Source organism: Eptatretus burgeri, chromosome 17 (assembly GCF_056783735.1).
Source record: "Eptatretus burgeri isolate ZD-2024b chromosome 17, Ebu_testis_v1, whole genome shotgun sequence".
NCBI lineage: Eukaryota > Metazoa > Chordata > Myxini > Myxiniformes > Myxinidae > Eptatretus > Eptatretus burgeri.
This window is the reverse complement of record NC_140977.1, coordinates 16,122,493-16,194,581: the sequence shown is the minus strand read 5'-3', so window position 1 is coordinate 16,194,581 and position 72,089 is coordinate 16,122,493. Positions and strand designations below refer to the sequence as shown.

Sequence of the window (72,089 nt, the reverse complement as noted above, 5' to 3'; positions counted from 1 at the left end):
CCTACCCCACCTTGTCACTTTCCCATGGCAGATTTAACCTGTGCCTCTCACCAACCCCTGATTCAGCGTCTTGTATTTCCTTATGCAGTGCCTCCACAATTCATCGACTTGGCAGTCTTATAACTCTCTGTGCAACGCCTCTTGCCACCACCTGCGATTCGGCGCTTTATTACTGCTGCAGCCGAAATGTTACACCATATATGGGAACTATAAGTCCCTTACTTCTATTTGAGTTATTGCCCCCCACGTCGGGCGATCTCGACATGATCCCCAGATCCATAATATTTTATACAACAAACAATCCTGTATGCTTACCTTTAAATTTGGGGTTTGGCTTGCGCAATGTCCACAGAGAGAAATGGGGCAAACTGCCTGCCTACAGCAACGCACCTTTGATAGAGATTTTAAAAGGTCTCTTGCCTTTTCTTAAATTTTTTTCAGCATTTTTTTTTCTGTATTTTTTTCAACAACACTTAAGATATAAATCTTAATGAAATACAAGATGTTAACATATGAGGTGAAATGACATTTCCTTCAGTAGTAGTTAAGGACCATTTTAAAATTACCTTTAATGAAAAAAATGTTGTAGTTGAATCTGTTTATGAAAAAAGTATATGGATATAGATGGAAATGTTTTTTCTACAAATTAAATACGAGTCATTATTCAAGTGAAGATTTTGGGGATCATGATAGTGATGATAGCATCTCTGTTGGAACAGAAGACAGTAATGATACTGAGAGTTTGTGTTCAAACGACAGTTATGAAAGTAGTTTCATAGATGATCATGAAAGTACCGAAAATGATTTTATTTGAAGTAAAGTTTTACGATATAAAGATGAATAGTATACCAAATCTTAAGCTTCTTGAATTCCCTGATACTCCATATGACAAATTTGAGAAATATCCTGTGTGTGATAGAGTGGGGTTAAACAGAGTCAAAAGCATATTAGCAATGTATATTCTGTAATTACCTTTTAATTAATGATAATAAAAAAATATAAAAAGGAACATAACTGTTTCAAAATTTAACCAAAAATGAATTACTTTACAAGATTAATAAGAGAGATGAATGTCAAATATGAGAGTGATAAGACACCTTTTCTTTCAAGAGAAGAGACTGACCAAAGGAGGGTAATGTTTTATGGATTGATGTTATTTATGATTCACAATTGTCATTTTTGGGGAAACATCAACACAAGATACTGTAGAAATAAAATAATATATTATCCTGAAATTAAACCTGAACTCAGGATAAAACATGGAGTTTTAAAAAAGCGAATAAAGATTAAATAATTTATTTTCTAGATATATAAATGAGTGGTTTTCTACCCATGAGGGAAAATAAGATAAAAATTTGACAACCATAAAAATATACCAAACTCATTAAGTTGCTTAATAGTTGATTCAAGTGGATGTGGAAAAACCTGCTTGCTTTTAAAGATGTGCCTCACTCCCAACATTTTTGATTATGATAATTTAATAATTTTCACAAAGTCAAGTTTTCAACCCGAGTATCAACTACTCTCACAAGGTTTTAAGGTGGGACTTCAAAAATAAGACATCATTGGTTTATTTAAACTTCAAAACAAACTAAATTATTACAACATTGAAGATATAATACAACTATTTTGTGATACACAGAAATATAAAGAGAAATGAAAACCTATAACTTTTATTCTTTGTGATAATACGGATGGTATACCTTCACCACAAGATTTGGAGACATCAAAAAAGAACCTCATCATCTTTGATGATTGTGTTAATGAGAGAAATCAAAGGGTTATGGATAGCTACTGCACAAGAGGGAGACATTCTTCTTGTAATTGTATTTATCTTTTTTTTTTTTTTTTTTTTTTTTTTTTTTTGTATACCTTGGTCGAGGCTCGTATGAGAGCTAACACACAACTCACAGCAAGGAGGCATGAGACAAGAGGGGTGGGAGTGGAAGGGACAAAACATTGGGGAACAGACACAGGTGAACTGTGGAAGGGAGAGGGATGGGGATGGGACGGGGAACATGGCGAGGAGAAGATGGACATTACAGGGACTTTCAGGAAGGAAAGCAGGAGAATTGAAGGAAGTGGGCATGGGTGGATTATCGGGGTAGAAAAGATCGAGGATTTGGATGGGGGAAGATAAGAGGTGGTGGTGAACAGCTGTTTTGAAAGCCTGGAGGGAAGAATGGGAAAGAATAGAGTGAGGAAGTTTATTCCAAAGGCGGGAAAAAGAGGAATGAAAGAGTGAAGATGAGCAGTGATTCGTGATTTTGGTAGTTTTACCAGAAGGGGGTTGTTGGCGGACCTTGAGCGCCCTGTGGAAATGTGGTTGGGACAAATCGCAGAGAGAGCAGGGGGGGCAAGGCTGGAGAGGAGTCGGTAGAAGACAGAAAGACCACCGACCAACCTGCGGTGATTGAGTGAGAGGCCCAAAGACTCAGCTTCATTGCGGGAGATGCCAATGATCTTAAAAGCCCTGGTTTCGACAGCGTGAAGTCGAGAAAGGTGGGAGGCAGGAGCACCAGCCCAGAGGGGAGAGCAGTACTCCATCAGGCTACGGACAAAAGCTTTGTAAGTAGTCAGGAGCTCAAGAGGGCCGAGGAAGGACTTTGCACGACGGAGGATTCCCAGTCGGCGACTGGCTTTTGAGGCAAGGTTTGTCAATCATACTTTAAACTTCCTCATCGCTCGATAAGAAATATTGCTCATACTTTTATTTTGTTCAAGTTAAATTCAATAGATTAAATAATTTTTGAAGAGACAATTGTTCTACATTATCATTATGTAGTAAAAAGGAATTCGAGGAGTATATGAAACACATGACTGGAAGATATAAATATATTGTTGTGAAACAACATGAGATACTTCATAATATTTTTTCAAAAAATATATGGATGCAAAAGAATAAGCAGTAAGGTTTAAAGGGCATCAAGAGTTGGTTTCAAAAGTTGTAAAACAACAGGAAGACATAAAGGAGAAACAGACAGAAACTAATGGCTGAAGAAGTGTTTGAAAGAAAGCAAGAGACATTTTTGAAACCACTTTTAAAAACTTCCCAACAAAAAATGACAGATTTTTCTACAGTTCCTGCAATGGAATAAACTCCTAAAAACCTTCAAATGGTAAAATATTTTCATCAAATCAAACTAGAGAATATAGGACAATTAGAATATGATGATGAAGGATTATTATTTAAACAACTGGAAGAGGTAAATAAACCTCCTGATTATAATGTGAAGGGTTATAATCTTCAAAACAATGAATATTCAGCAGGTGCAAAAACCATAGCAGGACTCATACCAAGAGAAGAATCAGTAATATTCTATCTTGTTAAAGAAAAGGTATTGAAATTTAATGATGAATTGAGGTTCTTGAGTTCCACTCGACCAAATGTTTCTTCAAAAAAAGATGGAAAATAAGCTGCAAGTTATTTTGATAAACCATTGAGTATAAAAAAGAGAAGATGATTGAAAATATATTGATTTACTAAACTCATGGGGTTTCTATTTCTGGGAGAGTTGGAAAGAGGAACAAGAAAGAAAAAACATATTATTGAAGCATGAAGATTATGTAAATTAAAATTAAAATAGATTCATGTTTAAGCACATAAAATCATACCATATTTGAGTACATTTTCCATTCCAGATTTATAACAATACATTTATTTTAATATCAAGTTTAATTGACAACATTTTATTATTGTTTTTATCACCCTCAAACCCATCATGCTAATTTCAGAGAAATTGCACCGACAGTCGTAAGAAGGCTGGAAACCACAATTGTCTTAATGAAGCATCAGCCATTTTAGACAAGTTAATAAATATGAAAATAATGAATAAATGTGAATGCAAAGATATTTTATCCCATGTTTAATGAACATACACATCCATTGTAGATGCTAATGAGAATTATTTTTTATTGTTGAAATATGATAAATAGATAAGATAATGGTAGAATTACAACCACTGAATGTTGGAAGAAAAATGATTTGTATTATCTTCTTTTCAAGATTATTTAACAAGTGTGGTGATTCAGAGATTTATTCAGACTTTTTAAAACTTATAAATGAGAAGCACAATCCTTAGTTTTAATTCCATACCCGCTACAACTGGACCCCACAAAAGAAGATGTAGCAACTTTATTGTCTGTGGAAACTTATAATACCCTGTTTAATATCACAGAGAAAATTGACAAGTTTAGTTATAACCCAGGATACAAAAAACCCAGGATACGCACTGTCCATTGCAAATGTGGAACAAGATTCAGCTGGCCCATCATGATCACACGCACTGCGTTTTGAAGTCGAACACACAGAGGCAAGTTCTACAGGCATCTTTGAGAAAAAGTGCCTGTTCTGCAATTCCATCACCAAGTCACTTGGGAAAGGCAAGCAGGAAGTGTTGGGGACCTGTTTGACTGACATGGGTGAGGAAAGCATAAAAAAAATGCAGCTGAACTTGCGTAAGATAACGTGATGCTTGCAAAGCTAGGAGGTTTCGACATGAAGGCAAAGGAAGTACGATATCACCACTCCTGAAGGAGAAATTACATACATCATTGCCAAACCGCAGTGCAGAAAGATGACGACATGATGTCTTCAAAGTTGGCCGCTCACAAAGCAGCATTCCAGGAACTCCAGAAGCATATCGATGTAACATTGGTGTCAAATCAAGGAGCAGAATACCTGTCATCATTGCACGTGCGCTACCTCACCTTGCTTGGAGATGATGAGATGACATATCCCGCTAGAAGCTTGGCCGACAAGATCCTGAAAACATATCCAAATGAACTGACCAGTCATTTTGTAAGTCGCAAGGTGGGGATCATACATAATGCTGACCTCAGTCAAGATGCCACAATCAGGCGTGCCAATTTTGATGATCATGCAGCACAAGAAGCTGCATTCTACCTTCGGTCCCTGATATTGAAGGTTCAAAGTGCACAGGATGACTCACCAAGGCCAATCACAACGGAAGCGTTGGAAGTAGGACAGGCAGACCCTCCTGATACTGTCCTTGAATTCTTCAGGGTGCTGTATACAGGATCAAACAAGCCGCCTTGGGACGAATGCATTGAGAGACTGGTGAAATCTGTGTCCGATGATGTGTTGTACGTCACAACTAGGGCCAAAATAAAACCAGGGAAACACCTCTGCATGGGACTCGCTTTAAAAAGTATGACAGAAAGCCGGAAAGTTGTTGAGATTTTGAACCGATTTGGACAGTGTAGGCTATCATACAGCCAAGGCCCTAGAAACCAAATTCGCCACTGACATCCCTGGTCGTAAATGTAGCACACCCGATGGAATCACCAAAATGGTCGGACTTTGTACCAGTTTGGCATGGGACAATTACGATGAGCTTACGGAAACACTGTCAGGCGGTGGAACCTTGCACGATACTGTAGGTATCTGCTATCAGAATGAGCCAAACATGACACTGGACGAGTCACCCAAATAACCTCCCTCCCAGCAACAGCTAACTTCAGTGGACACTGCTGAGACACAGAGTTATAGTTCGAAACGAGTATTCCACCTAAAGGAACACACTTTGGAGCCATATCGCAAGAAACCTAAGATGACAGTCTTTCAGTATGCAGTCAAAAGCATACCAAGACCCCCGCATCTCACTGACATGGAATATAGAGATATATTCTGGATGATGAGCATCGCACTCGACAAAACACCATTCTGGACAGGTTGGAACTTGCTCGTCACAGAAGATCCACTCCCCAGACAGAGAATTGCCTACATGGAGAACTTGAATCTCCCTCCGACTCGACTAGACGTAGTGGCAGAAATGCTACGACTATCTCAGCGGGTTGCTCAGGAATGTAGAGAGGATTTCGTCGTGGTACACTATGACTTAGCTATAGCTTAACCAGCTCTACAAATCCAAGCTGCCAAGGATCCTACGTATAACAACGTGTTCATCTGCTTTGGACCCTTTCACATTGAACTTGCGTATTTTGGTGCTCTGGGACACTTCCTCGATTGCTCTGCTGACCCACAGATACTCACAGAAACAGGCGTTCTTGCTCTGGGGTCGCTGAATGGATTTCTACGTGGAAAACACTTCAATCGGTGAGCGGAATGGATGCTATTCCAATATATCATCAAATAAACATGTATCATGTCGTGTCTTCTTCATTTTGATGATATTGTACTAACAACACATTTTGTACATTTATAATTGCAGATTTAAGCGGCTTCATCCTCTCCGAGCGACAGCTTTCCAAGGTCTCCACTTCCAGAAGTTTCTTGAAGACACTGGTCCATTGCCTGAAACCTTTCTGACTGCAGTAGTATCTTCCAGATGAGATCTGATCCCTTATGCATTCCATGAGATAGAAGTAAGCAACGACTACACCATAGTCATGAAGAAGTATACAGAGTACACAGCACTGACCCTCAGCGGTCATCATGGGAACACAGCTAAGTTTTGGATGTTGTACATCAAACTAGTCCATATCTTCTTGCGATTTATTCGAGCGTATAGAACAAATGACCTGCAGCTCTTCATTTTCACCTTGGGCCAAATGTGTCCCATCTTCTTTGCTGGGAATCGTCCCAACTACGCTCGATGGCTGGTTCGTTATTATCACAATCTGATGAACCTGGAGAACATACATCCTGGTGTTCGAGAAGCCTTAGAAAATGGAGCTTTATCTGTGAGAAGAACCAACAAATCATTCTCGCGAACTCAAGTCGACATCACCCTCGAGCAGACAGTGAATGCTGATGCTTCATCATGGCTGACAGGAATCGCTTCGTTCAGTCATTCTGACGGTGCGAGACAGCGGAAGATGGTCACTTGAGCTGCCAGAAGTTGTATTGTTGGAAGCCTCCTCGACAAAACTGGCTTGAAATTGAAGGAAGACGTCTCCAAATCGTTGAAGCCATATAGAGTCACCCGAGACAATAATGATCTCTCGAAGCTGCTTGACGGAATAAAGAACACCATGAACCCGTTTGATCAGAACACTAATGAAACCCTCCACATCATCACGACTGGCGTCAGTGTACCAAATGATATCAAGGAGGATCTCTTGGGGTTTCAAGTGAAAGGCCAGGAGTTGTGTGATAATTTCACAGCAGAGAGCTTCAACGATCAAGCTCGCTTCGAGAAACCAATCAGCAGAAGGAAGATCAAGAACTTTGCGAGTGCTGCTGTGAAGAAAAACATCACCACCAAGGACCAGAAGGTCGTCGAACAACAAGGGACCAGAGACCTGTTTGGAAGGCTACTCTACATCAGTACGTTGGAAGGAATAGATATTGAGAAAGTCTTTCGATATCCACTGACTCCAATTCCACTCGCCCTGGCGCATGTGGATGGGAGCATCAACAACACTGACAAGTCAAAGCTTCTGCACAAGCTGAAGGGAATGGTTGAAAGCGAGAAACCAGGAGATATTGACGTCACATGGGTCGATGCGATGTTCCTGCTACACACATTGCTGAATCTCCCTCCCACATTTGGTGGGGTAGCTGAAGTAATCCTCCGAGGGTTATGCGAGATGTCACCACGCACTGATTTTGTTTGTGATATGTACATCACTCCGAGTATCAAAGAGGCTGACGAAACAGACGAGGGTCAGAAGAAATGACGTTTGCTGTGACAGGTCCTGAACAGAAGTGGCCTCAGAATTGGCAAACAGCTCTTAAGTCATGTTCCTTCAAAGCAGGATTCCTTCACTTCCTTGCAAACGAATGGAAGAACAACAGATATGCTAGCATCCTGAAGGATCACATTGTGGTCATGGGTCAGGAAGGTGTTTGCTACACGTTCAGAGAAAACGGAGGGAGTGCATTCATAGAAGACACAGAGGCATTGAACTGCCAACATGAAGAAACTGACACTCGACTTGTGTTTCATCTTGATCATATCATACAAGTATCACCAGCCGCAACGATGAGGGTCAGAAGCAACGACACGGACGTCCTCGTGGTTCTGTTGTGCTATGCAGGTGCCGCACACGACTGCCCAAACGTATGGATGGATGTTGGACTCAGCAGTAACAACACCAGGTGATACATCAGTATTCCCAAACTGGGTGATGAATTGGAGTCTACTGTCCTGCAAGCTCTTCCTGGACTTCATGCATTTACTGATACCGACTTCACAGCATCCTTCATGAACAAAGGAAAACAGAGACCCCTTGACATCATAATGAAACATGAACAGTTCATCTCAGCGTTTGCCATGCTCGGGGAGCACCAAAATATGCCTGATGAAACAGTTTCGACAATTGAGCATTTTGTATGCTTGCTGTATGGGAAACAACTTGCTCAGCGTTGACACTGCCCACTATGTTATGTTTCAACACACAAATGCGCCAAGACAGCTGGGGGATCCACTGGAGAAGATCAAGGGTGTAAACTCAAGCAACATCCTGGTTGATGGAACCGACACGGATGGATCCTGGTTGATGAAACCTACGCAATCGATTGGTTTGATGATGATCAGATGCCACGCCACATCAGCCAGATCCTCAGTGAAAAGGAATCCGTCATCGAATCAGAGGACGACGAGGATGTGGAAATGTCGCACGGAGAACTTTTGTATGGATCAGATGAATCCGACGTGGACGACGATGATTGGAGATGAGCAAAATGGAAAGCTCATTGTGTGATGACGGTTCAGATACATTCATGGATTCATTATAAAACCGAAGATTACCAAGACACTTACCCAGATCTATAGGAACATATTGAACAAAAGTCAATAGATTTGCATGCTCATTTTCCAAACTTCTCAACACATTGCTATTAATACACATGGATGACAACAATTTCATTTACTACACAGATATATCTGATTATCATGATTATGTTGTTATACATTGTTAACAATTTTGTCATATTATGATAATGTCAATAAATCACGATATTGTAATTAAAACGTAGCCTTGACTTATTTTACATTTACATGTATATTCCAAGAATCATCGAAAACTGTGATATTTTACAAGTAACCCCATGTATACTCTTTTAGTCATTACTCTGCAAAATATAAAGCGTTTTGCGTGATTGTTTTTGCATAGGAAAGGGGAATGATAGTTCTTCAAAATAATGCATTTGTTTTGTAAATAATCCTCTTGAAAACTTCAGGATTGGAAAGAATACACAAAAAATATAAGATGATAAAACATATCAGTAAGTAAAATTGGGATCAATCATTGAAATCAGGCTGATCCAACTTTTTTGAAGTCAAATTGAGAAAAAAAAAATAGTTCATAGAATCCGGCCAACGATAAGCTTTAGCATGATTTCTCATTTTTTGGGTGTAGTTATTGGGCTTGAGTCAAAATTAATAACTTATAAAGTTCGTTCGGAATGTTTACGAAATAAAATGCGTTCACGGGAAATTATAGGGTACCCCTATAAAAACGCGATTTGTGGAAAACTGTCCAAGTGGATTTTTATCAGACCAGCATATTCAAATTCTACAGACATTTTCACTCTAGGAACAACTCTCAGACCTTTTGGTGAACAAAACACAAATAAACCTTTGTGGGCTCTTGGGATATATCAGTGTTATTCATTTTGTCTGAAGTTGCTAAAAAAAAATCGTCATAACATGATGTATCAAATAACAAAAACAAAAGAGTAACTACCAGCATTATCATTATAAAAATAGCGACATTGAGATAGAAATGAGAATGATGTATGAATCAAAAAGTACATCATCATTGTGATGTTGCAAGCAAAGTATACGAATATATTATGAACAATTTCGTTTTTATGATTCATAAATTTTGAATGAATATATATGATTTTATTATCAAAAACAAAGAAATTTTATGGGGGTTTGAAAGATAGTTCATCCTCCCCATCCGACATGAAGGGGGAGGAGGGGGGGTGCATCTCCCCTATCCCCCCCAGGATGTATGCCCATGCCAGCCATAATTTTTCTAAAACAGGCTGACCAGGTATAGTGTATTACAGAATTAATACATAATTTTCAGGTATGATATTGTTACGGATTTCAGAATCCGGTCTGATGAATGCATCCACACATCCAGGTCCTCAGACAGTTATTTCCTTAAATGCATGTTTAGATTAGTCCCATCCCCATGTCTAATGGGATTTTAAATGTGATGCGTTGAGAAAGGTAAAGTATAGATCCCCTCTCTTAAGGCCCTGTCACACCTTGACGTTTTAGCCAGCGTATGGCAACGCATCAAAATGTATCTAAAATGCTGGCATACGCTGAACTATTGATGTTTTTTTTTCAGTTTTCGGCGTATAATAATGAGTTGGACGTATGCATAACATATTAGTAATGTACACAGAACGTTTCGATAACTTATAGATAACTTATAGCAACGAATGCTTAGCGTGTTGTTGGCGTTCACAACCTATGCCCAACGATAGTCTAACTTATGCATAGCGCGGCAGAGTATCGCCGACGATCACGTGGTGTAGCCTATTAAAAGTCTGCCGCTCAACGATTCAAATCATAACCGTACTAGACATTGAAATGTCAACATCACCGTCACGCCGAAGAAAGAAAAACCCCCCAAAAAAACCATGGAGTCTGGAACACTGACGGGTTCCTCCTGTGAAGCCCATTTTTATATACCAATTCCCCTAAATGCTGCCAATACGCTATTATACGGTAGCTGTAAGTTAGAAACACGTTCAGTAAGTTCTGTGGTCGTCCGGAAGACGTCAAATACATCTACATACGTCAATATGTGTTGGAGATACGTTACACATACGTTCAAAGCACGTTACTCAAAGGTTAGAAATAAGTTTCGGGTACGCTAGACATTACCTCAACGTGTTTCGACTTATGAGTAACTTACAAGTAACGTGTGTCGACGTGTATCAACGATCGCATAACATGCCTACAACTTATGGCCAGCATATGCAGAACATGCGACTCATACGCTGGCATACGTTGAAAATTTTTGAGCATGCTTAAAATTTGTTGACGAGCTCGGCGTACTACGACGTGTGTCAGCGTGCTTCAGCATGCTTCAGCGTGCTCTTAACATATACAAAACTTACCCATAACGTATTCGACGTGTGCCAGCGTATTCGCCAAATTTGTCATACGTCGGCATACGCTGGCTAAAACGTCAAGGTGTGACAGGGCCTTTATGGGAAGCTTTTTCTTTATGACAGATACGTTTACACACATTTATTTCGCAAGCTCTGACGCGCACCCTTATTTTTCCTCAGCAACGTTCTTTCGCGAGCACCGACGCCCGTATTTTTTGAGAGCGCATGGGTCGTCATGGTAACTGTGCGCAAGTGGGGCGGGATGAGCTTGGGACGGACTGCGCCCGCCAAGACGGCCCGCAGATAGAAAACGAATTGGAGGTCCGTTCTGAGGCAAAAGAAAGCCAGAGAGTAAAAGGAGAAGAGAAGCAAGCAAGAAGCGGGTGTAAGCGTGCAAAAAAAAGGAGAAGAGAAGCGAGAAGAGAAGTGAGCAAGTGAGCGTGTGGGTGTGAGCAGCGCCGACAACGAGTGAGGCACGGGTCGGTCACTAACGTGTGAGGTGCGGGTCAGTCACCGACGGACCGTGTGGGTCACTGGACGTCACCAGTTTTGGAAGTGTGAGAAGCTGCCCGTCTTGCAGCACCAGGGTCTAATCCCACGACAGACAATCTCAGTGCCCTCCCAGACGTCGACTGGCGTTCAAGGTTGTTCGCGAGAGGGTGCACGGCAAAGCTGGGTGCTGCCGACGGACGTTACACGCACGCACATATTTCAGGCCGTTTTCACTTCATGGGTGACTACTCTCTGGTGAACGAGATGATTCTTCTCTCCCCTCCCTTTGAATGATCTGTTGGGTACCCTTGTCTGTGTTTAGCTGTAAGTCAACCCCCAATAAGCATCTGCTCTTTGTCTCTTTCCTGGCATTTTGATTGATTTTGCTTTGAAATTTATTGTTGATTTACCTCAGAAAATAAAAAGGTCTATTTATTTATTTATTTTATTATTAATAAATTAATTATTGACTTCCAACCTGTCCGTGTTTGTCCTTTCCTTCCATTGGTCTAGCATTGTCTGAACCGAGATAGACTGGGAGGTAATTACCACAGATTTGACCAAAAATCGTCGGCGCGCACCAGCGGTTAAAACGCTCGGCCGCCGTAATTAAAATCTAATCAGATAATATTGGTGCTTTGCCGAGGGCGCGCTGCCTGCTCAGGTAACCACGTGACCTCGTTAAACGCCATAATTAGATGGTGGACACTGGAACTCGTGGTTGACTGGGTGGTGTTCGTGGTTCTAAAACAACCCACCGTACCATACCGTTAATTGTGAGCGGTGGCCCCAGGTCCGGCTCTACCGAGGACAACCGGGGATTAATCCCCCTGAGTGACAAGCTGGTGTCTCAGTATCCGTGGCTGCAACAATATATTTACCCCCTGCCAAGTAAATTTTTACCCCCATGGAGTAAATTTACCCCTTGGTTGAGAATCACTACCTTACAAGATCAGCTCGTGTCTGTAAGCCTCCTGAGCTTCTCAAGATCAGCTCGTCTGTAAGCCTCTTGATTTGTTCAACAAAAAAAGGGTGGGGGGGGGGAGGTGAGATGTATCAGTAGTTATGCTAATGCAGACCTACATGGGTGCACCGGGGGGGGGGGGAGGGGGGGTGGTTAATAGGAGTCACATGACCCGCCCATGTCCCGGTGCTGTGTTGTGCTGTGCCCGTGGCTGAGAATAAACCTGTTGATCCAACTTTAGAGCCTTCGTCTCTGACTTTTGAATACATTACAGATCTGGTTTTGAGAAATTATTGTGGTGTTGATGTGGTGCAGATATGTTGAGCTGAATGGCCTCCACCTGTGTCTAATTTCCTTGTGATTCCTTGTGATTCCTTGTGATCGTGATAATCTGACTACCTGTGTTTGGTAAATGAAAGTTTGTGACCCCTATTTTTTGTAAACCACTGGGCTTTGTTCTCTCCAGGAGCCCTCCACCGCTACTACGACGACGACGACGACGCCGACTACTACTCCTGGTGAAGAATTAGAGCAAGTCACGAGATCTCCTTGCCAACTTTATTTTAACTTGTGCAAAGATGGCAACATGAAACACAAGGAAGGAAAAAATTGGTGGAACACAGCACTGTGGGACTGAAAGCCTTGATACGCTCACACATCGTCTCAGAATACAAGGCGGCAGAATATGATAACGGTAACAATGTTCAAAATTTCAAGGAACGTTGGAGCATAAACGAAGCACTTTGTAGTATCTCTCCTCAACGCACTTTGTACTATTTCTCCTCAAGGCACTTTGTACTATCTCTCCACAAGGTACTTTGTACTATCTCTCCACAAGGTACTTTGTACTATCTCTCCACAAGGTACTTTGTAGTATCTCTCCACAAGATACTTTGTAGTATCTCTCCACAAGGTACTTTGTAGTATCTCTCCACAAGGTACTTTGTAGTATCTCTCCACAAGGCACTTTGTGGTATCTCTCCACAAGGCACTTTGTACTATCTCTCCACAAGGTACTTTGTGGTATCTCTCCACAAGGCACTTTGTACTATCTCTCCACAAGGTACTTTGTAGTATCTCTCCACAAGGCACTTTGTGGTATCTCTCCACAAGGCACTTTGTAGTATCTCTCCACAAGGCACTTTGTACTATCTCTCCACAAGGTACTTTGTAGTATCTCTCCACAAGGCACTTTGTACTATCTCTCCACAAGGTACTTTGTATTATCTCTCCACAAGGCACTTTGTACTATCTCTCCACAAGGTACTTTGTATTATCTCTCCACAAGGCACTTTGTACTATCTCTCCACAAGGCAATTTGTAGTTTCTCTCCTCAACACACTTTGTACTATTTCTCCTCAAGGCACTTTGTAGTATCTCTCCACAAGGCACTTTGTACTATCTCTCCACAAGGTACTTTGTAGTATCTCTCCACAAGGTACTTTGTAGTATCTCTCCACAAGGTACTTTGTAGTATCTCTCCACAAGGCACTTTGTAGTATCTCTCCATAAGGCACTTTGTACTATCTCTCCACAAGGTACTTTGTGGTATCTCTCCACAAGGCACTTTGTAGTATCTCTCCATAAGGCACTTTGTAGTATCTCTCCACAAGGCACTTTGTACTATCTCTCCACAAGGTACTTTGTAGTATCTCTCCACAAGGCACTTTGTACTATCTCTCCACAAGGTACTTTGTAGTATCTCTCCACAAGGTACTTTGTACTATCTCTCCACAAGGTACTTTGTAGTATTTCTCCACAAGGTACTTTGTTATAATTCATGTAAATGTGTTATTTTGGTAATTTGTTTTTTCTTCCCCTCCCTTTCTCTTAAAATGTTCCACTTTATCTACTGCAGTCCGAACCGTGTTCTCGCAGGGGTGAGGAGAGTGAGTCACATTAAATATAATTGTCGTAATTCTCACAAAATCACTACTACTACTACTACTTCTGCTACTACTACGACGACCACTACAACCACCACAACAACTAATACAACTACTACTACTACTACTACTACTACTACAACAACAACAACAACAACAACCTTTCTGTGCCGTTTCAACTCACAAAATATCACCGGGGGTGCATCTTCCAGCTTGTCTTGTCGAACTTATCTTTTTCCTCGGTTTTTAACAGACAGATATTTTTGTGGGGAATTATTTTTTTTTGGAACATTCTAATCCCAAAGAAATGCTCCGGTAATGGAGTTTAGTGGGGATGAGATAACGATCGAGAGGGATTGGAGAGATGTGACGTGAAACAGGAAAGAGAAGAAGAGTTTTGTGTGTACGAAACGTGGGTCCGTGGTGGCAGGACACGAACAGTGAAAGCGAGTTGTGAGTGGAGGAAGCGTCGTGTCGCGTCGTGTCGCGTCGCGTCGTGTCGTGTCGTGTCGTGTCGTGAAGATTTCTGGTTTTTAAACATCTTCGTGAGGAGCATTAAACTCGTGCTTCAGATTATAACATTTTTCTTCAGTCGATATTGGCCATAACCAAGGGTAACCACGTGACATGACCTGCGATGTTCATATTTTTCAGATTATCACGTGACCCTGTCGTCATATTAAAATACGCAATTTGGTGTCTGTGGCCGATGTGTTCGGAAGTTAATTATCCAATCTTAATCAAACTTGCCAGGAGGACAAATCGTGCCTGTCAGAAGTTAAGGGGTGGATCTACTTTGTTTCCACCACCCACCCTCACCCCTCACCCCTCTCACCCCCACCCCACCCCACCCTCACCCCTCACCCCCACCCCCATTCCTCTCTCACCCCACCCCCTCACTCTCACCCCTACTCCCCTCAACCCTCACCCCCACCAATTCAGCTTCTGCTGAATATCATCTTGAACTTCATTCATTTATGTATGGAAGGTAAATTAAGAAAATGTGTCTCCATCTGCACTGTATCCATAAAACTCAACATCTTAAAAATGTTTGTTTTCAAGTTATGATAAAAATGTGTTTTTTTGTGAATTAGGCCACAATCTGAAAAAGTAGAACAAGCACACGAATCAAATATCAGGTGCACAACTTGAATGCAGGTATACGGACGGATACGATGGAAGAACATATTGGAAGGCCAAGCGGTGTTTCAGATTCCCCATTAGCAAAAATTGAGCGATGACAAAAATGTCACGTGATATTATTTTTCAGATATCCATTTGACCCTGACCTTTAACTCGGAGGGGAATTATGTAAATGTCGTGTAAATACACGTTACTACGCTACCAGGAAAGGGCAATTCCATTCTGATCGGCCAAGCCTTGGTCAAGCTCTGATCAAGTTTCACTGAAAAATGTTGAAATTTGTATAATTGGCTCACGACCTTAGAAATTAGGTCAAAGGTCAAAAAAGGTTGTGTAAACCCAACATACTGTTATGTGTGTTGGGTAGATGAAGGGATTTCATGAGAAAGACAGCATTGTGTAGAGTTTCTTGGCCCGTGGACGTGTAGGAGGCATCTCTCGCTTTTGCTCTCGGCACGACGAAGGCCGCACGATTCTCCTATTCGTGCTGGTGAACTTGCGGCGTGCTGGGAAAGACGCTGTCGTTAACTGTCCAATTCAGAGATCACCTCGTCATGTGGTCCATCGTTGTGAACAGACCGAGTGTGGGAGAGGAACGTCGGCATATTCACTCTGAAGAATAAACTACAGCGCGGTTCATGAGCCGTGACGTGGAGTGCCATCTGCACGCTGCCTGACGAACAGCTCGTCACCATTTTGAGCAGGGTTACCCGTGCGCTGACACCGTTCAATCGCCATGTTCCATAAAGACCATCTCGCCGAGACCCCAAGCTTCGTGCCGAAATAAAGAAGGAATTATTTTTATTTATTTTCTGTCCCCTTGTCTATATTTAAGTCTGTGTGGATGCACCTCAATTATAATTGGATTTAGGTTACCTCACATTTTTCTTTCATCATTATAATTTGAATTATTGTCATTGTACATATTTGATTATTGTTATGAAATTATTATTTAGTTAATTGAATTTGCTTGTGTCCGCGTAGTTGTGCCGTTCTGGTACATCGCTTAACTGTTTTTCCCGTGCACGCATTAATCTCCGAGAGTCTCGCTGTTGGCCTCCAAGGGAGAAGTTTGGCCTTCCATGCAGATGGGGGGTTAAAACCCCCCTGAACATGACAACTGGTGTCAGAGCAGGATTTTTTGAGCCCCCTCCCCAACTACTTTTATTTCCTTTATTAATGCTAAATTTCATTCTCGAAGTGCCAGCCGGCTCCAAGATGGAGCTTGGAAATTGATTCAGCTCAGAAATGTGGAGAGCAGGAAGAAGAAAATATAAAATACCAAGGAGCTGATACTCGAGGATACCTCACCAGGTGTTGGCATGCCATCAGATTTTCTTAAAAGTGGGTTCATGATTTATTACCTGAAACCAAGTGATGTGGTGAAACTGTTTACGTATGAGCAATATGTGCTCCATGTGTTACATCTCAGCATAAATACACCTTCAGGCTCAACGCAGGGAAGTGTGAGCCACGGTGTTTCAGGGAACCCTCATTGTAGAAAGTGATCAGTGTGCCGAAATAGTTCACTAAAAATTTTGGAGGAGATATTCTCAACAAGCATTTGAAAATCTATTAAAAAAAATGTATGGTCTTCCCGGTCTATATTGAGTCCTTCATGTGCTCACTCTGGGGAATTTGTAATGAAGTTGTCAATAAGGGCCTGTTTTTTTATTTTCGCATTTGTAAATTAATGATATTTCTTGTAGGGCTGACATAATTATTTCAATTTTTATGCTAGTCATGGTTCCCAGTATGACAAATAGCCCCAATATGATTTGAAAATAGAATTGGATCAGCTCGAAAAGGGTCTATCCATGTGAACTGACGGAAAACGTCGAAATTGACTATTTTCACACGAGAAGGCTCTTATTGGTGCCTATAACTGGTAGATATAACAATGGGTGCCTATAAATAAAACAATTGGTCCGATTTGATACGAATTCCCTTGAGTCCAATCCAATAGAAAATAAATATTTTTTCTAAAGATATTGCTTGAAAGTTTCTTCGAGTAATAGTCAACTTTCATGCTAGGTACCATCAGGATTAGGGAACTGATATGACTCGGCTAGCAAATTGGGTTTGGCCAGTGTAAATCTCCACCGGTCCGTCACATTTTGCATTTCAGTCAATAGTTTAGACTAATAACATGGCAATTAAATTGTTGGTTATATACTCAAATACAATGGGAGTGATTAATCTGACCAAGTATCATTCCCTTATTCCCCCTATTAGTGAAAATATTGTTACGAATTCGCGCCCACCTGGCGTGCGATCGGCCACGTAACTCCAATAGCAGCCGCGTCGCCCACTGGACGGACAATTCAGTCGTGACCCTCCTTGGAACTACCGCCAGGACCCAGTCACGGGTGGGGGTTTAACCTCACCACAACCCAGTCCGCATTCTATCCGCGCGAAATCGGGTGAATCGCCAAATGTCGATATACCTAAATACCCACGCGGGTAACCTACCGAGGGGTTGCACCACGCCGCAGGTCGGCTAAGGACACGAACCACTTAAGTGGTTCGTTCCGTGCTACAGGGATAACCGAACGGTGTTATCGCCGACCTCGACGGTTCAGTGATTCTTCTTTATTCGGGTGTTCAAACCCCACGACCAATTATTTCACGAAGTGAGATTGGCACTTTCAAAGGGGAAATAGGACACGTCGAATGGGATACATTAAAAAAAGCACATTTATTTATACAGCACGTATGTACAGCCAAGGCAGTCATGCAATATATAGAAAAAGCATGGAAACAAAAGCAATACCACCGAATATGCTTATAGTGTACAGTCACTTAAACAGGTTGTAATTACAGACACGGCACCACATCATTCACACAGAACAAAATAAATGACCCCCTCATAGGCAAGGGGGTAGACGGGGTTCGTAAACCTTTATGGCCGTGGGCTGTGGATGACCGAATGGGCCCACAAGACCGATGCAGGTTACCTGCACCCTCGTGGTGCGACGATCGGCGAGCTCTCTCCGGCACTCTCCTCTATTGTGCGCAGGCTTGCGCGCCCAAGCTGGCAAAGCGGCGCCTCCCGTCCGTGTCCCAAGAAAAGAAGAAGCCCGAGCTCACGAACTAGCTGCTCGAAGGAGAAAAACCACCACGAACTGAACTGAACACGAGCTGCGAGCTCGACGAGCAGCCACCACGAACTGAACTGAACACTAGCTGCGAGCTCGACGAGCAGCCACCACGAACTGAACTGAACACGAGCTGCGAGCTCGACGAGCAGCCACCACAAACTGAACTGAACACGAGCTGCGAGCTCGACGAGCAGCCACCACAAACTAAACTAAACATGAGCTGCGAGCTCGACGAGCAGCCACCACAAACTGAACTGAACACGAGCTGCGAGCTCGACGAGCAGCCACCACCGACTGAACTGAACACGAGCTGCGCGCTCGACGAGCAGCCACCACGAACTGAACTGAACACGAGCTGCGAGCTCGACGAGCAGCCACCACGAACTGAACTGAACACGAGCTGCCCGAACCGCCAAGAGAAGAGAGGAGCTCGACCCCGACCACCATGAGAGAGGAGAGAGAGCCCGCGTGCGGTCCGCCTTATATTTCCTCCGCCCTTCGCTCCTCCCCGTTTTCAGCTCCGCCTCCCTTCGAGAAGCTTCTTGAAATGGGGCGTGCCCTCACTCCGACCGCCTCACGCCCCGTGTCCACCAATCGGCAGCGAGCTGCCCTGCCCCCTTCCCTTCACACCAAGCGTGGAGAAAATAGGCGGGAAAACCTGCGCGCACTCGCAGTTCCTTCCTTGGCACCTTTGTTTGCCGTTCGGAAGCGGACGTAGTGGTGAAGATGGGGGTGGTGGTTGTTGTGTGGGTCAAAATAACGATAGATAAAGAAAAACGGCTATCTCAAAGGGTTGCAGCCCAGTGAACACGAAGAAATCCATTTAAACAACGGTGGGGACCTATCTGCACATAAACTTAGCGTCATAACTGAGCTGGGGACCTTTATGGTGTATTGCGAATTTCCACAGCCGTAACAATATCATCCGATGAAAATTTCTCCACTGGTCCGTCACATTTTCAGAAAGGTGATTTTTCTGTGTAATTAATGTTATTTTCCATAATAAATGCTTTTGATTATATTACGAAGCTTACTGATAGCATTGATGCAGTATTTTATTCAGGTTATCATTTCTGGACAATTTTGGGTTTTTGACCCTTCGAATGACAGTCATCGATGAGCTGCCGACAGCTGTGGCCGTGGTTCTCTCAGAAAATTGACCGATAACTAGTGATAAGGTGAGTCTTTGGAGATGAAAATTGATTGAGAATTCAATTAATAATAATATTTATGGGAAACTGGAAACTCAAAAGCTTAGAATAATACTTATGGCAACCCCAAATCTGTTGCCTGACCTTGGGCTTGTTCCATCGAGCTCGAGCAGAATCCAATCTGGAAAACCGTACAAAATGCTATCGAATACTTGTATCTTCGAACTTTCTTCAACTTAGTTATCAAAGGTAGGATTGTTCTCCCTTTCTTGACTGCTAAAACTATAATATGGTGATTATTTGCATTGTGAATTGCTAGAAACGATACTGTGAAAATGAAAATGAATTCTAATAATGAAAGTGAAATTAGAATGCTGGATGAAAGATCGGTGTAGCTGCAATCGCATTAAAATACCATGATAGTCAATTTAGGTGATCCAGTTGATATAGTTAGTCCAGAAATGACAAAATGAGATTATTTTCCAGTACGTCACGTTTTCATGAACGGCATCTAGAGAATCTTAGCTTCCATGCATGTGTATATTTTGCCATGATTATCAGTTTGTTTTGTTTTGTTAGTGTATCTAATGATATTCGAAGTTCGTATAGAGTCTGAACATTAATGAAATTATATATTGCTCATATTAAACGCTTTTTAATTCATGTTGATTGATCCGAAGCCCTTTATTTTCATCTCGAAACTGCAAAAAAATTTTTTAAAAAACTTGCATATTTTAAACAATGGTTCACATAGCATTATGAAACAATGATACAAGCTATAAAACCCTGAAACTACAATGTTTTTGTTCTGGACCAATCATTAGAGCTGACTTTGCTGTTGTTTGAGCTGAAAACTTGCATGTCAGCCTGACCAAATCAAAAAATCCTACCCTATTTTGAAAATGATGACATTTTGTGATGACCAATCCTTTTTATAAACTTTTTTTTTGCAAAATGTTCAGTGAATCTTGGATTTTTTTTATGCTGCAACAACTTCACTGTACATGAAAATTGATTTCATTGAAACGATTTCATTTCAATTGAAAATTGAAACAATTTGGCTCACACTTAGCTGCTTTGACCCTTCATACACATCCCCTGTGAGTAGGGTGAGTATACTGATTCTGGCTCACTTTTCCCCATGGAAATGAATGGGGGATTTTCAGCGATTCATATTTTTTCCCTAAAAAATAAACCCCCTTTTTAGCCCAAGGTATTGTTACGGTTGTGGAAATTCGCATTACACCAGAAAGGGCCCTCAGGTGAGATATCTCCATAGGTACATGTGTAGTTAGCCCAAACCCGTTGTATAGAGGGAATTTATGTGATCCATCCGGGCTGCGACGCTTTTGAGTTAGCCATTTTTCTGTTCTATCTTCTATTTCAAACAAACAGCATCTCAACAACCACGCCATCCCCACCACAGCGACAACCACACCACAACGACGCCACCTCCACCACCTACGCGACCACATCATCGCTTCTACAACCATTCGCAAACACCACCACCTTCGCCTTTACCTTCACAACTTCATCCCACATCATCACTTCTACGGCCATTCCCAAACACCACCAGTCAACACCAAACGTCGTGTTCCCGGAGCCGTTCGGCCATGGAGGCCGAACGCGTCGATCCGCGGATCAGGAATGCTTCACGCCCACTTCTCCTCCGTCCAATGGGCAAGCGCGAGGCGGCTTGGCCCCGCCTCCAGGCGCGTGGAGGTGAATTCCGTCCATGTCCGTCTATGCAAATTTTAGGATCAGGGGAGGTTCACGCCTATTTTTGCCCGACCAATGGCTGACCGGGGGGGGGGGGCGGTGTGGCCCCGCCTCCAATCGCGTCCTCATCCGGGAATTTGAATATCGGCGCCTCCTGAGAGCTATAAAATGACGAGCGCAAGGCAACTCGAGAGGAGAGTGTGGAACTAGGAGAGTGTGTCTGCGAGGAGTTGCTTTTGGAGACGAGGAGCGTCGCGTTGGTGGAGTTGAGTCGAGTGCGCGCGGTGGAGCTGCGGGCGGCTGGTCGGGGCAGGGGAGCTCGGGTCTGAGGCCAGGAGGACGGCAGTCAGCCACGAGGCTGCGGTGTGGGGGATCGCTCGTCTCGTCGCGGGACCCAATTCAGCCAGCCACTCCCCTCTCTCAGGGCATCAACAATTTCCCCTTTTCCCCCCCATCCGCGCTGAGATAGTGCAAGGGGGGCCCCGTTCCTCCCCCACCCCAAACGTGGTGCCAACAAAACCTGCCAAGGGGAACGAAGTCGGGGTACAGCGGCGCGGACATTTGCGGCTTGCCCGCCAACGCGTCACGAGGACGCGGGTAAGACCTCCCCGGTCTCGCGGACCTGGCCGTTCCTCCAGGCCCCGCGCACATTTGGCCTACGGGCCTGTCTGCCTCCTTGTCTGTGAGGGTGGCTTCTTTCTTTTGCTTTTGTGTAAATGTGTGTTGGCGCCGTCTGTGAAGTAAAACTGTATAAGTGTTGCCGTGTGTACGCGTTAGTCGGTTGTATTACATTTGCTTTTTGTGCATAATTGTATGGCTGTAAATACGTACCTTCCATGCTTGTCTGTGTGTGCGTGTGAATAAAATGCTTGCTTGTTGAACTGTGCCCGTTTCGCTTCGGCTTTTCTCTATTGACTCTCCATCCTGCTTCACGTAAGGGGTTCGTAGTGGGTGCAACATCCCGGTAATTAATCGGAACCGTCAAGGCTGACGATAACACCGCTCGGTTATCACTGTAGCACAGAACGGACCGCTTAAGCGGTTCGTGTCCGGAGTTGGCCTGTGGCGTGGTACGATCGCCCGGTCGACCATTCGCGCAGGTACTTAGGTAGATCGAATTTGGCGAGCAACCCTATCCTGCACGGGTGGGCAATTGGCACGATCGTGGTGAGGTTAAACCCCCACCCGTGACTAGCTCCTGGCGTTGTTCCGAGAGGGTCACGACTGAATTGTCCGTCTGATGGGCGAAGTGCCGCGATTCGAGTTACGTGGCCGTTCGCACGCCGGCGGGCGCGAATTCGCAACAGTATATTTATTTGTCTCCCCTTTTAACCTTGGGGCACTCTATACAAATAACCAATGCAACAAGATAAAGATTTGTTCAAATAGCAAAGTAGTAATGTGATTTGTTAAAGGTGATTCTGAAAAAATATCTGAAACATGTAAGTCGAGGGACACTCTTTTTCAAAAAACCAATGCATATTGTTTTGCTCACTCATTGAACCTATAAAGATTTGTTCATTCTCAAATTCCTTCAATCGTTTAATTTTCTTTGCACAACAATCCCCATCTAAAATATTTAAAAATAAAACATTTGAATCTTTATATTTTTCAAGATACCCCTTTTGTGTCATGATGAAATGATATACTTCTCTTAATTATCTCATCTGACCACCCCCTCAGTTGCATATCATTTTGAGATTGCAGTAAATTATTTTTCCATTGTTCAATTGATAACCATCAAAGTTTTCAGTCCATTCAAGGATATTTATTATTTTCTTTACATCCTCTAACTTATTGGTTTTAAAATTGATTCGCTTGTTTGTTTTATTTACCTTTGTTTTAGTTATTTTTTCAATAAGACTTATTTGATATTTTTCACATTCATTATGTTTTCCATTTATATACCAAGACTGAGATTTTCTCCACTCTTTAGTTTGATTAATACTTGGTTCAACCATTTATATATTGTGAAAAACTTGGCGGTAGCCCTTAAAAACCCAAGCCCATCTTCCCATCGTTAAAACTTGTGTCCATATGGAACACAATCTATTCTATTCACTCTATCATACAATATCCATATGGAACACAATCTATTCCATTATCATCAAAGGCATCTAATGCCTTTTTATTTACTTCTTCACGATATATCTTATGTTTATAACTTCTTATTGTATTCATTTTCCTATATTCTTCTTTCTTATTCATCAAACAATTATAATAATTTCTTAAAGTTATTGATTTCTTTATTACATATTTCTTTATTCCCTTTAACCTTTTATCAATCTGATCACCATACTTATAAGCAAATGCCTTTGCTCTCAATCCAATAAACTCAATCATTACTTTTCCACCCAACTCATCCTTAAACTGACCGATAACCTTTTCATTCTTTTTTGAAAATAACTCGCTCTTCTTACTAAAATTACTTGTGTCATATACTCCAATATTTTTCTTCATATTTTATAAATATCATCAGTTTTTATATCTGGAATAAAACTATCAGTGTTCATATACAACAATGAAACATTTTCACCATACTCTTTCGTTAAGTCATTATACAAATAATCATACATCAATATCTTTGATAAATCAAGAACTGCTGTTCCAATATAAATTGGTTTATCCATGACAATACATTCCTTTTTCATATGAAGAGCAGAAAAGTTCTCTGAAAAAAACCTCTTCTCTCTCAAAACTTGGTTTATTTCTCAATCTAGAAGCTTCTTTCCAAGATGTTGCTGAAATGAGAGCGAGAGAAGAACCTTCAGAGTTTAGGCTTTATTCCATTTGATCGGAGCCGCTTCTGCGGGCACACCGGGGAATACAGGTTCAGCTAGGAGTACATAAGCAGTAACGTATACATGTGTAATTAATCATCGCAGAATAAATCCGCGTAAGCACGGAGTTCGATATAATCTCCATTCTCACCAGTCAATGAGCACCTTCAGTCAACGAGCACCAAGTGAACAGCCGATGTAAATGGCAATGCCCCGGGGACAATCACCCCGTGCCGCGGAGACCTCCCCTTATACGCGAGACGCACAACATGTGATCCCGCGTCATGTCCCTCAATTCACCTCAATTCACCACATTCTCCCCACCTTTAAAATGCAACTAGGGGCCCATCTTACGCACCATGATTGCTTTAGCACTATGGGAGTATACATTTCAAGCAACGCGGACTAATAGGTCTACAGAAGCATACATGCCAAGCAGTGATTATTTTGAGTTGTAGGAGCATGGAAATGAGCATCGATATATGATATAATGAGCATATAGGAGCATGAGCAGCGAGAATGCCGATAATCCCCTTTACAGATTGAGTCGTCGAGGGGGCCTTATTCGTCGACCTCTCCGGGAGTAAATGGCAGTTTCACTTGAGGGAGGCTCCCGATCCTCTTGGTGAGCCTCGACTTGTGCCGGGGATGACTCCTCGATCGCTCTCGGGTGGAACGCGGCAGCCCCGTTGCCCGGTGGAGTTCCTGGGGGGGGAACACCTGGGGAGGGGATGTCAGAAGGAGGAGTGCCAGAAGGTGGTGTACCTGCGGGAGGAGTACCTGAGGGAGCCAGATGGCGAACCGACACAGTGGTCTCCCTGCCATCCGGGAGCCTGACATGAGCATACTCCGGATTAGTGTCAATGAGTTCGACCCCCTCCACCAGGGGTTCATACTTGCTTTGTCGTACCGGGCGTTTCATGAACACTGTTCCGGGATGGGTCAGCCAGTTGGGCACCGTTTGACCGTCAACATAACGTCGCTGGTGAGTAAACATTCGTTCGTGAGGAGTTGCATTGGTGGACGTGCAGAGCAAAGAGCGTATGGAATTCAGAGCGTCGGGAAGAGTAACCTCCCACCGCTCGGGGCCCAGCCCTCTTGATTTCAACGCCAGAGTTACAGCTTTCCAAATAACCCCGTTATACCGTTCCACCTGCCCGTTACCCTGTGGGTTGTAACCCGTCGTTCGACTAGTTGCTATGCCGAGCTCTAGTAGGAATTGTTTTAGCCCGGCCGACATGAAACACGGCCCTCTGTCTGAATGTATGTACGAAGGTTTCCCAAACATAGCGAAGAGGTCAGAGAGACATCTCACGACAGTGCCCGAGGTCATATCCGAGCACGGAAATGCGAAAGGGAACCTTGAATAATATCTTCAACAGAATAGGGAAGATTTTGTCTGCGCACGAAATGTGCCATTCTGGTTACCCCTGGGTGGCAGAGAGACACGTGTAGGTCTTGCAAAGCCTGACTGATTGTTGCCAAACTGTAGACCCGAGAGAAGGTATCTGCAGCAGGGTTTTCCTTCCCGGGCCGGTAGACAATGTCATAACTGTAGCAGGCTAGGTCTATCCGCCATCTCATAATTTTTTCATTCTTAATTTTCCCGTTATTTTTCCCATCAAACATGAATGCCACGGATCGTTGGTCCGTAACGAGCGTGAAGTGGTTTCCCAGTAAATAATGTCTCCATTTCCGCAGCGCTTCGACGATGGCGTACGCTTCCTTCTCTATCGCTGAGTGTCTCTGCTCGCTTCTAGAGAGAGTTCTCGAGAAGAACGCGACCGGCCTCCCAGACTGATTAAGTGTAGCAGCTATCGCGTGATCTGAAGCGTCGGTTTCCACCACAAAGGGCACCGAGCTATCGATCGATAAAACCACGGACTTACTGATATCATCCTTGAGGTTGTGGAAAGCTCTTACAACAGCGGCATCTGGTGGAAAGTTTTTGCAATGCACTAGGGGATGTATTTTCTCGGAGTATTGCGAAATCCATCTCGCATAGTAAGCGAACATCCCGATCACCCGGCGCATTGTCTGCAAGTCCTGAGGTGGTGGAAGCTCACGGAGCGGGCGCAATCGTTCAGGACCAGGCTTAATTGTGCCGTCGGCTATCGTGTAGCCGAGAAGGTCAATTGACCTTGCCGAGAATACGCATTTCTCGTAGTTGAGAGTCAGATTATATTTTCTAGCAATGCTCAAGAATCTGTCCAGATTCCTATCATGTTCCCCCTGATCCCTACCGCACACTGTGACATTGTCCACGTAAACAAAAGTGTCTTTGAGGTTTTCATCTGAGATGATGTCGTATGTATACCTCGTTCTTGGGCTTCACGTAGAGCGCTTGCAGCACGTCGATCGCTGCTTCGTAAGTGTCGCACTCCGAGAAGAGCCTGTACACGCTGGGCGAGACATGATTCACGAGAGCGGCAAATTTGTCAGCTCCCTCCTCGATGATGGTCAGATGGTGTGAGAAGGAACAGAACCAATGCGACCATTTCATTTCTGCGTCAGTCGCGTTTGGGTCTGCGTCGAACCTCTCTGGTTTGTAGATCTTGTCCATCGTTGGTTGAGAGAGCCGAGAAAACCAAATGGAATAAATTGAAATGAGAGCGAGAGAAGAACCTTCAGAGTTTAGGCTTTATTCCATTTGATTGGAGCCGCTTCTGCGGGCACACCGGGGAATACAGGTTCAGCTAGGAGTACATAAGCAGTAACGTATACATGTGTAATTAATCATCGCAGAATAAATCCGCGTAAGCACGGAGTTCGATATAATCTCCATTCTCACCAGTCAATGAGCACCTTCAGTCAACGAGCACCAAGTGAACAGCCGATGTAAATGGCAATGCCCCGGGGACAATCACCCCGTGCCGCGGAGACCTCCCCTTATACGCGAGACGCACAACATGTGATCCCGCGTCATGTCCCTCAATTCACCTCAATTCACCACAGTTGCGAATCTAATGTTTTGTCTGTTTCTAACATTTTCCATAGTCTTTCCAAATATAGCATTATTCATTAATTTATAAAAGTCCCCTTCAAATTTTACTTTTGTATTTGCTCTCATATCTGTATTGAATTTAATATACTTTTCAATTTGTTTCATTTTTAAAACTCTCTGAATTTTAGCTACTCTCAACCCAGCAGATAAATATTGTCTCAAGTTCCTTTGATGCAAAACATATCCCTCTTTATCTTAGAATGTTGTTAATAACTTTTCTGTTCATTTACCTTTAATATTAAAACTTTCATGATAATCACTTAACCATTCTTTCTTTGGGGTTTCTTTCTCACATGCAAAAGGAAGGTCTTTATGCTTATTATGAAGATCACTTGGGTACCTCAAATCAACTTCAAAATAATAATCTTCTTCTTCGTCATTCAATTCCTCTTGAGAAGAAATAACAATATTCATCAAAGCCTTTTCATAATCCTTTTCTTCCACCCACTCTAATTTACCATAAGGCAGAGATTGAGACATTGCCCATCCATACAAATTATTAGCATCAAAGTACATCAAATAATTACTGTCTTTTTCACTATCATTATTTGGAAGATATTTATTATTTGCTTTAGCATATCTTTTTGAACATACTTGTGATATTCCACCTCTCTTGGACTTCTCAATCATCAAAAGCATATCAACATCACTGATTAAATCTATATCTTGTTTTGTCATTTTCAACATTACACTCCAAGCTAAACCAGGAGCTGTGAAATAGTGGGCAGGATCTAATCCATAACAATTTTTATTATGACAGAGTGATCTAAAAGCTTCAAACACATCAGCTAACAATAAAACATCTGTTTTTAGATACAAATCATGATATTCTCCAAGGTTCTTTATCTTCAATATTTTCCAAATTTCTTGTGCGTGTTTATATTCCTTATCACTTTTCTCTTCTTCATAAAGGTTATTATAGAAACTTTCTTTTGAAGGAAGTTGTGTTTCTTTAAATCTCATAAATGTATCCATATAATCATAAGGATAAATTCCCTTACTTTTAAGAATTTTCTCTTTACTTTGAATTTCATTCCTTGTTTGAATCTCCTCTCTAGTTAGAATTCCCTCTTTAATCAGAATTTCATCTATAATCAGAATTTCCTCTTTAGTTAGAATTTCATTCATTGTTCGAATTTTCTTTATAATTAGAATTTCATCTTCAGTTAGAATTTCTTCATTAATTTCCTCTTTACTTTGAATTCTCTCTTTAATCTGAATTTCATCTTTTGTTAGAATTTCCTCTTTTGGAAAGAATGAATTAAGATTTGGAAAAGAGTCCGTTGGGCTTAGATTTGATGCTTGGTTGGCTAGTGGTGTTCCCATAAACTTGTAAGAATCTAGAAACCTAATACGACTTAAAGGTTTTGTGAACATCATTTTTGTAAATGAAATATACTTTTGACTTGTGTTTGTTATGGCAGAAATATTCCCTGGTGTTTTTGAAATTTCATTTATAAATAGACGAGCAGGAATACCCGTGCTCCGCACAGGAATCCCGTGGATGACGGCGGGTCTGAAGGAGTATATGTCACAGTTAATTGTAAAATTGTAGAGGCTGCCACCATTATTATTTTTTTTCATCCCCACTATAATATTATATTTTCCCCGCCATGTTTTATATGCAGAAGACTCGAGTTCAAAAATGTTAAGATTTATTGCCGCATCAGATAAAAAACCATAATGCCTCAACAATGTGAGGCTGGTTTCATGTCATCATTTGCGACTTAATTTTTACGTCGGTCATAACCCAGCCTGGCCCAGCGTATTTGATTTATTTACGTCTGATATCCTAATAAAAAATTATGTTATATTATGTATACGAAGTTACAACGTACCTACGCCCATAACCATTCTATAAAATATCTACATAGCCCATAACCATTTAATTATAAAATATTATACGCATACGCCATACGCCATCACCATTCTATTTATATCTGTAATATCTATTTATACAAACCACCACCACCATTTTATAAATTTCCCACCACCATTTTTATTTTTCACCAGCAACATGTATTTCCTTCATCGCACATCCTATTCCCGTTTATGAAATAACTGAAGTAGCTCAATAATTTTAGTGGAGTGCTTGAGGATTAACAATATTTGATGTCTTCCCCTCTGGGGCCAATATGTATAAAGTCTCCGATGATCCCACACGCAAGAAAGAAATGGTTTAATATTCGCAAGATATAAATCAAACCCGATCGTGTTTATACACCGCACAGCGTTTAATATTCGCAACATAGAAATCAAACCCGATCGTGTTTATACACCGCACAGCGTTTAATATTCGCAACATAGAAATCAAACCCGATCGTGTTTATACACCGCACAGCGTTTAATATTCACAACATAGAAATCAAACCCGATCATGTTTATACACCGCACAGCGTTTAATATTCGCAACATAGAAATCAAACCCGATCGTGTTTATACACCGCACAGCGTTTAATATTCGCAACATAGAAATCAAACCCGATCGTGTTTATACACCGCACAACATTTAATAGCGAACGTAGTGAGCTTCATAATCAACGCATGCACATGAGAGAATAGTAAACAACAACAACAACACAATACCCTGGCAATTTGGAATCCGTGTCGTCGGCTATGACCCTTTTGCTTCCGGTTTTTGTCATGGGGAATGATGCGTCCTTGGAGATAAAGACATCGTCGGAGACATGAAAGACCCAAATATCAGACATGGTGTATATTTCCTCTACTGATTTTAATAAAGATAACTCCCGCATCATCAAAAAATAATTTTTAATCGTGATTTACATTATTTGATCGCTGATCCCGAATCCAGGCCGAAGTGATGTAAAAACGTTATACAGTAACAATAAAAATGGTTTTTATAACCATGGTTATAACGATAATGAACAAAGAAAATATGAATAAAATATGACTTACAGATGATTATTATATCATTATACGGTATAATATACATACGGTCATTTTTGCAAGTGTGTCGAATGCATAAGTCAAAATTCGGAAACCGGGAAGTCGGAAGTCATTGTCTTCAATAGACTGTAGTATTAATTTCTCATTCTCTGCCAAATTCCGTTGTTCCCATGTCAATCGGCTGAACTTGAAAAATTAACGTTACGCAATCAGGTGATGACATCATAATTCGGAAAACGGGAAGTCGGAAGTCATTGTCTTCAATTGACTGCAGCATTATTTTTTCATTCTCTTGCAAATGACGTTGGCCCCATGTCAATCGGCTGAACTTGAAAAATTAACGTTACGAAATCAGGTGATGACGTCATAATTCGGAAACCGGAAGTCGGAAGTACAATTCTTTTACATCGGGACACTCCCGGGTACATGTTCTGTCAGCATGTGAAGTTTGGTGAGGATCAGTTAGGTACTTTTCGCGTGCATAGGTCACAGAGAAACACACACACAGACACACAGACAGACACAAGTAAAACTTTATAGATATAGATGTGTATCATAGTTGGCGCTGTTGTGAAGAAAGACTGGAATAAAATAAGGCAATTTATAATTAAGATTACAACAGGAATGAGTGGGACCTCTATATTTACCAGTAAGATGATAATGATCCCTAATTTTAGACTCCTCAATTTCCTCCTCACAAATATGACAGATATTGTTCTTTCAAAATTCCAATTTTTCTTCTTCGGTTAATTTTATCGGTTCATTTGTTTCTTTCATTAATTTAGTTAGTCTTATACAATCCTTTTCTAATCGTTTTACAAACTCTTGTGAAGCTTTTTTTCCACTATAATGTTCAAGTTTATTATACTTTTCTCCAACAGATGATTTGATATAATAACAGAAACCACAAGGAATATGTTTTTGATATTTATTTGTATGCGATTCTTTTGGATTAGGAGAAGCAGTATTTATCTTTTTTAGGATACATTCAAAATCAGCGTATATCACAAATGGGTGCATGATAGATTTATTATAATCTTCAAAAGAAATCTTTTCACCAGGTTTAGGCATTGTAATTACAACTGATTTATGATTACTACAATATTTTGAATGTTGTTCTAATCGTTCTTTTGTATGAAATGAATTAAGACATCGCTTACAAGGATATATTTTGTTTGCTGTTCTGAATACCTAAGAGATTAATCTTGATAAATTATTGATGTATGTGTAATGTGAATTCTTTCCAACACTAAAATATAAAAGATCAATGTGTGTTTCTTCATTTTTATAGTTGTTTGAAATTTTTAATATTTGAACTTTGTTTGTATCCGTTAATCCATATACATTAATAGAAAGATTATTCTTTTTCTCAAATTTAGGAATATCTGTTAGTGGCATTGGAAATTTAAAATCTTTAATGTCCAAGGTATTCTCATATTTCATATATTGTTTTACTCTTTCTGAATTACATTTTGGTGGATGTAAGTGAGCAAGAACAGACCAGAGAAAACATTTATTATCATTGTTCTTAATATTAACAACTGCCTTCTTTAGTTTTATTTCTTTTGGTAATTCAATATAAGAAGAAGCTTTAAGAGGGTTTGATTTTAGAATCTGTATATCTAAAAAGATTTTTAAAATATTAAATCCACTTCCTACCACTGTATTATCAACATCCTCCTCTTGTCTTGATAGTTCTTCATAAACCCCACGATTCAAAAAATCTTGAAATGATGTTATAAAATGAAGATCTGTTCTTATATAAGGAGTTTGTTCTTCATCTTATCTTTTCATATTCATTTTCACTCCCATATAAAACTTTAAAGTTTTCATTTCTTTTAATGTCTTTTTAATAACTTTTTCAACATCAGGTTTCACTATTTCAATTTATTCAGCTATTGATGATGGACCAGGTTCTCCAAATTGAAAAATCCTTATTTTAATATGATTCTTAAAAGCTCCATCAGTGTTTTCAATATAATAGTCTCCCTTTACTTTAAACTCATTCTTCTTGTGTTTTTGTGATTGAAGGTGATTCTTATAACTACTCTTCAAAACATCCTTTGAGCAGATATCACAATGTTTTCTTTCCAACTCAAGAGGAGATATTTGTTTGAAAAGATTGAATGTGTGTTTGTTGGTTTGAAGGTGTTTTTTATAATATTTATATTCGTGATTACAAACATCGCAGTACGTTGTATTCACCATATTTATATAATAAAACTTTGCTCAAACTAAAGTTTTCTTCATGAAAATTTTGTTTAATTTATAGGTGAATCTGTGCTTAAAACTATTTTATCCTCCAACTTTTTCACTTAATAAATACAATGTTTCAAGACACAAAAGACAAGTTTCAATCAATCTCTTCATTTGTGAAAGAAACTGAGAAATATGTCAAGGATGTAAAATTGAACAAAGATAAATATAACAACTATTGGATAAAAACAATTATGGCGAATAATATGAGTTCTTCAATTTCCTTCAGTGGAAGGGCTTTTAGTATACCTGGAAGAACATCAATAAAGGTATCTCGAACAAATGTTTCTCCTCTCATTCTGGCAATATATTCAAAACTAGAAAAAGCAATGAAACAAGAAAAAGTATCAAAAAATAAAAACCTTATGGATGAAGCTTTAGAAAGAAAAGATAAGACCATCTGTAATAGGCAAGGAGAAATTTGTATTTTTTTCAACAACCCGAAAGATATAAATCCTGATGAAATAAAGGATGTTAATATATCAGGTGAAATGACATTTCGTTCAATTGTAGATAAGGATCATTTTAAAATTACCTTTAATATAAAAAATGTAGCAGTTGAATCTGTTAATGAAAAAAAGTACATAGATATCTATGGTAATGTTTTTTTCTACTAATTAAATGAGTCAATATTCAACTGAATATTTTGAAGATTATGAGAGTGATTATGACACCGGGAGTTTGCATTCAAATGATAGTTATGAAAGTATAGATGATTCTGAAAGTATCAAAGATGAATTTTAGTTTAAGTAAACTTTTACTTTATAAATATGAATAGTTTACTCGATTTTGAGCCTCTTGAATTCCCTGATTCTCCATATGAAGAATGGCTTCAAGAAAATGATCATTTCTGTGTCCAAGCATACCTTCAAGAAATGGGTATTCGGTATTTTAATCAATATGTTCTACAACATAAGAATGAGGTATTTTCAATAAAAGATTGGCATTATGCTGATGTTGATCAACCGACAACTTTAGATTTAATTAGAATGTTAAATAATGAAAAAATTATAAAGTTATGAAAACGTAAGGCTCTTTTAGAAATTCAAAGTAAATTTTATTGGTGTCCTGTTGTAAAAAAAATATTTTGGATACAGGAATAACAAGAAATCCTGATGAATATATGTATGATATTCTATGGGGTGTAAGCGATTCCAGGATAGTAAGGGACGCGGAAGTTGAAGAGAGAGAAGAGGAGGAGAGGGAGAAGAAAGAGAAAGAGGAAAGGGAGAAGAAAGAGAAGGAGGAGAGAGAAGAGAGAGAAGGAGAGAGAGAAGAGAGAGAAGAGAGAAGGAGGAGAGGGAGGAAAGAGCGAGACTGAATAAATATGAAAATATGGAAACCAGTGAGATTAGAAAAAGATTGGTGGTATTACAGAAAATAACTCAACCCACTGAGAAGGAAAACAAAGAATTGACAAATCTATTAGCAGTATTTTCGACAAGACCGTTGACATCGTTTTCATGGAGAGGATATTGATGTTAATTAAAGTTTTTTTTATTTTTTCTTAAATAAATGGAGGAGAGAGTGAAGGCATTTCTAATGATTCTTTATGTTTTAAAAATTAAGATTCAAATGTGCATGTTGGAAACTAAAAAGGTTTTTGCACTCTATCGGAATTTTTCTCATAAATAAATGAGTTATTGTCTCAAATGTAAAAAGAAAACTTATACTAAAAATATCTATTTTAAAAGTAAAAATAACAGGGTTATACAAAAAGGTATATGTTCGGTGTGTGGTTCAACAAAAAATCAATTTATCTCCAAACACAAACTCGGAGGAGATATACAAAAGTTTTTTTATCAGGAAGTAAATTTACAACTACTGGAATACCGGGGGAATTACATCTTCCAGGGTATTCTTTCTGTGGTCCAGGCACGAACTTGGATAAAAGATTAGATGAGGCAGACAATCCTAAACCATGGAGCAAACCCATCAATAGGGTTGATGAAGTGTGCATGAGGCACGATATTGATTATGGGAACACCACAACGTTGGAAGAAAAGCATGAAGCCGATAGAGAAATGTTGTATAATTTGTCTCTGATACAAAATCCAACCTTGAGAGAAAAAGTTGATCGGTTCATCGTGAAGAAGATGATCAGTGCTAAATTGAAACTTGGACTTGGAAATTCAAAAAACTTATAGGCACTAATGATGTCATTAAGATTGAAGAGCAATTAGCTGATGAATTACATAAACCAATATTCACAAAGTTTCAGAGAAGGAAGGTTTATTCCATGGAAGTAGATTATATCTGGTCCGCTGATTTGATTGAACTCAATAATGATAAGGGGTACAAGTATTCTTTAACCGTTATTGATTTGAGGAGTAGATACGCATGGGTTGTCCCTTTAAAAAACAAAACAGGTAATACTCTTATGTTAGCCTTTCAACAGATATTTCATAAAAGTAAGAGAAAACCTAAAAAATTGTGGACTGATAAGGGTGGACAGTTTTATAACAAGACATTTATGAATTTTCTAAAAAATAACAGTATGACATTATACAGTACCTTTAATGAAGGGAAGGCCGTTGTTGTTGAACGTTTTAATCGTACCTTAAAAGAGAGACAATAGAAAAAAATTCACAGAACTCGCTTCACAACAATGGTCATCTTTTATTCAGGATATTGTGGATAAGTATAATGACACGATTCACACGTCAACAAATATGAAACCACAAGAAACATTTACAAAATTATAGTATGAAGAGGAGATTAATGTCAGAAAACCTAAGTTCAACGTTGGTGATATCGTAAGAATATATAGGTGAAATCTCATTTTGAAAATGGTTATGTTAAACGATGGATGAACGAACTTTTTAAAATTGTTTATGTAATAGATACGGTTCGTTGGACTTATAAGATATATGATTTGGAAGGGGAAGATATTTTAGGTTCATTTTATTCACAGGAATTACGAAAGACAAAACTAAGCAGATAATACCCATGGGAGCAATGGGTTGTCCCTTCACTGCCTCCTTCTATACACCTTTGTGGACACTCGAGGGCCAAGTCCGAGGTGTATAACAGTATATAATGTGTGTCAAGGGGGGACGTTCTTAGATCTGTGAACCCCAAACACAGAATCCTCAACTGAATAGTCAAGGCTTAACTTTTGTTTGTTGATGTGTGTGTGTGTGTGTGTGTGTGTGTGTGTGTGTGTGTGTGTGTGTGTGTGTGTGTGTGTGTGCGCGTGTGCGTGTGCGTGTGCGTGTGTGTGTGTGTGTGCGCGCAATGGGAGCAATGGGTTGGCGCTTCACTCCCTCAAACTATACACCATTGTGGACACTCGAGGGCCAAGTCCGAGGTGTCTAACAGTATATAATGTGTGTGCAATGGGAGCAATGGGTTGGCGCTTCACTCCCTCCTACTATACTCCATTGTGGACACTCGAGGGCCAAGTCCGAGGTGTATAACAGTATTTAATGTGTTTGCAATGGGAGCAATGGGTTGGCGCTTCACTCCCTCCTACTATACACCGTTGTGGACACTCGAGGGCCAAGTCCAAGGTGTATAACAGTATAAAATGTGTCAAGGGGGACGTTCTTAGATCTGTGAACCCCAAACACAGAATCCTCAACTGAATAGTCAAGGCTTAACTTTGTTTGTTGATGTGTGTGTGTGTGTGTGTGTGTGTGTGTATTATGTATGCATGCATGTGCGTGCGTGCATGCGTGCGTGCGTGTCCCAACCCTCACATTCAAAATCTCAACCCCAACTCAATCCTCGCCCAACACAATGTCTTTTTCAAAATGAGATTGCCACCTTTATATATTTTTTACGTTTTTTTTCTCTTCTTCCAATTCTGTCTTTTAAGGCTTTCAGGTTTGATGACGAAGAAAGGGGGAGTAAACCTGCACTTTCTTCCCAGAACTAACAATATATATTTTTATGTTTTTTTCTCTTCTTCAAATTCTGTCTTTTAAAGCTTTCAGGTTTGATGACGTAGAAAGGGGGAGTAAGTCTGCACTTTCTTCCCAGAACTTTCTTGATCTTGCTCCCATCAAGCACCATCCGACAAAGAATACATCGATAGGTTTAGATCCCAAAAAGTGATAGCATTTCAAGTCTCCAAAATAAACCCAACTTTCCAAGTCTTCAAAGTATAACCACATTCCTGTTGAGTTTCCAAGATATGTATCACATTGTGAGTTATCAAGCCATAACCCACATTTCAAGTCTCCAAAATAAAACCAACTTACAAAGTCTCTAAGGGATAACTCATTTCCTGATTTTTTTTCAAAATTTGTGAAGTCTCCGAGGTCGGTTTCATATTTAAAACCACCAAGGATAACTCATTTACAATTTTTTTCAAAATTTGTGAGTCTCCAAGGTGGGCCCCATATTTAGAACCATCTTGGCAGAACCCTTTTCCTGAGTCTCCAAGGTAGTTATTTTTACCATCAAGGCAGAACTCATTTTCTGATTTTTTTTCAAAATTTGTGAGTCTCCAAGGTAAAACTTGTATTCTGGATCATCAAGGTATAACTTGTTATGTGGGTATTGTCATGATAATTCACAATGAGTACTATTGCTGTAAAACTTTTTCAGGATTTTGCTGGTCTCCAAGGTACAACTCTTTGGTTGGGCCATCAAGGTCGAGCTCGTTCTGTGGGTCTTGGTCACTCATAAGGTCTTCAACCAAGCCAACAATTTTGCCCCAAGTTGTAGCAAAAGCAGCATTTTCATATTGTATTTCAGATACAATTTCCTGTGAGAGAAAATAATAATGTATTAATTAAGTTATTTAATTATTAAATGAGTCGATGCTTAAAAGGAACTGAAAATAGGAAAATAAATATCTTACCTCAACAGATAAGAGGTTTGAATCCAGTTCATCAACTTGAAGGTTTAGTTCCATACAAATAGTCGATCTGCAAGCAAGCTAATCCCACTCAAGGCCTAGCTCGTTCTGTGGGTCTTGGTCGCTCATAAGGTCTCCAAGGTATAACTCTTTGGTTGGGTCATCAAGGACGAGCTCGTTCTGTGGGTCTTGGTCGCTCATAAGGTCTTCAACCAAGCCAACAATTTCACCCCAAGTTGTGGCAAAATCGGTATTTTCATATTGTATTTCAGATACAATTTCCTGTGAGAGAAAATAATGTATTAAGTTATTTAATTATTAAATGAGTCGATGCTTAAAAGGAATTGAAAATAGGAAAATAAAAAAAATCTTACCTCAACAGATAAGAGGTTTGAATCCAGTTCATCAACTTGAAGGTTTAGTTCCATACAAATATTCGATCTGCAAGCAAGCTCATCCCACTCAAGGATAGTACAGCACTCCATTGTCCATTTTTTTTTTTTTTTTTTTCAAAATGGAGTCTGGGTTGAACCTTTTATAGAGAAAGACTGGTGGGGGTGGTTTCCTTTGGAAATTCCCTGGGCAAGCCCAGGCAAGCCCAGGCAAGCCTTCGTTCGGAAATTTTTCAAAACCATAACATTGCACAATTTCCTCGTGATTTCTTTGAGTCAGAGATGAACTGGAAATGATGTAAGAGCAGGCGGGGCTTAGTAAAAGTGGGCGGGGCTTAGAAAAAGCAGGTGCGGCTTATGAAAATATCACGTGAAAAGTGGGCAGGTTTAGGAAAAGTGGGCGGGGCTTATGAAAAAGTGGGTGGGGCTTATGAAAAAAGGGCGTGGTTTATGCAAAAAAGAATCTGAGGCTCAGGAGGTGGTCAGATGAGATCATTAAGAGAAGTATATCATTTCATAATGACACAAAAGGGGTATCTTGAAAAATATAAAGATTCAAATGTTTTGTTTTTAAATATTTTAGATGGGGATTACTGTGCAAAGAAAATTAAACTATTGAAGGAATTTGAGAATGAACAAATGTTTATCGGTTCAATGAGTGAGCTAAACAATATGCATTGGTGATTTGAAAAAGTGTCCTTACGCTTACATGTTTCAAATATTTCTTCAGAATCACCTTTAACAAATCACATTACTACTTTGCTACTTGAACAAATCTTTATCTTGTTGCATTGGTTATTTGAATCGAGTGCCCCAAGGTTAAAAGGGGAGACAAATAAATATACCTTGGGCTAAAAAGGGGGTTTATTTTTTATGGAAAAAAATATGAATCGGTGAAAATCCCTCATTCATTTACATGGGGAAAAGTGAGACAGAATCAGTATACTCACCCTACTCCTGTGCTTGTGTGTAAGGCCTTCTCACCATTGAATGTCTTCATTACCTTCTGCTTGCAAAGTGAAAAGCAGAGTTAGGCATTCGGTTGCGTACAAATGTGCATCTACATTATTAATATATATTTTCCCGGCAACAATTGGTCCAATTTGATACGAAATTCTACCATTGGTGTGCCTCTGCCTGAAGAATTTATGTTTTCATAATTATGACATCATAGGTCACGTGGTACGGACGCCATCTTGGAAAAATGTTGCACCTCTATATCTCCCAAACCGCTCAATGGAAAAAATTGAAAGATGGCTCATTGTGAAGTACAATACACCCTCGCCGTCCGCTGGGGTTACGTTCCTCGAAACTTCCACAAACAGTTTATAACATGCAAGTCAATGAGATATGTTCCAGCAACCCAAAATAAGTCCAAAATCATTAATAATTTTTTTTAAAAGACATTTAATTTAAAAATAAGAACAATTGAATAAATAAGATAAAATAAGTAACATTTACCATCAATAAGAAGGCTTTTCTGCTTGGAGTGCTGTTGGTGGGTAGCCCCGGTCAGTTCTGTTTGAACATAGCCATGGCACGGAAGTAGCCGATCGATCTCCCAGGTTAAACCCACAAATCCCTCACATTTATTATGTTGTGCTCTTGCCTTTGTGGAACCAGGACCGTGTAGTCCTCCATAATGTGTTTTGTTGTGTGAAGTGGCCTTGCAGAGATTGCAGGTGTCGTTGGTGGCATCCCCGATAATTGCTGATGAACTTGTATGTGGAGATGGTGGAAATTAGTGGGAGGTGGATGGGGTGCCAGTGGAGGTCGATGGCATGGTGGCAGTTGGGTAGATGGCTCCTTGAAGAATGAAGTTATTTTTGACTGTTTGTCTTTGTTTTAAAGTTTTCATTGATTTCTTTATCGACTGATAATTGCTGATCTATGCCTCGTCAAAAAGCAATGCTGCTTTCCATGTTGGTGTCAATCTGAATGGCATTTTGCTTCAAATCTTCTCCAATTATTAGAAGTTCTGAAATTTTTTTGGCTGTCATTTGTGTCTTCTTTGGCTGATCTTCTTCCTCTTCCTCTTCCTCTTATTCATCTGTTGTCAATTTCTCCCCGTGGGACTCGATCAGCTCCTTAAATTATTCTGCAGTTCTACCTTCTCGTCCTAGTTGTTTGGCCAAATCAACAATCCTCTGCACTTCACCCTCTACAGTAGGAAAGCCACAGAAGTCATTAACTTCCTCAGGCCACATTTTATGCCAACAGACATTAAATGTTAAATCTCTGACTTCATCCCATGAGTCCTTTATGATGCCAATGGTTGTTAAGATGTCAAATTTCTTCCAGCATTCCCTCACATTGGTTTTGACCTCATTTTACATGGCCTGAACTATGTGATCAAAGCTCCTGGTGTAGTATGCTTTGAGTGCAACTATGACACTGATCCATGGGGTTGGAGGATTGATATAGTGTTTGGGGGGGAGAAATAGGACTTCAATATCAGGATGTCTCTCGGCCAAAGTTGTAGGGTGTCCTGGAGCATTATCCACAAGAAGTGGCACTTTAAAATAGAGATTGAAGTCCCTCAGATAATTTCTGACTTCGTGCACAAAACAGTTTTCAAACCAATCTTCAAACAGTTTGGCTATTACCCAGGCCCTCTTGTTAGATCCCCAAACCACAGGCAGACAAGATTGATTTTTCCCTTTTAATGCATGAAGATTTTTGGACTTGTAAACAAGCATTGGCATTCACTTATAGCCTGCCACATCGCCACACAATAAAAGGGTTAACCTGTCTTTTGCAGCCTTGAAGCCAGGAGCCTTTTTTCATCTTTTGAGATAAGTCCTTTTGAGCATCTTCTTCCAGAAGAGCCCAGTGACATCAGCGTTGAAAACTTGCTGTGGCAGGTAGCCCTTCTCTTCTACAAGTGCCTTGAACTCTCCAGGAAATGCAGCTACTGCTTCATGATCAGCTGATGCCGACTCACCCACAACCTTCAGATTATGCAGATTGAAACTTTTTTTAAAATGTTCAAACCACTCACTGCTTGCTGTAAATCCACTGCTGTCTTGAACTTATTCGTCATCACCCCCTGATTCATTACCTTTATCACCCCCTCCCCCGCTTCTCATTTCAAGTCGTTATAAGTTGTGAGGGCCTTATGTCGAGTGCGAGGGCCACCAGTAGGCATGTTTTTTTTTAATGTTCATCGTCCAACCATACATTCAATAGTTTTTCCATTTTTTTTTCAATGTATGGATCTCTGCGACATAATGATGCTACTTTAGAGGCAATATTTCCACCAGAACTGACACTCGCCTTAATTTTATCGTTACATTGACAAATATATCGAATAGTGGACTCATTGACGGTGTAGTCTTTCACCAACACAGTAACACGTGCACCACTCTCAAGTCGATGTAATATTTTCACCTTTTCCTCGAATGTCATCACTTTCCTCACTTTTTTAATCTGCTCTTCAGCAGATGCACCACTTAATGGACGTTTTGGACCCATGATTAAACAAACAGTATACAAAGTTTTATCACAATAAAATACCGCACCTCACCAACCGTCAAGCAGCCAGAAAATAACGATGTGGTGGTGAGGCAGATGCTGGAAGATGTAGAATGTAGATTTTCAAATTATTATACTTTCCGGCGATACAGTGCAATTATAATTTAACACGTAATGTTAAATGAAGGAAAATATTGTTATCCAAGCATTGAAGGTGATGAAAAAAAACATGAAAACTTAAGGAGTTTGAGATGGGAGTTCATTGTTTTTTTCCACGACGATGTGGGAGTATTGGCATGGGGGGAGAGAAAGGGTGTCCAAAAGGTAAGCACAGATACGCGAAATCGTGGACGGCGAACAAGAATGGCGAGGGTTGACTGTACTCCCAATGGGGAATAACATATGTTGATGATGATGATGATGTCATCGGTGCCTTCATTATGACGTCATGAGTCGACAAGTACGCTTGATCTGATCAGTATTAGAAAAAAAAAATTCCCTGCAACTGTTAGTCTGATGGACACAAAATTTTCAGAATATGAGCGGCTCCTCCTGTGGAATTTTTTTTTTCATGATAATTATAATGTCATAGGTCACGTGGTGCAGGTGCCATCTTGGAAAAATCTAAAAAAAAGTTGCACCTCTATATCTCCAAAACAGTTGATGACGTTGGGTAAGTATTCTATAAATATCATCAAGATATAAAACTGCTGAACAGGCTCAGATTTTATATCAATATCAAAACATTTGTCCATTTTATATGTAACCAAATCAAAATTTACATCAACATGGAATACGATTATAGGATTGTCTGAAGAACCTGCAACATGTACAATTTATTTTTGGGGGTGTCAAAAGGTGTGCATTTGTTTGTGGTGAACGTTTGAGGTGCTTTTACTGATTTGGGCAAAGGATAAGGTCTCAAGTACAGAAGTAGTTCACATGTAGGTACTGTGAGGGATCAAGGTTCTCAGGGTGGAGCAAACATCAGGAAGAGTGGTGTGATTACTGCTTCTTTAAAGGTTCACCCACCATGTACTGTACGCTCAAGTTGACTGATTGAAGGATTTCTGTCATGTGCAGCTGAAATCGGAACGGCCGACTGTGCTCGGGTGTGAAATGAAGGTTGAGGAGCTGGAAGGATTTCCTGAGATTCTGCAGATAAAAATAGAGGATGTGAACTCCTTTGGGCTGGAAGAGGAGCAAAGCGACCAGCTGAATGGTGAGTTGTATGATCTTCACTTCTGATGGGATCTTTGTTTGTTTAGTGCCAAATGTTTTATTTTTGTGCACATGAGAGAGGCTCATGAAATACCAACAGCAGAATGGAAAGGGGGAAACAACAACAGAGTGGAAGGACACATCAGGGTGAACAAGCTGCACACAAGTTGAATGAAACATCAGATGAAGAGGAAGGGGAAAGCGGGGATGAAACAGAAAAGTAGCAAAACGACCACCTAAAATGTAAAGAGGTGAGGGAGAAGGAGAAAAATCACAATGACCTGGAACAAGGGATTGCTTTGGAATGCAATCCCATTTTCAACGTGAGATTTGCCAGAATTGAAGGACATGTTCCAAATCTTTTAGCAGCTTGTGATTCCATCAATGTCTGAAGAGAGGGAATAGGCTGATACTTTTCTCTCTGAAGGATGCAACGGTAGAGGGTGGAGTCATCAGCAAACAAATAATGAGGATTTTCCAGTCAGAGAGAATGTTGGTGAAGAATAGAACTGGACCCAACGCACTGCCTTGGGGTGCTCCAGCCTTGACAGGGAGAGGAGATAAAAGGATTTCGTCAGGAGGTGCATATTTGCGCTGAGAGTCGAGGAAGTCAGCAAGTCCTGTGTGGAGTTGGCCTTGGATGCCATAGGCAAAGAGTTTGAAGAGCAAGGTGGATTGCTAGGCTGGATATAAAGCTCGAGATGTATCTGGAGAAATGGCCATGATCTCTAATGTGACATTGAGAACCTCCATCCTGAGTTGGGAGAGCAGAAGCAGCATTTTCAGGTTTGAGTGACCAGGTCTGAATCTGAACTTTAAACGAGTTTCTGTGTATTTTTTGCCGTGATTGTATCCTCCAGGTGTGGTGTATTTCCCACTCCTCAGCCGTGCTCTGACTTGCTACAACAGTACAGAATGGAACTTTGATATAGAAGCAAGGCCGTGAGCTTGCAAAATTCACGCATCACATTGTTGGCCGCATGCCAGATCTACCTGGAGCATGCATGTGGTGCAATTGTGCAATGCCTGGATCTACAGCGATTATAGGCAGGGATTCGCACAATTTTTCTTTTATTTGATTCTCCAATGAGTATCTGCAGAAATTGTTTTGTATGTACAAAAAAACACAAGCTGAGAAAACTACCTCTTCTTCCTCTTTGCTCATTTGTTCCCCTGAGATTTCGTTTTTGTTAAATCTTATAAGTTATGATGTTATCATTTATAAACTTCATTTTGTACATGTAAATTTTGAAATCCCATTATATCAGTTTGCATAATCATCAAGGAGAGCATTACTTACCTACACGAGTTGAGAGAACCTTCCATCAAAAGCCTCTGTTGTGGTCGTGGTAGACTTTTGTCTTCGCCTTTTTGAAGCATGAATTTAGTTTTGTGTTGTGTTTTTCACCATACATGAACATCTGTGTACCAGTTATGTGAACCCGTGGATATAGTGTCAGAAATCGGTGTATCGTGCATGACTTCTTCTTGGCTGTTTAATTTTAGGAGAGACTGGAATGACCCATTTGATCACATGGTGCTGAGACTCCATCTCATAGAAGACATCGACTGAGTTTTCCATCATGTGGCATTATTTACAAAATGTATCGAATCCGAAAAAGAAACGAGCAGAAAAAACGGAGTGGGTCAACCAGTAATACGAACTTGAGAAATGGATGAGGAAGTGTCCACCAGAATGGGAGAGAGCGAGAATTTCTGTGGCTTGATTTTGAGGAAGATTGGGCCGTGATGTTCTACAAGGTGTGCAGGGATGATGTGTGAGGATCGGAGGCAGGAAGGAAACAAAATGTGTTTCACACTGGGTGCACCAACTTCAAGAAATGTAATGTACAAAAGCAAAATAAAGGGAAAATTACCAGCACGCCATGACAAAGAAGAAGACGTGAGAGGCAGAACCTGAAGCATCGGAAGCAGGAAAAATGACAACGAAAATGAATGAATGAACGAACAAATAGTGCATAAATTGAAGCATCAATTCCAAAACGCTCATGTGATAGCAAGAAACTGCCATCCAAATTATGTTGCTGTGAGTTAGTGGGTAGATTATTAAATAGCAGACGGTAGTGTTCTTTGATTACGAGTTACGAGGTTGCTGGTGTGAAAAGCGCTGAAATTTGATCTATATGTCATAAGAAATAGCAATTTAAACATTTATACTGATTTTTATGAACTCGTTCATCATCAAATAATATGCGGGCCACCAAAATATCTCTTTAGGTGGCCCAGCGGACCAAAAAAATGTTGCATCACCACTGCTAGCAAATGGGACACACTTAATGTTCATCCAAGGGACAGCAAAGGATGCACGGATGAATTCACTGCATGTGAAAAACCAGGATGGCAGTTAATAGTGGGTCGAGATGTGACCTGAGACTAGGTTGCCCAAAGGCGAGTGTGAATCTTCTCAGGTATCTTGCAGGTTTAGTACTTCAATACAATTGCTCATCAATAGATGATTTTTCCAAACCCATTCCTGAGCTTTTCTCCAGTTGATGACTCTTTTGATCCTTTCTGCTCCCCATATCATATAGTCACATGTTTATTTAGTTTATTAAGTTTATTCATTCCATTATCGACGTTTGTCAAGCTGTTAATGTGCCACTTTCTCATTTAGTTTTCCATGGGGGTTGACTTTTGAGACAAAAAACAAGTCACATGTTGGATCACAATTGTGGTTAATTTGCCAATCAATGCAGGTTTGGGAGAAAACTTTCTCTATTTTGGGTTCTCTACATTTTTCTTGTCTTTTCTATTTTGTTGCTTGTGGTGAAATTCCCACTGAAATTGTGTTCGGGTAAGAAGCTTCTCATAACATCGAGGAAGTTTCTTCCGAACGTAATGCTTTGATATCATAATGTTTTGAGATGATGCTGTTCCCGTGGTGAAATGTTTTATTTTCTCTCTCCAAGGAAGAACTCAAGTTGATGATTTTAATGCAATATTTATGACCCTCACCAAAGGAGAGGGGAAAAATATTTGGGTCTGTCTGTCTGTCTGTTTTTGTTTTTCTGCACAGATGTTTCATGTTTTTCTGCACAACCGCTTATCTGATTGAGACGAAATTTTCACTATTTACTCATGTATAATGTTTTAATGATAATTACGACATCATAGGTCATGTGGTGTGGCAGCGATATTGGAAGAATGGAAACACTTTTTTCCTCTGTTTCTCTGAAACTGCACCAAGGAAAGAAATTGAGAATTAGCACCTCGCAAGTACTCATGTGGAACGAGTATGATGTCATATGTGCCTTTGTTTTGACGTCAGAATTGCATATGGAGAACTCCACATCCAATCAGTATGAAAATTTTTGAGGATAATCTTAGGATAAAATGGTCCACAGAAAGACATCTTGATGACATTGGTCACGTGATTCGGCAGCCATATTGTTTTTTTTGTTTTTTAAACCTTCAAAAATCTACTTCTTTGAAATGGCTGAACAGATCAAGGGAAAACTTTACACAAATGACCGCCTATCCATAAGAACAAAAGGTTCACAACTATGATGTCATCGGTCGCATGGTTGGCAACCATATTGGATTTACCCAAAAATATAAAATTCTTCTTCTCCAGAACGGTTGGACAGATTGAAAGGAAACTTCATACAAATGTTCCACAAGGCATGCACGTACAAGTTTGTTCAGGAATAATTGTTGTCACATGGTTTGACAGCCACACTGGATTTAAGAAAAATGTCAAAGAATGTTTTCTCTGGAACCACTTCATCAATCAATATGAAACTTCAGAATTATGATCTAGTAGTGATGAGGAATACAGATTTTTTATTTCAACTTGATCGGACACATGTTATGACAGCCAGAATTATTTCATTTCTTTCATCTGGGTTTTTTTTTTTTTTTGATTGAATGAAGCTCACTTGGCTGTGCCTGGATGGGTTTGAGGGTAGAGGAGCAGCAGCTGAAATGAGAATCCTATCTGTGTTTCTCCTAATGACTTCATCGTTGTTTTTTGCTTGTTTGGGTTCCTTCTGATTACACCATGCCTGGTGTTGGCTTAATGGTTAGGGTGGTGGGCTTGGGATCCGAGAATCCTAGAATCCTGAGTTCAAAAACCCACTCGGCTGTTGAATTAATACCAGGTGGGGTTGACTCTGCCTGTCATCCTTCCAAAGCCAACAAAAAATGAGTGCCAGCATGCTGGTTTTCTGTGTCGGAGTGGCGACACGTTCAGGCTTGTGTCCAACAGCCAAGGAGACTGCTTAGGCAGCACCAACACTCTGCACAGAGTATGGTCCCAATGGATGGATGGATGGATGATTACTCCAATGAAGGGCTGGTACCTATTTGGTCTTCCATTTGTTTTGAATTGAATTTATTTTAATCCAATTCTGAATTATATTGAATTAATAAAAAAAGAAAACATGGTGCAGGTTCAGGTGTCCGATCAAAGCGGTGTTGCTTCAAAGCGGGACGTCTTGGTACCCGGTCAATTCTGCCAGCGGTCATAAAGTGGTATTGCTAATTATGTCTCATTAATTTCGTTACACACCAGTACATAAAGACACGTTACACACAAAATACACCACACAAAACAAGTCCCGGCATTGAGGGTCTGCAATTTTTGATTGGTCTTTTTCTTGATCCGCTATTTTAATAGTATGTATGTGACGCAATAGTGCCTACTAATAAAAGTTACTTTTTCCAGATTTATTTGTGAAAGTGGAAGTGAAAACCGAGCACGACATTGATGTCCACCTGGATCGATCAGAACCAAATCACTCTGAAGCTTCTTTCTTCAAGAGGCATCTCCATGAAGGTTTCTGTCAATGCCTTTTCATGTTGTTTCAGACATTTTGATGATGTAATCTGTTGTGAAAAAAAACAAACAAACCCAAAGTTTAGATTTCATTGCTTTAAGAAATAACCACGATGGTAGATCAACTTATCAAACATCCATTGTCCCTTTCATTATTTGGTGAAACTTTTGAGCCAACATTAATGTACCTTGTTTTATCCTGTCATCCTAAATTTGAACGATTGTCAATTCCAATTGAGCTTTAATTGGACACACTTTTTTTCTTTTTTCTTTTCACATGCTTATGTATGAAGTTGTTTTGTGGAATAGTGGGGTGACAGGCAACAAAAAACAAGGCAACAAATTGACACAATTTTGGATCTCTTCAACTTCCAGGATCTTTTCACTTCATTTTTGCAATCTTGGTATTTGGACATTTTCTTGATTTATCCATTGTTGAGGCAAAATCGCTGAGTAATGAAGTGTGTGTGTGTGTGTGTGTTTTCACAAAGCATATCTCTATCTCTTTCTCCTTTCTCTTTCTCCTTTCTCTTTCTCTTTCTCTTTTCTCTTTTCTCTTTCTCCTTTCTCTTCTCCCTCCTCTCTCCCCTCCCTCTCTCTTCTCCCTCTCTCCTCTCCCTCTCTCCTCTCCCTCTCTCCTCTCCCTCTCTCCTCTCTCCACTCCCTCTCTCCACTCCTTCCCTCCACTCCCTCCCTCCTCTCACCTCTCTCTCACCTCTCTCTTTCTCTCTCTCTCTCTCACCTCTCTCTCTCACCTCTCTCTCTCACCTCTCTCTCTCACCTCTCTCTCTCACCTCTCTCTCTCTCTCTCTCATCGCTCTCTCTCTCCCTCACCTCTCTCTCTCAGCACTCTCTCTCTCCCCCACCTCTCTCTCTCTCACCTCTCTCTCTCACCTCTCTCTCTCTCACCTCTCTCTCTCACCTCGCTCTCTCACCTCGCTCTCTCACCTCTCTGCCTTCCCTCCCTCCTCTCTACCCTCTCATCTCTCTCCGCTCCTTCTCCCCCCCCACCCTTAAATATCAGGTTATGTGTGGGAGCATGCGCTAGAGCAGCATGACACTGCATCCACTTTCCACCGGTACTCCAGGCGGCTCCGTCTGGCCATCCCCCAGGCAGATGCCTGACCAATCCCCATCTCCTTGAGATGCTGATAAACTTGTTGCAGCCACAAGGCATGTGGTCGGCCTGCGAGCCTCCACTCATGAGGCATCCTCACTAAGAGAATCTGTTGAGCAGGATCAGTGTCAGGAAAATGAGCCACGTGTCCGTACAGCCACAGCTGACGCTCACGGCCAATGTAGGTAACAAATCTCAGTTGAGTCTCTCTCAGCAATCGCTGATTGAACACAAAGTCCGAACAGCGATAGCCAAGGATTCTCCGAAGAGACCTGGTACCAAAGGAATAAAGTCTTCGTCTCAGATCCCTGGTCAGAGTTCAAGTCTCACATCTGTAGAGCAAGACTGGAAGCACCATGGACCTGAAGACTCGGACTTTCATCATCCTGCACAGGTACCAGCAGGCCGACACCCCATGATCCAGTGAATCCATGACTCCCCAGGCCCGATCCAGACGTCTGTTGACCTCTGGCTCACAGCCAGCAGGGACATGAATGTCACTGCCAAGGTAAGTGAATCTCTCCGTGAACTCAACATCATCACCAAAAATAGGTACAGACAAGATAGCAGCATCCAAGATGTCATTGAAAGCCTGGATCTTAGTTTTGACCCAGGAAGCCCGTAATCCCAGTGGCTACAACTCCTCATTCAGCATCTTGAGGGCCCCCAAAAGGATATCTAGTCTCCGCAAAGATGACCACATCATCTGCGAAATCAAAGTCAGAGATCTTGACATTTCCAAACGATGCACCACAGCTTGATCTCTCCGACATCCTCCCCAGTATCCAGTTCATACAAGTGCTGAAAAGTGTGTGGGTCAGTACACACCCCTGAGGAACTCCAGTAACAATTAGAAATAAGTCAGAGATGGTATCACCACATCTTTCAGCACTCTCAGTACCAGAATATAGTTTAGACATCAGATTGATCAGATTTGGTGGTACCCCACGAAGACCAAGAATCCTCCAGAGGGTATCCTGATTCACTGAATCAAATGCTTTGCAGAGATCACCACTGGCTGCAAGCAACCCCTGCCGAAACTCTCGTCTGCTTCCGCTATGGACCCGAAGAGCAAGGATACGGCAATCGTTTACGACTTTGGTGTGTCCTGGCAGTTTTGGCCACCTAAAGACAGGAATACCTTCAGTTCAATTTAAGTTGTTTATTCAGGAGTAAATATCAGACAGACTCGTGTGAGGAAGCCTAACCTGGAGCAGTCTCTCAGGCAGAAACTTAACTGTGCATCGTGTATTACAAGTGTATATATATATATATATATATATATATATATATATATATATATATATATATATATATATATATATATATATATATATATATATATATATATGTGTGTGTGTGATCCCTCCAGGGCATGGTTAATACATCAAAATAAATTAACTGAACAAAGAGAGGCCTCTTGGAGAAACAACAGATGGAACTTTGTGAGGTTAAAAAAATCACAAACACTGGATGAAAAACGTTCTGTTATCGGAGTTTGCTTATTGCCTCGATGAAAGAGTATTTGATTCCTTGTTGCTGGCCCAGATGGTCAGCAGACAGAAAAGGTTTTACAAGGTTTTTACGACTACAGAGGAATGTGTGTATTCTGCCTCCTATTAGCTTTCCGAACATGGATTTATTATGTTCTTTCTCAAAGCACCAACTGAAGAGATTTGGCGTTTTACTTCATAATAAATTCAATAAAGGAATCCACAGGTGTAAAGCCTGACTGCTCTGGATGCTGGTGTTCAAACAGAGGGTGGCGAAGCCTATCAATAATTTTCCGAGCAAAGATCTTGCCCGGCACTGAGAGCAGCGTCACCCATCGGTAGTTGTAGCAGTCCTGTCGATTACCATTTACTTTCCAGAGAGGGACAACAAAGCCCCTCCTCCAGTCAGTTGGGATGATGCCTGTGTTCCAGGCAGAGCACAGAACTGCATGCAACGACACAAGTACAGCATTTCCACCAGCCTTGAGAAGTTCAGCCTTGATGCCACAGATCCCAGAGGTTTAACCCCAGTTCAACCGGTTTACCGCAGCGTGTGTTTCCGCAAACGATGGTGGATCACAGTTGATTGGAAGGCCAGCAACAGGAATAGTGACACACCTGACATCCACCTCAACAGCTGGTGGATCAGCGTGGTACAGCTGCTTAAATTAACGGGCCCAGCGGGCCTTCACTTCGGATTCCTCTGTCAAGAGCCCATCACCCTCCACTCGGACTGTAGTACACTAAGGGACAGGATTGGAGGAACGCAATGCGTGAATTCCCCTGTAAGTAGGATGAGAATCACTTGACCACAGGTGATGCTCTACTCCATCACAGATTCCTCGCACATAGGCCTCCTTGTCTACCCTGAGCTCACGTGCAGTTTTACACCTCAGCTCCTTCAACAGCTCACCTCTGCCATTCAACCTGGCCCTGCAACTCTGGTCAATGGTATCCAGTCTCCCTTGAGAGAAAAAAATCCTCTTCACCCTCTGTTGAGTTCCAAGACATCCACCAGCAACATCAAGGATGGTGGTCTTGAAGGCACTCTACAAATCTTCAGAATTCCCCAAAGCACCCAGACTCATGGACCCAGATCCAATCTATTTCAGAGTATTAAAGAGGTGGGGTTTGTCGTGTCCGATGTGCCGCACATTTTCGTCCATTTGAACCAGAAGCATTCCCAACTATGTAAGGTGGTTCTAAGTTGGGGTTTTTTCACGAGAGCAAGAAATCTCAAAGTATTATGACTTACCTCAAGGCTCCTTCGTTCATGTGACGTTTATAGAGCCTCACGGCTCAAACGTCATAAAACTTAAATAGACGAAGAAAATTCTTCCTTATTCAACGAAGCGATGTGGTCCACACTTATTTATACAACATGGCAGTGCCGAGTGAGACCTGGTAAGGTGACATGAACGATGAGGTATGGCGTATGAAGTTCATTCACCTGCTCTACCCCGCTCTACGTGAGATGTCAATTCATGGGAAAAAAAAGTATGTGTGTTTGTGTGCGCGTGTGTGCATTCGGTTGGTCACCTGCTTTACCGAGCGCTGTGGCACACAGTTCACTCTGCATGCAGACACTTTGCTAAACACAACAAAACATCCATCCTATTTACCTTTGTAATTGGTGGATGGATCAAAGTACAAAGTGCGAACCCTGCGGTGGGGGTCATCTCATGTTTTTTGTTTGTTTGTTTTGTTTTGTTTTTAACACAAGATTGCATTGTTTCTCCATTTTGTGTGATCTAATCTCATTTAGGATGTGATTTCATTTCATTAGGAGATTGAAGCAATGTTATCTTGTCTATAAAATTGAAAAAGACGTTCGTTAGTTGTTTGGTTATGACGTTACTCATCTGAGCTGCCAAAGATAATCACGACGAAACTTTATAGGATGGCTTTTTTTTCTTTTTTTTTTACCACAATACAACATACTAGTGGTTTTGAACTTACTTTTTCTCATGTTTCATAACTTACCAGTTGCAGTGGGAGTCGAGAGGGAGGGGTGGGTGGAGGTAGGGGAAGGGGTGTGGTTGAGTCCAGAGGGGGTGGGAGAAGGGCCCTCTGTTTCCCAGCAAGGCTGGGTACCTTTTCTCGTGTTAATTAAGGTGGTGTATAAGGGTGGTACATAAAACAATGTAATGTTGTTAGTTCCAGATTTTTTTTTTTCAATGATCTTTAAAATCATCATTTTATTAGGTCCTCTCTATCATCTCAGGAGAGATGACCTAATAAAGCCAGTTTCGAAGTCTATCCACCTGTCTGTACGTCCGTCTGTCCACAATCAAACCAAGTGGAGACAAATAACCAATAGTGGAATGGATAGAGGTCGATGAGACATGCACAACGATATAACTTTCAAGGTCGTCCAAGGTCGAGGTCAAGGTCACGAGGCTGTCAAAGTTGCGAAAATCGTCGATTTCAAATCGTATCTCCTCCCTCATTTATCAAGAGAGATCAAATGTTATTAGTGATTCAGATACTATGGACTATTATCTAGAACATAATGAGCCATTTTATTGAAATTTGCTGTCGTTCTGATTTTATAGCCCTTCAAACTTCGCTCTGATTCTTACATGTCCGGTGCTAATTTGAAGTGGTCATCCGGAGGCCGGCGCCAATCTCTGAAGATGCTCCGGGTCCTGCGCAAATTTTTGCATATTTTTGCCCCGTATGGGCCGTTCATAAAGTACATACAAAAATGAGGGGGTTGGGTGGTTTAAAGCCCGCGTACGGGCTGCGTACAGGGGTGGGTGGGTGGTACGACGGCTGCATATATACTTTATGAAAGTGGTGTCAGACTACATGAAAGCATTTCAGAAGATGAAGGTGAGCCTGTCGTCACCGCGAGGGGGAAAAATATCCCCGCTCACAGGAACATTTTTGACGTGATGTTGAATCCGTGGACGTCAATAATTGTTCCATATTACTGTATTACCGTAGTTAATAATAATTACTGATGCATTTGAGATAAATCTACAGTTCATTGTAATCTTCAAGTATTGTGATGTAATATGAGACGCATATGGGGGCGGGTGGGTGGTCACTAGCCTGCATACAGAGGGGGGTGGGTGGTTTTGAAACCCAGAAATAGAGCGTACGTACGTTATGAACAGCCCCAATTCCAGTCTGGCACAGAGTTACTTTTTGAACTTGTATTACTGTAGTTAATAATTACTGATGCATTTGAGATAAATCTACAGTTCGTTGTAATCTTCAAGTATTGTGATGTGATATGAGACGCATATGGGGGTGGGTCAGTGGTCACTAGCCTGCATAGAGGGGGTGGGTGGTTTTGAAACCCAGAAGTAGAGCGTACGTACTTTATGAACTGCCCCTATTCCAGTCTGGCACAGAGTTGCCTTTTGAACTTTTTTGAGTTAGGCAAAAATAGGAGTTCTGCCGAGTTGTATTGATCATTACGATCACTGGTTATCGACTCGGATGATCGTTTTAGAGAGTTTACAACTCGGTCGATCATAATCACGTTCTACAATTCCCATATTACCGACCATTTCGTGGAACCCCAGGTATCACATGAATTAACATTAAAGCGCGCCTGCTGTTGTCAGGATCACTTATTCAGAAGAGTGTCTCCTTCATCATTTATTTGAAGTGACCGACTGTTCTGGCGATCTGCATTCTACGACCAGATCCACGAGCCATGGAATCGATTATAGATGCCCCTAATTTGATTTTGCTTCTGTCGACCTCTGGCAGAGATGACCGGCACTCCCGCTCGGGGGTATTTTTAACATTGAAGTATGTAACTGAACACTGCTTGTGGTGTTGTTTTCAATGAATTGTCTAATTTCGTTGAGCAGTTTGCTTCACCCGCATTTACAAAAGCTGTCAATTTTTATCATAACAAACATGACACGCATCATTGATAATTGGATGAATTTACCATAAATTATGAATATCATGCAAAGAACCCAAACTTGTTAACAGAATAATGTATATTTACATCAAGAATATTTATTTTTTACAATACAACAAATACAGTGGAACATGTTTGGGTACATTTGTCAATGATATGATGAGTATTGTGCAGAATCTTGTTTTTACAGGTCATGTGATGTTACATTTACAGGTGGATCCATTGAATCTCCAAAAGAGACTGCACCTACTTGGAGGAACAGCTCAGACACACACCCCCAGGACCGGCCAACTGAAACGAGCAAGAGGACTATTTACAAACAAGACAAACCGAATAATGAAATGTTTGCAGAGAATAATTTTCACAATTCTCACAAAGCAAAGAAATCTGAACAAACTTGTGGAAAATCGTTCAATCAGTCATCCATCCTAAAATCACATGTGACAATTCACAATGGTGAACGCCCGTACAAATGCACAAGATGTGGAAAATCCTTCATTTATTCATCTATCCTTAAAACACACATGACAATTCACAATGGAGAACGCCCGTACAAATGTACAAATTGTGGAAAGTCCTTTACTCGTTCATCTGACCTTAAAACACACATGAAGATTCACAATGGCGAACGCCCATACAAATGTACAAATTGTGGAAAATCTTTTATTCGTTATACCAGCTTTAAAATTCACCTAATAAATCACAATGGCGAACACCCTTACAAATGCATAAGTTGTGGAAAATCTTTTATTCGTTCATACAACCTAAAAAGGCATATGATAATTCACACTGGAGAACGCTCATACAAATGCACAAGTTGTGGAAAATCTTTTAATCAGTCATCCAGCCTTAAAACACACTTGATGATTCACAATGGAGAACGCCCGTACAAATGCACAAGTTGTGGAAAATCTTTCATTTATTCATCTGTCCTTAAAACACACATGACAATTCACAATGGAGAACGCCCACACAAATGTACAAGTTGTGGAAAATCTTTTATTCGTTCATCCAACCTTAAAAGACACATGAGGATTCACAGTGGAGAACGCTCATGCAAATGTACAAGTTGTGGAAAATCTTTTATTCGTTCATCCAACCTTAAAAGGCACATGATGATTCACACTGGAGAACGCTCATACAAATGCACAAGTTGTGGAAAATCTTTTATTCGGTCATCCGACCTTAAAACGCACATGATGATTCATAATGATGAGAACCCATACAAATGTACAGTTTGTGGAAAATCTTTTAATCAGTCATCCAGCCTGAAAACACACTTGATGATTCACAATGGAGAACGCCCGTACAAATGTACAAGTTGTGGAAAATCTTTTATTCGTTCATCCAACCTTAAAAGGCACATGAGGATTCACAGTGGAGAACGCTCATACAAATGCACAAGTCGTGGAAAATCTTTTAAACAGTCATCCAACCTTAAAACACACATGATCATTGATTATACATAATGGTGAATGCCCACCCAAATGTACAAATAGTGATGGTCGGAGCAACATGAGTGATAAAGAAAACCCTTGATGAGTATTTAAAAAGCATTCCAGGGAATATCACCACAAATGAGCTACAAGTGGAGGCTGTCAGAGGTTCAGTGAAGATTTTGAAAAGAACTTTTGGAAAGAGGTGATGAGAATGAAGTTTCACAGTTTGGTTCATGAATCATGATCCTTCACCAAAAAAGGAGTTGGAGATTTTTTGTTCTGGGAGAACCTCAGTCCACCTTCTAAAACTCTCAAATGTATACATACATATAGTATGATGATGATTGACACACCACTGAGAGCTCTCACTGTCAGTGACCACTATCAACAAGCCAGCATCCTGTGGGGAAAGCCACGTGATTGGCCACAATCACTGATTTCCCAATAATGGTTAACTATCTTTAATGGAGAGCATCCTTTTGAACTCAAACTTACCAAGAAGTGAAAAAGGGACACAGATCCCTCAGGTTGAAAAATATTTTCAACAAGATTTTGAATTGTCATGAAAATGCCTGTTTGAATAAAGTGATATGTTGGAGCCATAGCCACACCAATTTATTTAAATAGGATGAATATGTAAACAAGAGTTACAAGACATGTTGACTTTGGTGAAGACTGGGTGAGTATTATGGACACCAAGGGCGATTTATCCTGTACTTCTTCCAGACTATGTTCTAAGCCTGCCAATTTAGATTTCTCCTCCTGATCCTTGCATTCTGAGTTCCACATCATAAATATTTTCCAATTTACTTCCTTAGCCGTTCTCCCTTATTTTGTCCCTTTGTTCCAATTCTCTCTTTAAATTGTCAATCCTACTTTTTTCAAAGGTACCTTCTTCTGGAAACCATTTTCTATCCCCCCTCCATCCACTTCGACCACTTATCAACATCACATATTGATTCTGTCCAATAATTTTCAAACATATACTGAATTTGTGTTCCTTTTTTAAGTAGACTTTCTTTCGTCACCTTCCCAAGACGGTTACCAATCTTCACAAACTTAGTGCAAGTAATTCAAACAAGACCACATTTTGTACAGTATGCAATTCAATGTAAATATAACATGCAAATACAGAGAAGATACAAATAACCATACAAGAGCTCTCAGACAAAACAATCCACAGTTTTCTCAATTCCAATTTCAGCTCCAAGCTGGAAGCACAATTCCAATTCCCACTGAGAAATACCAATGCCATTCTTCAACTTCCAACCTCTGCTGGACAACACCACAATTCCTCAACCTCCAACTCCTCATTGGAAAACACCAAAATTCCTCAACTCCAACTCCTCGTTGAAAAACAAAATTCCTCAACTCCAACTCCTCGTTGGAAAACACCACAATTTCTCAACCTCCAATTCCTTGTTGGAAAACACCAAAATTCCTCAACTCTAACTCCTCATTGGAAAACAAAATTCCTAAACTCCAACTCCTCATTGGAAAATACCACAATTCTTCAACCTCCAACTCCTCGTTGGAAAACAAAATTCCTCAACCTCCAACTCCTCATTGGAAAACACCAAAATTCAGGCGTACACAGAAACAATGTCAATGTACCCCATAATGAACTTTTTTGTCTGATCAGGACTCAGTACTCGAACCTGTTTAAACAATATTTATCTATTGAGAGGACTTTAACTGCTCAACAAAAAAGACACAAACCTATAAATGGCTCGAATTTTAGTTCGGAGCATGTTAAACCTTTTGACAAAGAACGAGGCGCACAGCGAGCTGGCTGCACACACTCACCCAGAGGGATTTTAAACAGGTCCCTCACCTCTGATCTGTGAACCTGAGTAGAGGATTAATGGGGCTTTTGAGGCATCCATGCAAATGAATGGGGTAAAGGTGGAAAACTGTGAATTAAACCCCTAAACAGGAGACCGATTTCCCCCCCCCCCCATAGAAATGTATAGGCTAACCTTTCTGACTCAAGGCTAATTCAGTTAAAACAGGAGAATGATTTTCTCCCATACAAGCTCATATTAAGCTGTCTCAAGACCTAACCCCCCCTCCCCCCATAGAAATGTATTGGGAAAACTTTCTGACTCAAGGTCAATCAGGACAAAACAGGAGAATTATTTTTTCAAGCCCACACAAGCCCCACCCCCCTCATCCCCCCTGTGCGTCCCCCTTTTGACCCACCACCCCACCCCTCACCCTTCCCCACACACACACGGAGAGGGGTGGGGGGAGGTTGATGGGTCATTGGGGGAGTGCACCTACCCCCCCCCCCCCCGCACCTCTCCTTTCCATCTCTTTATTCTTTTCTTGTAGTTAAGAATCAGATAATTAAAAGAAAAACAAGTATAATTAATCAACATTGAAAATATTAAATGTTGTTGTTCGTCATTCGGCTGCTCCCGTTAGGGGTCGCCACAGCGGATCATCCTTTATGATCCGCATACTGATTTGGCATAGGTTTTACGCTGGATGCCCTTCCTGATGCAACCCTGGTCGCCTCTTATGACACAAGGATAAGGATTGGGTTTCGCCAGGATTCTGGGCTGCCCTCCACCCTCTCATAGCACGGCCCGGCACAGAGCTCGCGTCCTCAAGCGATCCTCCAACCCAAGCCTCCAAGTAGCCGGATTACAGGTGCACGCCACTACGCCCGGTATTGAAAATATTAAATATTCAGTTGTAAAAATAGATGATATTTCCAAGCAGTCTGCTTCACATGTCTTCAGTGTCAGGTCAGATTCCTGCAGACGATTAACTTGTGTGCTTGGTTCATCCAGACAGGTGTTTAAACTGAAAAATAAAAAAAAAACAATGTGTTAAAACTCAGGAGAGATATTGAGACACACAGAGACATATTGACAGGCAGAGACAGATAGAGAAATGGACAAAGAGACGTATGTCTTGTTGAAAATATTTCTAATAGACTCGTCAATTCTTTGTTTTCCTCCTGGGTGCGTTGAGATTTATTTATTTTCTGTAATACCCCCAATCTTTTTTTAATCTCGCTGGTTTCCATATTTTTATATTTATTTATTCTCTCTCTTTCCTCCCTAGCCTTCTCCTCCCTCTTCTCTCTTTCCTCCCTCTCCTCCTTCTCTCTCTTCTCTCTTTCCTCCTTCTCTCTCTTCTCTCTTTCCTCCATTCTTCTCCTCCCTCTCCTCCTTCTCTCTCTTCTCCTTTTCCTCCTCTTCTCTTTCTTCTTCTGTCTCAGTTTCTTCAACTCTTTCCTCATCCCTTACTATCCTTGAATCACTTACACACCATAGAATATTATACATATATTCATCAGGATTTCTTGTTATTCCTGTATCCAAAATAATTTTTTTACAACAGGCAACCAATAAAACTTCTTCTGAATTTCTAAAAGAGCCTTACGTTTTCTTAACTTTATAATTTTTTTCATTATTTAACATATAAATTAAATCCAAAGTTGTCGGTTTATCAACATCAGCATAATGCCAATCTTTTATTGAAAATACCTCATTCTTGAGTTGTAGAACATATTTATTAAAATACCGAATACCCTTTTCTTGAAGGTATGCTTGGACACAGAAATGATAATTTTCTTGAAGCCTTCTTGCTGTCATTTATGTATTAGAAATATATGAAAGAATAATATTATGACACGAAATTCCTCCCCATCTTCCCATAGTTAAATCATTTTGTATTTCCTTACTTATTATATATAATCCTGTTTTTTTTCTGTTTTCATGATATAAACTAGGGCAAAACCATTATTAAATTTACCCTTATTAAATTATTTTATTTGTTGTTTACGAATCGTGCTTCCACGAAATTCATTCTCAGCACCAAGTGGATAATATTCTTCCTTACGAGACTGATTTAATTGTTCCAGGTCTTCAAGGTCAATTTTAAATGACCAATTATACCCTAAATCATTCATATCATACCCCCATTGTTCTATTCTCATTCAAACGATACGCCCTTCTTTATAAAAATTTATATGAATTGGAACTGTGAATTCTGTATGACCTAGAGATAAAATCAACACTTCTGTATCTTTGGAATACACAGCTGTTTTATTTGAGGATATATATTGTGATAAATCACTTAATCTCACCAAGTAATTCGCGTCAGTCGGGCTTGCATAATTTTTTAATTTATAAGCATTTTTCATATTAATATTTTTTGTTATACTATATTTCTGTCATTCAGCCTGTGCCTTTGTGTAATAATTTGATCAATCAATATCCAGTTCTTGGGATACACCAAAGATAGAACCATCTTTACCAACATAAGCCATTTATATTAGATTAAAAATAATGTCATTGAGAATTTTATTTTTGTTGAGTTGAAATAACACATATAGACATAATTGACCACAACACTTGGAATATAATTCTTGGACTTGAAATGTTTGATAAACACCATTCTGTAAGAATTTTATGACTTCAACAGGTGGTGGAAGACAAAACTATCAAAATAATATTTGTCTTGACTATTAAAAATACAAACCCAATGAGAACCGTTCCCATTATTATCTTCTAAGTTCATAATAATGTTCTTTGTATGTTTAGGCACGTTTGTTAATTCATCTCTCATACAAATAACCACATTATGAATTTTTAATTTCTTACAATATTTGACAAGTTGTAAATTTAGTTTAGGCATATTTGCAATTTCGTGTATTTTTTTGGTTAAAAGCAAAAACTCACTTGATTTTGTAAGAAAGTATCATAAGCTTTAAAAAAAATTAGGGTGGCATTTTTTCTGAACATTCTTTGGGTATGAAATCCAAGATGGCGTCCAAAATGGCCACCGAACACTAATAATGCGATATCTTCGCGAATACATGTGATACAATTACAAAGGAAGTGTCTAAATATATGTTTTCTGAGACCAGGAATCTCATGAAATCATCAAATTTATGTTATATGTATGATCTACATGCCAAATTCCAAAATGGCCACCGCGCACCCACAATGTAAGCTATACCTTCTCCCTTTGCATGCATTACCAAGCCAACAGGATTTTGTAATTACAAACCAAGTATCTACCTATTTAAAGACATGTATTTTTCACAAAGAATACATAATTAACAAACCAACAAACAGATCTAAATAAAATTAAATACTTGAATTACTGTTCAATACAGTGTTCAATCTCTTAAATTGTTTAAACAGGAAGATGCAAAAAGTCATACTGATTAAATGCCTGGCTTTCATTTAGTAGTTTTAACAATGGATATTAAGTGAATTATTATTTTGTGAATGTCATAGAAAGTAACACCTCAATCTTCACAGTCTTCATTTATCCCTGGTTGAACAGTTTTGTTGTTGCAGCTGAAAACCCAGCATCCACAATCTTCCGTACATGGGATATTGTTCTTGCGACAGCTACACCTTCCTTCGCATCCACATTTGCACCCGCACTTTATGAGGTGCAATACAGCTTCAGGAGCTGGTGGATTCAAACAGCGAACTGGAGAGAAGTGACTTGAACCTGCATCAAATGTCCAACCAAATGCAGTTGGTGCTGGGAGGCACGGGTGAGTTTCACAAGCTTTTCTCCAAATCATGGATATGTAATGTGCCTGACGAATGTGTAAGTCCAGTGAGCCAGAAGTTGGTGTGAGGTTTTCTCCTTCGGCTGCACGATTTGAGTAGAGGAACCAACGGAGCTTGTTCACGTTTGTGTAGATTTTGGATCGACACAAAATACAGACAAAGCGTTCCAACTGAGAGCATACATCAGCGGGCAGATCAATGTCATTCCCGAGCATTGCTAGTGCATCCAGGATCTCATCATCACAAGACATAAATGCCTTGAAGCACGTTCTTTGGTTCTGCCAGCAAATCTACCAGACATATCGGAACCTATCGGAACATGAAAACCTAACAGTGCAGAAGCGTGCTTTGGTCCTAAGTTGTTGTATATGCTCCACACAGAAATGTTCCTCTTCAGCCTGCCCTTTCCCGTAAGGAAGGTTGTGGACGTCGGTAAGTTTGGATACATGTAGACAAGCAACAAGACGTCTGTGTCTAGGGAACTGACTACAAGTTCTGGTTCATTGAGAACAGTTAGAGCATGCAGTACAAGCAAAGTGTCTGCCTCTTCTTGGCTGTGAGTGAGGAGCGAGTCTGGGATATCAACATTGCCCTTGGTTTGTGTTCCTGAGGTCACCATAAGTTTTTTCAGTCTGTTGTTGGAGCTCTTGCTGTGACATACAACTTTGTCAGCCAAATACTCGGTCAGTTCTCCTTTGGTGCGGATATCTGATAAGAAGTCCTTCAGGGAAATATTTTGGATTAAAGTGTTGTCTTTCACGTGGTGATATGTTGGCTTTCCCTTGGTCCTCTTTGTCCTCATCTGTTCCTTGAGCGATGTTTTGATGTACCGGTCGAACACCAATCTGACCTCCTCATATTGTGCTGCCATGTTACAGATTCTCTGGAGAAAGGCATCTGCAAAGTCTTGGCATGTTTTCATTTGTTCCGTTTTGCTAACTGAATTTACCACAGCCATGCCATCAATAATGATCACTCGGTGTGCTGACGATCCATCTGTTGGGTCAACATTTGTATGTTCCACTGCTGTCTGGCTCCTGCAAGGGTACTTGGATTGCTTGGTTATCAGATGGCTCACTTCCAGTTGCTTCATTTCTGTCAGCTTGAACCTGTTGTGTGTTACAGTCCAGCTTCTCAAGATGATGAAGTATTGATGCCTTATCGTATTCCAGCCAGCAGGAGGGATCCATCTGAAGCAAATAGTGATCGAGGCACCACACCAAACTCATAAGTTCCAATGCATTCCTTGAGATTCAGCTCTGGTCGACTTCTTGAAATAACAATGAACCCGTTGCAACAGTCCTCGCTCTTCTTTGATTTTGACCACATTGTCTCCCATTCGGATTTCTGTCATTGCATTGGCACTTTTGAAGGTACCCAGTTTCTTTTTGGTCATTTTGTCCTACACAGAAAGTTTTCCTTCCGTTAGGCGTTCAGTGACAAAACCTTCAAACATCTGTTGCCCAATCTCATCACGCCGAAGGATGTCGTTGGTATCAGTTTCATTCATAGCTGCTTGGGTGAGCAGGTTGTAGATCTCATCCTCATCAGCAGATTCAAATGGGTTTCCATGCGCGTGAAATACTGCAATGAGTTTGACAGCATTTTGTGTTATTCGGGAGAGCTTTCCCCCTGTGAGCTCATGGTGCTGTGTTCTCTTCGCCTTACTGCCAGTGAAGTACTTTTTCTCAAATTCATGTTATATCTGACTTGTATGCATATACGAAATGTTGTGCCAGCACAGATGCACTTTGGTTCATAGATTCGGCCCTGCTAATTGTTTTAACTTGATGTAAACCTTGGATAGCATGCTTGCAGAAGAGTTGAAGCAAAGCAGGTGGTTCATAATTATCAAATGTTCCTTCGAATTTACACGGGGTTACGCTTGCAATGTCTCTTGTCAATATTTTAGCTGCTTTCAGAAGGACTTTCACATCTTCTCTTAGGTCTTTTGTATCGGTGGCCAATGCACCAGCTAACAGGGTTTCCTTGGCTTTTTTAGAAAGTACTTTCTCAGGTTTGGTTTTGTCGAGGCTGGTGAAGTGCACATCAGTGATGTTGTCCAAAATCAGTTGCTTTAAGTATGGTTTGTATCGCGGATTGTCAGGTAAAGGGAACCCATTGGCTTCTAGCAAACCAACATATGATTGTTCAATGTCGTTCATATTGTTGTGGTTGACGAAATTCGCACACCACCATTCAGGTCCCTTAGGTGAGATATCTCCGTAAGTATATGTGTAGTTAGGCCCAAACCTGTTGTCTAGTGGGAATACATGTCATTTATGCGTGCTGCGACTCTTCAGGATAGCCGTTTTTCTTTTACTATCTTTATTTTGGACCAACCGCCATTATTACCACCACCAACCACGTCTCAACAGTCATCACAACATCAACCACCCACCACAACGCCGCTTCACCACAACAGCCACGACCTTTACCGTCACACCTCGCAACCGTCGCATCGCCACCGTTCTTGCGCCGCTTGTGGGTACCGGTATTGGACTCGTGCAGGGCGCGCGCCGAACAGCGTGTACAAAACCACGGACTTTCCGCAGAAAAACGGATCAAAAACGACTCACGCCCACTTTTGTTCCGTCCAATCGGTGAGCGAGGGGCGATTTGGCCCCGCCTCCAGGGCGTTGGAGGGCGGTCGCTATATGCAAATTTGTGGATCAAAAAGCATTCACGCCCACTTTTTCTCGGGCCAATGGGGAGCGAGGTGAAAGGTCGAAGGCAGGGGGTCAAAGGCGAAGCCACGGGGCTTATATAAGCGGCTGCGTTTGTCAGAAAAGAGAGTGCAGTTGGGAGTTCGCGGAGTCGGAGTGAAGAGGACGGAGCTGTGGAGAGGCGGCGGCAGCGAAGGCAGACGAGGGGGTGCTCGCGTCGGTGCCGGGAGCTGCACACCAGAGAGGCCAGCAACGCGACCGAGGTGGAGGAGGAGACGCTCGCTGCGGGACCCGAGACAGGGTTATATCCTCCTTTCCCCGAGCATCAGCAACCCCCTCCTGTTTCCCCCCGCGCTGAGATAGTGCGACAAAGGGGGCCCCCTTCCCACCCCCTGCCGGACACTGTCCGCGAGGCCCGCGGAGTTGAGGCACCACCGCCGCTCCGCGTCTCATCATCAGACGGGTAGGCCCGACACGGTCTCGGCCCCAGGCCCGCCTACCCCCTCATCCTGGAGGGTGGTTCTCTTTTCTTTTGCTTTGGGAATGTGTGTTGTCGGCGCCGTCTATGAAGTAAAATTGTATAAGTGTTGCCGTGTGCTCGCGTAGTCGGTATTAGATCTGCATTGTCGCATTTGCTTTTTGTCTTCTTCTTTTCTGTGTGCTTTTGGTGGAATTGTATATGTGTGCTTTCCGTTCATCGTGAATAAATGTGCTTTATGTTGAACTGTTTTCCCGCTTCGCTTCGTCATTTCTTTCATTGAATCCTCATCTTGCTTCACGTAAAGGGTTGGTAGTGGGCTGAATACGCCCGATAATTAATCGAACCGTCGAGGCCGACGATAACACCGCTCGGTTATCCCGATAGTACGGAACGGGTCGCTTAAGTGGCCCGTGTCCGAAGTCGACCTGCGGCGAGGTGCGGTCGCCCGGTCTACCCTCCGTGTGGGTACTTAGGTAGGTCGAATTTGGCGAGCAACCCTATCCCATGCGGGGGCCGATTGGCTCGATCGCGGTGAGACTGAAAGGTCCACCCGTGACTGGTTCCCGGCGTTAGTCCGAGAGGGTCACGACTGGATTGTCCGTCCGGTGGGCGACGTGCCGCGATTCGAGTTACGTGGCCGTCAGCACGCCGGCGGGCGCGAATCCGAAACAATATTCAAAGCTGAACTGTTAGATGTGTCATTCATTTCAGTTTCCACCATGTCGAGCATCTCCAGGTCAGACACTAACTGTGCAAAATGAACATGCTGTTTTGGAGGTCTGTTAGCTTTTTCTATGTCTCGTTTTGCATGGCCTAAGCACAGAAGGTGATACTTCATGTCCTCAGTAACTGCTGTAAGAAGATCAGGTGAGCCTACAACATTGCTCAGTCTGACTTTCAAAAGTTTTCTGTCTGTTTGTTGACCAATGGCTTTGAGCTGAGCTCCCATGTTTTCAGTTGAGACGTCATGCAATTTGTCTGCTTTGTCTTCCTGACAAATGACACGCATCTCCTTGTCGAAAGCCTGACTTGTCGAAAGCCTGGTAGATCGCTGTGATGTGGAACCACTTGTAGATGCAGCATCAGATTTTGGCGGTCGTCCTATTGTCTTCTGTTTTACATCACTGACGCTGCCTGTCGCTTGTCCTTTCTCATATCTGGTCTTGGCTCGTTCAATGCATGTTTTATTTGTGAGATCCTTATAACATGTCTTGTGGTATGAAACACCATTCTGTAACAGTTGATGGGCAGACAAACCTTTTATGTGATTCTTTAATGCGGAGAATTCTGTTTCCACATATGAACATCGAACATCAGTTGTTGTAATTACTTTCTCGACTGAAGGCAAAGAAGGACGAAGCACATAGTTTGTATAATCTGTTTGCTTGCTGCTCAACTGGTAAATAAAGCATAGTTCAAAATCCACCGTTTTTGACTTCATGTTAGATGAAGACTCTGCCATTTTGGTTAATCCAAGGTCTCTAAGCCATGTTATCATGGGTTATGTTTGCTGTGGGTACGTGCAGCCTGCAAAAGAAGAAAATAATATGTTAGTACACCATAAAATGGACAAGTGGAACCTTAACATAAAGCGAACAAACTGCTGCCGAAGACTGGATTCGAACGTCAATTTTCTGGCCGCCATGTTGAAATAAAAAGGCAGCCTCTGTCTCAAATTGTGCAAAATTAAAAGATTAGTAGTCAGGTGAAAGTTATTCTTATTATAGTCACCTCTATATACAAGTTCCAAGCCAAACTCATTCACAGTGATTATGGCATGATCTAATGATTAATTAATTAAGCTCCACCACATCCAAGCCTTTCACGGAAAATCCTCTATGCATTATCCTATTATACAGCGAGACAGTTTTCCCGGAAGATTTTGCGGTGATAGCAAAACAAAATGGTTAGGGTCTTTTTGAGAGTGGTTCGAAGCAGTTCATGCTGAAAAAAAATATTTAAACCACATGAAGTTAATTTTAATGTCAAATTTAGGGCGTTTTGCTATGGTGGCGGCCATCTTGGATTTCAGGCAGCAAGAATGCTCAGAAAAAATGCCACCCTAATTTTTTTCCATGTTTATCGAATCATCTAACAAAATCAAGTGAGTTTTTGCTTTTAACAAAAAAATACACGAATCCTTTTTTTCATGACAAATATGCCGACACTAATTTGATGTTGTATTCTTTCCAAATTCTTTAAACCACTCATCAATGCTCATTTATTTATTAGAAAGATATAATCCATTATCCCTTTTAGTTAATTTTACACCCACTTGTGAGATAGAAGAAAGCATATCTCCAACTAACAATGTCGCTTTATCAGGCAGACTTTTAAGTTTTTCAGCAAAATCTACAATTACACCACTTCCACTAATTTGTTTTTCCAACTCTTTGTGATGTCTTTCCATTTCTTTTTGAGCCCAGAGTTGAGCCTTCCTTTCATTGGAAGCTTTCACCACTGCTGAAATACCACCCGACAATGCTCCAACCGCACTTAAACCAGCAAATAAAGGAATTAGAAATCGGAGAAATTTTTAAATTTTAAGTGAGCCAGTATCGTTCAAGATTTTCACCTGTTCTCTTGTGAGCAAAACATCAATTCTTACTGCTTCTTTTCTCTTAATTGTATTAACGTTAATCGTTCAAGGCTTTTGATTTTGAACACAAGATGATAGTTTATGAAGATTAATTTGATTAAAATATACCCCAGTTGGTACTTTACCACTCATTTATTGAACAAAAAAAATGTGAGACTCATCATAACACCATTATCTGTATTAATCTGTAATTCTGTTTCTTCCAAAAGCAAACAATATGTATCAACTTCTTCACTCTCTCCTCTTTCAATGTATAGGGAAGTATCCACTCGATTCGACTTTATAGTGTTCTTTTGAGCACCCACGTCAAACGCATAGATTGTATACAAACTTTTAAATGCTGTCATATCCAAAATAGGTTCTTTATTTCCATTATTTTCACACGCCTTTTGTTAAGACTTGTATGCTTCAGCAAAATCATTTTTTTCCCAATTAATTTCCAATCTATCTCGTGGATGAAATGTTCCATCAAGAGGAGCACGAAATTGTTTCACCTTAGCATTATCACTCAATGCATTATTCTTATCAGTAGCAGTATCACCATCTGTTTTTAAAAAAACGATCCACAGATATCGTGGCTTTGCTTCCAGAACACCCATATTCCACGTGTAAGTGGTTTGGTTCAGTTTAACGTGTTGACATCTTCTTTTCGGTATGATACATTGAGTGGTTTCTTTGAGTTAAGTCTTCTATTCAACATCTCTTCTGTTTTAAGATTAGGAGTATATTCACTAATATACCAACTCATTTCATCAATAACAAATTTATTCTGATCAACAAAAGCACTACCAACACCAAAAAGTAATCTATTTTCATTATAATTCCTTTATAGTTTAAATCTAATTTTAAGACCATACAGAACTTTATCATGTTCACAAAATCCAAATATACCTTTAAGAGGAACTGCCACAGTAAAATTATTACCTGCTTTTGCATCATCATTATACATTCGTTTCCTTTGACAATATCCAGGGTCTGTGTTTGTTCCCGTTGACATATCAGTAATAAAACCTTCGACAGCCCCCTTTCCCATTCCATCACAGAATGAATATAGTGTAAATTTCATCATTTCAGATACAGCAGAGACATAATCAACCGCTTCAACTTCTTGTGTTCCAATGTACAAATGAACACTATCAAACATTCTCCAGAATAAATTATTGACGAGTGTAGCGTTTGTGTTATTCCCAGCCTTAGTGAATGTAAATTTACACAAAAAGAAACTTTTGGATAGATTCAAATAAGTTTGTTGATTATTTATTTCAAAACTTTTTGTACCATTTGCATTCCAGTCTGTTCCAGTTATTGCATTTACCTTGAAGTAATCTTCTTTTTTAGTGGAGTTTGAGATGACAATTGTATCATCCAAATCATAGATACTATCAATTGCTGTCATACTTGTATTTATGGAGGAAAAAAGATGTTAAAACTTTTGAAACCGTGACCCAAGTATTTGAATTATTTTCTGTCGTTCTTGGGGAGACAACTGAGTTTTGCCTTTCTTAATTTCTTTTATTGCTTGTTATTTATGAGATTCCTTTTGGGCATCCTTCATACTCTTTATAGCACCCGATATATTTCCCACAGCAGAAGCAGTTGAACCAATGAGGTCTTTATGTTTAAGAATAGTTGAACCTATACCCATTCGAGTATCAATTATCCCATCTCCTCTAAATTGATGTCCGACACCCCTTTTCCTCTTAGTTTTATAGTATCCTCTACCAAGATACATACCTTCACCCTTGTAGTATGGGGAGAGGAACATCCCATCCCCTGTAATTATTTTATATTTTCCCAACTCGTGTTTCCACACAATAACCATCGTATTTATTTATTGGAAAACTTCACGTAGGTGAATTCTGATGGATATAATTTCTCCATTAAAAGAAATCATACGATTATCTTGGTCGGTTATCCTAAAATTTACTCTGTGTCTGGTTTTTCCTGAAACAGGGAGATAAACCAGAATTTTGGGTTCCATGTTGAATTTATAACCAATTGGGGTTGAGTATGTGCTGAATGAAAATTTTGTATTTGTTCTTATTCCATCATTATAAGCACCATCAATCAAATCACAGTGAATTCATACCGAATTTATTCCTCTGGATATTTGAATGACATTATCACTGTAAAACATCCCATTAGTTTCAATCTCTTTTGAGGAGAAACCCAATTACTCTCGAAATGAATTATCAATTGTGAAATCAACCTTGTAGTTATTTTTAAGTTTCATCGTTGATTTTGAAATATGTTTTTGTATATCTATAACAAATATTTTTGGTTCATCACCCTGTTCTTTCATAAGACGAACAATTTTGGAAGATATTTGAGAAATCTCATATGCTCCCGGTGAAACTGTTATCATTTTGTATCCACTTCCTGGATTATAACTAAACTTGTCATTTTTCTCGGTTATATTAAATAAGGTATTATAAGTTTCCATGGACAATAAAGATGCCTCATATTCTTTTGTTGTGTCAAGTTGTAGTGGGTATGGGAATGAAGATGTGTGGTCGCTTGTTGTAAAATTAAAACTAAGGATTGTGCTTCTCATCTTATTTAATATGAGATAAAATGTCTTTGTATTGGTATTTATTAATTATTTTTATGTTCATCAACTGGTCTAAAATGGCTGATGCTTCATTAAAATAATTGTTATTTCCAGCCTTCTTACTACCAAACAACAATAACAGTCTATTAATTAATTGTGATGGGTCATTTAGAAGAAAACAAACACCTGAACCAAGGATACTTAAAGCCTGAATAATGTGTTTCTCCTTCTCATTCTTCCTACTTTTACCAGAAAGATTAACCCTATAATTAAGAGAGTCCAGCAGATCAATATATGCTCTATCATCATTATTTTTCATATCCAATGGTTTATCAAAATACTTTGATTCATCCCTCAGAGTTGAACCTTGTCTAACATCTTTTATGAGAAGAAACATTAATCTCGGAGTTAGTTCAACAGGGGGTTGAGAAGAACTCAAGAACCTTAATTCATCATGAAATATCAACACCTTTTCTTGAACAAGATGAAATATTGCTGGTCGTTCTGTTGGAATGAGTCCTGCTTTGGTTTTTGAATCTGCTGAATATTCATTGTTTTGAAGAGCATTCACAATATAATCAGGGGGTTGATTAATCTCTTCCAGTTGTTGAAATAATCCTTCATCATCATATTCTAATTCTCCTCTATGCTCTAATTCTTCCTCCACCATTTGACTGAAATCTTTAAACATTTGAAGTTTTTTAGGACTATATTCTATTGTGGGAACTGTGGAAACATCTATATTTTTTTCTTGGGAAGTTTTTAAAAGTGGTTTTAAAAATTTCTCTTGTTTTCTTTCAAATGCTTCTTCACCCGTTAGTTTCTGTCTGCGTTTCTTCTTTATGTCTTCCTGTTGTTTTACAACTTTTGAAAACAACTCTTGATGTTCCTTAAATCTTCTTGCTCTTTCTTTCGCATCCATTTATTTATTGGAAATATAATTTAATGAATTGTAAAGATCAACAGGGAAATTTTCCTTTTATTCATCATCCAAGTAGATGCGTCCAAATAAATCCTTTTCTTTAAATATTTCATCAAATTCTTTATTAACATTAATACGAGTTGTAATTTCTTCTTCACTCATACTTGCATCTCTGCTTTTCATACGTTTGCGTTGAGTTTCTTCATCAACATCAAAACTAAATGATAAAATCTTAACCCCGCTCAGATGTTTAATAATTTGTCTCATTCCTTCTGGATTAGTTTCTAATATCCCAAGACCACCACATTTTAGTTTCTTGAACTCACTCTTACAATGTGAATATTTTGTTGTACCAAGAGAAACCTCCTCAAATATTTGACATTCGTTCCTCAATCGCATATGTTCCTCCACTGAAATATACTGATAATCTTCACCTTTTACTTCTCCAGGTCTTATTGCTCTCGTTGTTGTTGATACAATGTGTATCACAGGGTGCTTTTTTAAAGTAAATTTACAATATTCTCATTTGTACTATTCAAGAACCTTGCTTTATGAAAGTTTTTTCCAGAAGCAGATTTACCCAAAACATTTATAATTATTGTTGTCATTTATATGTGTAATTGTTTATAAAACCAAAAATATATCCCTTCATATCTCATCTTGTTCACAACAATATATTTGTATTTTTCATCGTGTGCTTCATGTAATCCCCAAATTCCTTTTTACTACATAATGTAGAACAATTATCTGTCCAAATATTGTTTATATCTATTGAATATAACTTGAATAAAATTAAAGTATGAGCATTGTTTCTGATGGGACGACGAGGAAGTTTAAAGTATGATTGACTAAGATAAATACAATTACAAGAAGAATGTCTCCCTCTTGTGTAGTAACTGTCCATTACCGTTTGGTTTCTCTCATTAACACAATCATCAAAGATAACGAGGTTCTTTTTTGACTTATCCAAATCTTGGGGAGACGGTATATCATCCATATTTTCACTAAGAATACAAGTTATCAGTTTTGATTTCTTTTTATATCTCTGTGTATCACAAAATAGTTGTATTATGTCTTCAATGTTGTAATCATTTCGTTTCTTTTGAAGTTTAAATAAACCTATTATATCTTCTTTTTGAAGACCAGCATTAAAACCTTGTGAGAGTCATTGATACTCAGGTTGAAAAGTTGACTTTGTGAAAATTCTTAAATTATCTTAATCTAAAAAGTTGGGAGTCAGGAGAATCTTTAAAAGTACGCAGGTTTTTCCACATCCGCTTGAACCAGCTATGAGACATCTTAACGAATTTGGAAGATTTTTATGATTGTTAAATTTTATCTTATTTTCCTAAATGAGTAAAAAATCATTCATTTATCTATTTGGAAAACAGGTTATTTAATTTATTATTGGCTTTTTTAGAAGCTCTATATTTTAACCTAAGTTCGGGTTTAATTTCAAGATGATCCATTATTTTATTTATGCAATATCTTGTGTTGATATTTCCCTGAAAATGACAATCGTGAATAATATATAACAACAATCCTTTGAACATTTCTCTAATATGTTCAGTTTCTTCCCTTGTAAGGAAAGGTGTGTTATCACCCTCATACTTTACATTCATTTTCCTAATCAGTCTTGTAAAGTAATTCATTTTTGGTGTAAATCTAAAAGAATTATTTTCCTTTTTCATATATATATATTTTTTTATCATTAATTAGAAGATAATCACAGAATATACATTGTTTATAGGCTTTCGACTCTGTGTTTAATCCCACTCTATCACATGCAGGACAATTCTCAAATATGTCATATGGAGAATCAGGAAATTCAAGAGGCTCAAAATCGAGTGAATTATTCATATTTATCAAGTAAAACTTTACTTAAACTGAAATTCATCTTCGGTATCATCTTCAGTACTTTCACAGTCATCTAGAAAACTACTTTCATAACTGTCGTTTGAACACAAACTCTCAGTATCATAATCACTCTGATAATCTTCAAAATCTTCAGTTGAATAATGACTCATATTTAATTAGTAGAAAAAACATTACCATCGATATCTCTATACTTTTTTTCATTAACAGATTCAAATACGACATTTTTTATATTAAAGGTAATTTTAAAATGATCCTTAACTACTATTGAACGAAATGTCATTTCACCTGATATATTGACATCCTTTATTTCATCAAGATTTATATCTTTTGGGTTGTTGGAAAAAAATACAAATTTCTCCTTGCATATTACAGATGGTCTTATCTTTTCTTTCCAAAGCTTCA

General features: G+C 40.1%; 1 pseudogene across 1 annotated transcript; it reads left to right on the top strand.

Moving 5' to 3' along the window:
• Positions 1-14,066: 14,066 nt before the first annotated feature.
• LOC147009397 (uncharacterized) lies at positions 14,067-55,643 on the top strand (annotated as a pseudogene). The gene is made up of 4 exons (XR_015052841.1): positions 14,067-14,803; positions 42,171-42,309; positions 46,996-47,106; positions 53,816-55,643. The product of XR_015052841.1 is annotated as an uncharacterized LOC147009397 (transcript).
• Positions 55,644-72,089: the final 16,446 nt, after the last annotated feature.